The sequence below is a fragment of the Lithobates pipiens genome, unplaced genomic scaffold (genome assembly GCF_037356315.1).
Source record: "Lithobates pipiens isolate NorthernLeopardFrog02 unplaced genomic scaffold, aLitPip1_a1.2 Scaffold_19, whole genome shotgun sequence".
In the NCBI taxonomy this organism is placed as follows: domain Eukaryota; kingdom Metazoa; phylum Chordata; class Amphibia; order Anura; family Ranidae; genus Lithobates; species Lithobates pipiens.
The window spans coordinates 324124993-324197081 of NW_027507764.1; positions in this window are offsets into that span (position 1 = coordinate 324124993).

The following is a 72089-nucleotide window of genomic DNA, read 5'->3' on the forward strand; positions in this document are numbered from 1 at the left end:
AAATTGAATTTCGGACACGAATTACGGATGAACGGCTAATACAGAATGGAACAAAACAAAAGGAATTTATTGACGGCGCACATGTCTAGTACACAGTACACCCATAGTTGTTATTAAGCTTCTGTTGGTGTACACAGCTCCGTGCACCCCCAGTGCAGTCGCTACTACTTTTCTGGTGGTGTACACAATACAGTACACCCATAGTTGTTACTACACTTCTGTTGGTGCACTGTACACAGTACCGCAATTGCAATTACTTTTTTGGTGGTGTACACAGTACACAATACATACAGTGCACCCATAGTTGCTATTAGACTTCTGGTGGTGTACACAATAAGTTTCACCCATAGTTGTTATTACACTTCTCTTGGTGTACACAGTACCGTGCACCCGTAGTGGAGTTGCTAATGCTACTACTTTTCTGGTGGTGTACACAATACATACAGTGCACCCATAGTTGTTATTAAGCTTCTGTTGGTGTACACAGTACCCTGTACCCTTAGTGCAGTTGCTACTACTTTCCTGGTGGTGTATACAGTACACAATACATACAGTGCACCCATAATTGTTATTAAACTTCTGTTGGTGTACACAGTACCGTGCACCCCTAGTGCAGTTGCTACTACTTTCTTGGTGGTGTACATAATACATACAGTGCACCCATAGTTGTCATTTCCTTTCTGTTGGTGTACACAGTACCATGCACCCCTAGTGCAGTTGCTACTACTTTTCTGATGGTATACACAGTACACAATACATACAGTGCACCCAAAGTTGTTATTATACTTCTGTTGGTGTACACAGTAACGTGCACCCCTAATGCAGTTGCTACTACTTTTCTGGTGGTGTACACAGTACACAATACATACAGTACACCCATATTTGCTATTAAACTTCTGTTGGTGTACACTGTACTGTGCACCCCAAGTGCAGTTGCTACTACTTTTCTGGTGGTGTACACTGTACACAATACATATAGTGCACCCATAGTTGTTATTACACTTCTGTTGGTGTACACAGTACCGTGCACCCCTAGTGCAGTGCTACTACTTTTCTGGTAGTGTACACAATACAGTACACCCATGGTTGTTACTATACTTCTGTTGGTGCACTGTACACAGTACTGTGCACCCCTAGTGCAATTGCTTTTACTTTTCTGGTGGTGTACATGGTACACAATACATACAGTGCACTCATAGTTGCTATTAGACTTCTGGTGGTGTACACAATAACGTTCACCGATAGTTGTTATTACACTTCTGTTGGTGTACACAGTACCGTGCACCCGTAGTGCAGTTGCTAGTGCTACTACTTTTCTGGTGGTGTACACAGTACGCATTACATACAGTGCACCCATAGTTGTTATTAAGCTTCTGTTGATGTACACAGTGCCGTGCACACCTAGTGCAGTTACTACTACTTTCCTGGTGGTGTACACAATACATACAGTGCACCCATAGTTGTTATTTAATTTCTGTGGGTGTACACAGTACCGTGCATCCCTAGTGCAGTTGCTACTACTTTTCTGGTGGTGTACACAGTACACAATACATACAGTGCACCCATAATGTTATTAAACTTCTGTTGGTGTACACAGTACAGTGCACCCCTTGTGTACAAAGTACACAATACATACAGTACACCCATAGTTGTTATTACACTTCTGTTGGTGTACACAGTACCGTGCATCCCTTGTGTACAAAGTACACAATACATACATTACACCCATATTTGTTATTACACTTCTGTTGGTGTACACAGTACCGTGCACCCCTAGTGCACTTGCTACTACTTTGCTGGTGGTGTACACAGTACACAATACAGTGTAGTGTGGTTTTGCTAAACAAAATGGTCCGGAAGGCCACCAAGGAGAGGCAGACACTCACAGGCCACTAAAAGAGGGCAAGCAGGCTCTCTATCTACAGTCGACAGTGCTGGTCATGAACACGATGCATCCTCAGCATGTGGCCATGGGGCACTCTTGTCCTTTTTTCTGCTGCTGGCCATGTTATTGAGCCACAACATGCAGAATAGGTAGCTGAATAGATAACAAAGCCTTCCTCATCCTCCTCATCCTCTCTCACCCAGGCTCAGAGTAGTTTTCCTGCCAATGCAGCTGCCAAAGTGGCCTATTCCATCGGCTCTATGTCAACAGTCACTACTTCCCTAGCCCCACCATCATGCACGGACGAGCCTGAACTATTCAACCACAGTGTCGGGTGCATGCTGCAGGAGGATGCGCAGTGATTTGAAGGCTCCAATGATCTAATGATGGTACCCAGGTTGAGGAAGGGAGTAACATAAGCCCAGAGAGAGGGTGTGCCCGAGAACGTCAAGAAACTGGCAGTCATGTTTCCCAAGCTGCAGCATATTGCCAAGTTTGCTCCAGTGACGTGGAGGGAGGGGATTATAAGGTCACTGACTCTACTTGGATGCCTGATAGAAGAGAGGAGGATGCACATCTCCAAAGAGGCATGATTCCCTCCAGGGGGCAGCTTAAGGGCAGCCACCCTATTGCATCACACCGCAGAGCTCACCAGGTGCAGGGAGCTGCTGACTCCTCACATATTTTGAAAAGTTCTTTGGTGTGGGCCTTTTTTGACACATATGCAGCAGATCGCACCGTTGCTGTTTTCAACATATCAAAAATAGAACAAAGTTGTGCTACCAATAGAAAGCAAATAATAGCAGTCAGCATCATCAATGATAAAATTTGTGAAACAGTGAACAAAATATATTAATGCAGTGCTAAGAGAATAATTTTACCGTAAAAATTCTTCCATTCGCTGTTGTGCCATCCTATGAATCCTGTTGTAAGGGCTGAAAACGAGGTTTGGAGCTAATATGCCAGCGTTGGCAATGTGTAATGACACCATTCGATGGCAACAGAGTGATGCGAAGATGCTTTATTTCCTTGATTGGTTACAGGCGCCCTGGTGTCAGTAACATATGGTGAGTGGAAGACGATGTCAATCGCTTTTAGCTTCCAATTAGATGAACAGTTTGGCGCTAGATACAAATGCCAGCTGGTGTGCTTTCTATTAACTATGGGGGTTAGTATTTATGGCATGTTATCTAGTGGCAGGTTCATGTCCCAGTTGAAGTATGTTTAGTACGAAACATGGCGGGTACATGGCCTGCCAGGCTCGATATACCACGCTTTTTTTTTTTTTTTTGAATAAAATTTTATTGAAAAAGAGTGCATCAAAGAGTGACATAATCAGCAAGTACAAAGGGTTTTTCGTATAACATACAAGTCATATAAAATATCAAAGTAGGTCACGCAGTGGTGTATAAGCACAGATATCTTAAATCTAAATGGAGAGTACCCCTCTCCCTAACAAAACAGAAGAACACGAGGAAGACATGGCTGGATGGATCTGATAATCATAAGGCACTAAACTAACCTCAGAAGGAGAACAAGGTGTTCTGCAATTGAAAAGAAAAGCTGTAAAGGGGGGGGGAGCCCAACTTTGTTGTTCTATTATAGATAGTTATCCAGTAGCAAAGAGGGTCATAGTTGGTAAGGTCCATTGTAGACAAAGGTAAGTTTATCGAGGTGTGCACGTTCTTGAGGCGTAAGCTGCGCCATAATGAAAAGGTCCCATCTGTTGTGGAAGCATTGTAAGGCTTTCTGGTGGGCCAGATTGGTGTTAAGTTTGTCACGAAAAAGAAGCGGTAGGAGATCCCTTTTGACCTGGGAGATGGAGGGTTTGGATGCAGACGTCCAATTGGCTAGTATGGCCCTTCTTGCTAGCAGGAGGCAGATTAAGGCCCAGTCCTTGCCTGGTGGGCTGGGAACGGTGGATCAAAGAAGCAATGTAGGGTCCCAGTGCCCGAAGATAAGGAGTAGCGGGTCTTTGGGAAGCTTTAGCAATGTGATCTGGAATACATATGCCAGGATTTGGTCCCAAAAAGCAGAGATAAAGGAGCAAGTCCAGAAGCGGTGTTTGAGAGAAGGCTTAGGTTGTTGGCACAGTGGGCACAATAAGGTGGAGGTTGAACGGAGGTGGGAGGCCGGGAGAAAGGGAATATGTGCACGGTGAGCGATTTTCAGCTGGGTTTCCCTCCAAGATTCATTGGGAACCAGGTTGTATACGGAGTTAAGGCCTTGCAAGATCTTGTTCACTATGTCTTCATCTGGAAAGTCTTTTGCCCAATTTGACATTGAGGATGAAGCCAGAGATGGAGTTGTTTTTAAAAGTAGAGGTTTATAGATGTCGGAGATTTTGTAGGTGCCCTTTTGTATGAGTGTCTCAAGGAATGATGAAGTAAATCTCGTGAAGTCGTTCCTGCAGGTTTTGCGAAGAAAACTGCTACATTGACTATATTGGAAAGCAGAAGCATCTGGGAGAGAAAATTTGGCAGCTAGGGAACTAAATGATGCTACCCGGCCGGATTCAGGATCACACAGGGAGAAGAAGGTATCGAGACCCTTTTGACACCACATATCATAGGGCTGGCGTTCCAGACCCGGGGGGAAATTCGGGTTTCCTTGAATCGGGAGGAATTTGGAAATGAAAGGAGAGAGTCTGAAACTTTTCCTCACCTCCCTCCAGGCAATAGCGGTGTCTCTCAACAAAAGATTATGCTGATGCGGAGTTGGTAGAGATTTCCATTTTCAGTGAAGAAGGGCTGTAAGGGAGTAGGGGTGGACCATTGCAGTTTCCAGCTGATAGTTGGAGCATTGGTATTTTTGGGTTATCCAATCCAGGCTTACCCACAGAAGACAAGCTAGGTTATACAATCTAAGGTTTGGAAGACTAATACCACCTTCGGTCCTGGGAAGATGAAGTTTTGAAAAGGCTATACGTGGTCGTTTGTTTCGCCATAGAAATTTTGATATTGCAGAGTTCAAAGTTTTGGAATCTTTGTGTCTGATAAGTAAAGGTATCGTTTGGAGGGGGTACAGCAGGCGTGCGAAACTGACCAGTTTTACCAAGTGGCATCTTCCCAGGAGCGAGAGGGGCAGATCCATCCAGTTCTCCAGTTCCAGGGTAATTTTGGCAAAGAGGGGAGGGTAATTCAGATGGTAGAGAGAGGAAGGGAGTTTCCCTATCTTGATTCCTAGGTAGGTAATATGCGACTTTGCTATCGTGAAGATGAATTTTTGAGCCCATTCCGGAGGAGGGAGAGGGCCAAGGGGCAATATCTCGCTTTTGGAGTAATTTATGCGTAATCCAGAACAGTTTCTGAATTGATCGAAAATGTATTTTATCGTGGGCATGTCAGCGGAAGAATTGGCGGAGAAAATGAGGACATCATCTGCAAAAAGAGAGGTCTTCAATTCCTGCTCCCCTATTTTTATGCCATGGATCCGGGCTACTGTTAGCAGATATCTGGAAAGTGGTTCTAGAGCTAAATTGAATAGGAGAGGGGATAGGGGGCAGCCCGGTCTCATGCCTTTATGTAAACGGGACTCGTTGGACAGGAGGCCGGCCGCAACTTGTCTAGCTGCCGGTGAGGTGTACATGGAATTTATGAGATGGAGAAAGGGGCCAGCGAATCCCATTTTACTCAGAACCATGGAAAGCCATTCGAAACTCACGTTGTCAAAAGCCTTTTCGGCATCAAGAGTAATAATAGCAAAGTCCCCATTAGGGTTGCATCTGGCGTGTTCCAGTGCCATCATCACTTTTCTGATATTGATCGTTGCCGTTCTGCCCTTCACAAAGCCTGATTGGGCAGGATGGATCAGAGAAGGGATGATGTCAGCCAGTCTCGTGGCTACTATTTTGGAAAGGATTTTGACATCGAGATTTAGGAGTGAGATAGGCCTATATGAGCCAGGTTCTTTCGGGTCCTTCCCCTTCTTTTCTAGTAATTTAACTATTGCCTGGTTACCCGTGGGTAAATAGGGGCCACCTGACCATATGTGTTGATAAACATTTTCAAGCATGGGTGCCAGGAGCGAGTTTACAGATTTGTAAAATTCGCCTGTTAGACCATCTGGTCCGGGTGCTTTAGAGGAGGCTAGATTACGGATCGTGTTGGTTATTTCCATAAGAGTGATGGGGGCATTAAGAGAATCTAGTTGAGATGAGGATATTTGGGTCAGTGTCACTTTGTCTAGGAAGTTGTGTGCCGTGGGCTTGTCGATGGGGTCAGCAGCATATAGTGCAGAATAATAGCGCAGCATGGCTGAATTTATGCCGTTCTGCGTGGTTGTGATGGAGCCATCCAGCTCCCGGATAGCGGGGATGATAGTCAGGCGGTAGGGTCCCTTGCAAAGTCGGGCTAGCAGTTTGCCAGATTTGTTCCCAAATTTGTGGAGAGTGGCATCAAAGTGTGCTCTCTTAATTGATTCCAGGGTGTCGGCCCAGGTGTCAAACGACTGTTTGGCTATATGCCAAGCAGTACGGTTTTCATGTGTGTCGTGGTTATAGAGTGCTCGTTGAGCCTGATGGAGTCTGGAACTGGAGGTGTTGTAGTTGAGGTGTGTGTTCTTTTTAAAGGAAGATGCATAAGAAATGATGCGTCCCCGAAGGAAAGCTTTCCCCGCGTCCCATAACAGATTTGGGTTGTCAGCGTGGTCCGCATTCATTTGTGTGTAAAGCCGCCATTCTTTTGCAATGTATGTTTGGAAATCCGCGTTATGTTGGAGGAAGGAGGGGAAACGCCAGATTTTGGGATGTGGGTGGATGTCAGGGGGTCTCTAGAGACACGGATATGGGAGCATGATCGGAGATAGCAATATCATGAATCTCCGCTTCCGGGATTAAGGGGAGTAGATCGTGGGAGCAGAATATGTAGTCGATCCTGGTGAAAACATTGTGTGGGTGTGAGTAGAAGGAGAATTCCCTGTCAGTCGGGTGGTGCAACCACCATACGTCATGGAGGTGTAGGGATTCCATTGTCGCTGCTAGCATTGTGGCGTTAGAGGGAGTCGGGGGTGGGATAGGACGCAGTTTCGGGGATTTATCCTCTAGCGGGTGAATCACGGAATTAAAATCCCCCCCAACGACTTGGGGAAGTTGAGGATGGCGCAGTGGTTAGCGTATTGAAAAACTGCTTCGTGGGGCTATTTGGGGCATAAATGTTGGATATCACCATTTCCCTTGTCCCTATTATGACATGAATAGAGAGCAGTCTGTCCTGGGTATCCGTGTCTGTAGATAGGATTTTACATGGGAGATGTTTGTGAATGAGGATGAGGACACCTGCTTTACAGCCTAGGGCCTCTGAGCCCGCCACCATTCCAACCCAGAGTTTCTTCATCCGAACGAAGTCGGGTGAAGAAAGGTGGGTCTCCTGAAGCAATACTATATCTGCCTTGAGCCGCTTGAGATGACGAAGGACCTTCATTCTTTTAAAAGGGGAACAAAGGCCTTTCACATTCCATGAGACTATCCGCAGCATGGTGAGATTATAACGGGGGTATGGTTTACAAGTAGTAAAGCTATTGGGGCGTGGCGCTTGGGGATAGTAGGTGGCCGTGACCTTCACTGAAACATATCTGTAGGACCTTAAAAGGGGGGGTGGCAGGTAAATTTACACTGGTAGTAGGCTCAGTGGAGAGAAGGAGAGGTAAAGATGGAGGGGGGAAGGATTGGGATTGTAACCAAATGTATAACAAGCAGAGGAACACATATATATTATCCAACTTCGATTTTTTCCGCATGTGGATCACTGTGAAGACCAGCTCCCATAACCTGCCCCATATCTAACGTGAGGGCTTCCGCTCCTCTGAGAGGGGTTAGGGAAGAACGGCAGTGCAGGCGGGAGATCATAACGTGTGAACAGGTCTGCACAGAGATAACCAGGGGAGGAAGACAAGTGCATGTACATGTAAAAAACATAACCTTCAAAAGTCATGAAACATATATAACCGTATTAGTTAACGTAGCCATAGAGCTACCGAACATGAGAGATGCATAAAAAAAAAAAAACAGTAAGATATCAAAAAAAGAGAAAAAAAGAGAAAAAAAAAAGATCAGGATGCAGGCAAGTGCATCCCCTTAGCCGTTTGACTGGTAACAGATAATACCTGAGAGGTGTGGACGGTCCAGGAGGGAAAGTCCAAATTCAGTGCACCTTACCCAGGGAGGAAGGGTGGCCATACATGGCCGCAAAGAAGAAGAGATTGTGCGTTAGGACAACGGTGGCATCGTCACCCCTCAACGTGCGGTCAAGCCATGCTTTGTTGGACCTGAGGCCCTGAAGCGCTTGGGATAGTCTTTCCGCAGGCTCCTTTGATCCAGGGCTCGGTTGATTGGGGGGGCTTTGGGTGTGGGGCTGAGGTGAGAGCCCGAGCGTGATGATTTCAGGAAGGATGATGCCTCGTCTGGGTCTTGAAAGGAAAGTTGCTCTCCGGAGGGAGTTTTGATCCGCAGAGTGGCCGGGAATGCCAGGGTGAACTTGAATTGTCGCTGGTGGAGTTCTGCGCAGATATGCTGGAAAGCTTTGCGTTTCTTGGAGACGTCCACCGAGTAGTTGGCAAAAATCAGAATTTTGACTCCATCTATCTGCAGGGATCTGGACTGTTGGTAATGCTGCAGTATGGCGGCTTTGTCTGAGTAATTGAGGTACTTGGCTATAATCGGACGCGGGGATTTGCGCTCAGAGTTAAAGGCTCCCACACGATGTGCACGTTCCACGGTGCATGGGCCTCCCAGACCCAGTGCTTCAGGGATGCGACGAGCACAGAGTTCCGATAAAGCAGACTGGTGAAGCGATTCGGGTATTCCTACAAATCACAGGTTGCTCCTCCTGGACCTATTTTCGAGGTCATCGAGCTTTTCCAGTATATACTTGTTCGTTCTGTCTTGGGCATGCTCCAGAGATTGTGTCTGGTAGAGTTCTTCCTCAATAGTTGAGATACGGTGTTCTGCTTCATTCAATCTAGATGCATGTTCCCCTAGCTGGGCTTGAATCTTCTGCATGCCTGAGCTGACAGCCTTCTCCACTGATGCAGCAATCATAGGGGAGAGGAGAGCAGCTACAGCCTGAGCCAGGAGTTCAGTGTGGTGATCCTGTGCTGGTGGAGGTAAGTGAGGCTGCTGCATAAAATGGGCTGTTTCAGGGCCTGGTGTAGGTGGGGGGGCCTGGGGCTGCTGAGGTAGTGTGTCTCTCAGAGTAGGTTGTACTGCAGGCTGTTCTCCTACCTACATCACTGGCGCTGTCTCCGCGAGCTGGGCCGCACAGGCCGAATCCATGTAGGCCGAAGCCGGGGCCTCAATTTGCGGCGGGCCGGCCGCGCGGTGGCCGCCGCGTACGATCGCAGCCCGGTCTTTTCAACGAACCAGTCCATCTCATGGCCGGGGTCGTGGAGAAGACAGCTGGAAATAGCAGGGGCGAAAAACGCTGATTTTATATGCCGGTTTGGAGGGCGGTTTGCGGGAGCTGTGAGGAGAGACAGCTACTCCATGCAGCACCGGAACCGGAAGTACCACACTTTTTTTATTCTTTTATCTTTGTTTGTGATCACGGTTTGTACACCTCATGAGCGATGTTGTTGTACATTTTTTTAATTTCAAACATTTTTATTGTATTTTCAAAGAGAAACAAAAATTTTAAGACAAGAACAGTATCAGTTAATAAAAATAAAAAAAATAATGAATACTGACGAAGCATCATTATACAAAGGAAAATTGCAAACATGAGGTATTTATATATATGGGCTGTAAGCCCTACTTTGGTTTGCTTCAGAAGCCTATGACGTCCCTCACCTCCTGGAGGGCCCCTTGAGAGAGACCAGAGGACAGCCTGGGCACCCCTTTACGGTAACTAGCTGTGCACCGAGACCGACTCCCCAATCCCTCCTTAAGGTGTATTCAGCCAAAAAACCCTGGAAACAAGGCCGCTACAAAAGGAACTAAAAGAAACTCGTACTTCGGACTTGTAGCCCAAACTATCATCATGAGAGGGGGTACCAGTAGAGCCCCGATTTATCAGTATGTAATCAACGGGTCCCCCCCTAGTCGGGGGGGTTGTCCAATGCGACTTGAGGTTGGAAAGAGCTTGCAAAAGGCCTGCGAGATGGGGGATGGAAAAGAACAAAGAGGAAGATGAGGAGGAGAGAGTAGTAAGGAAATGCCACTGGGAGGGGGAGGAAGCCAGCACAAAGCACGAGCAAGCGAAATTAGAGTACTGCCGAGGGACGAGATGCCTCTCAGCAGAGTGGACTTAACACTACCAGTTTGTTAAGCCTGAATCCCAGGTATAAGGGAGATGCCCACATATTTGGCCCAAGGCTCCCAGACCGCCTCAAATGCCTGGGTTCTGTCCATTAGAACGCTTGTCAGTTTCTCCTGAGACATAATCCAAGAGATTTTTCATTTGGTGGCCAGAAGGGAGACCCTCTGGTGTTTCCAGGACTTAGCTATCGTCAGCTTTGTCCCCAGGAGAATAAAAAAATGTATAAGAGGCTTTAGACATCCTGGGAAGAGAGGAATTCAGAAGAGCGACTTTCTGGGTTTTTGGAATTTGTTGATTTGTGACCTTTTGGAGCATGGCAAACACCTTAGACCAAAGCGATCGTATTCTAGGGCATTCCCACCACGTGTGAGCCATAGAGCCCGTGAGTTGGCAACCCCTGAAGCACAGAGGGCTGGCTGTGGGATATATGAGGGCCAATTTGGCCGGTGTGAGGTACCATCTGAACATTACTTTCACATTGGATTCTATCAGGGATATATTTTGTATCCCTTTAAATGCCCTAGAAAAGGAGGTCTCCCATTGCTCCAAAGGCCAGTTTATTAGAAGATTGTTCTCCCAGGATGTCATATACAGGGTTTTGGCATTTGATCGGGCTAATGACTGGTAGACGATAGAAATTCCCCCTTTCTGTTCCAAGGTCCGACCACACCAATATTCATAGGGTGTAAAACTGGAGGGGACCGGTTTAGATCTCCAGATTTTGTGCAGGAAGTGTTGTATTTGGTGGAATCTAAAGAGTTCCGTAGGGGGAATCTCTAACTGTTTTCTACAAAATTGAGTGATTGGCCCTGTAGCAGTGAAAAAGTGTCTGATCCGGTAGAGCTCCTTATCCAGCCACCACTGAAAATGCCTTGATGTCTAGACCCGGGGTAAAGTTTGGGTTGTTGAAGATGGGTGAGAGGGGTTGACATTCCAAAATTAAGGCGGGGTTGTTCCTCATTCTGTCCCAGAGAGCAAGAGATTGGGAGAGAATGGGGGAGAGGATTGGGGGTCTCGTCCTGGGGGAGGACCCCAGGAGGAAATTGAGCGTATAAAATATCCAATCTGGCTTTTCAGTTTTAGCGTGTACTATGGAAAGTTGGGAGATTCTGGCAGCTTGGTAGTACCAAAGTAATCTGGGAAGGCCCAGGCCTCCCCTGGACCTAAGTCTATATAGGGTATTTTGCGGCAATCTGTGGCCTGACCCACCCCAGACAAACCTGTTGACCTTTTGTTGCAAGGCCTTCAGGTGGTCATGTCTGATTATAAATCGGTAAGGCTCTAAAGAGGTACAACAACCTAGGAAGGAGGTTCATCTTTATGGCGTGTATTCTCCCCAGCCAGGAGAGATCCCCCCTGGCCCAGAGTAGCAAGTCGGTTTCAAGCTTTTTATATGCTGGGATAAGATTCCATGAATATAATAGTTACAATTTTGACGAGAGGGCTATTCCCAAATACTCTATGGAAGAGCTGCTCCATTTAAAATCAAAGGCACTTTGTAAGGAGGAAACCATCTCTGGCTTTAGGGAAATGTTAAGGGCATGGGATTTGGTGTAATTCACCCTGAGGCCTGACATCGCCGAGAATTCATATAGTAGTTTGCAAAGGTTGGGAAGGGAGGTGGTCCGGGAGGTGATAAATAGTAACATGTCATCTGCGAAGAGGCCACATTTATGTGTTTGTGAACCACAAGAGACTCCTTGGATATTAGGGTTAGAGCGTATCGCGATTGCTAGAGTTTCGATGGCGATTGCGAAAATTAGTGGGGAGAGGGGACAGCCCAGCCTGGTGCCTTTCTCGATCCTGAGAGGATGCGAGTATTGTCCTTGTAATCGTATCAAAGCCCTCGGGGACGAATAAAGGGATCGAAGCAGTCCCATAAAGCGTTGCTCAAATCCCCAGCGTTCCATGATAGAAAATATGTACCTCTATTCCACGGAGTCGAAAGCTTTGTGCAAGTCTAAGGACAACAGCATCACCTCCTGTTTAGGACCTCCGTTCCAGTTGTATTGAAGAATAGATATGATGTCTATGGCCCTTCTAGTTTGGTCTGGACCCTGTCTACCAGGGATAAACCCTACCTGGTCCTTGTGGATGTATCCGCTTATAAAGGAGGAGAGATGATTGGCTAATATCTTAGTTAAAATCATTATAAATAAAGTCATTATTTATGAGGGATATGGGTCTGTAGTTTTCAACTTCCTCTGGATTTTTGTTCGATTTGGAGATCACTGTGATGTAAGCGGTGTTAAGTTGGGAGTCTAAGGGGGAGCCTGCTGTCTTTGTGTTAAAGAATTTGGCCATGTGTGTGGTTAGGGTATCCGCAAAGGCTTTATAATAAGGTACAGACAAGCCGTCCGGGCCTGGTGCGGAGCAATTTTTGAGGTTTCTAATCACGTCTTCAATTTCTTAGGCTGAGAAGGTCTCTTCCATCATGTTTCTGTGTTCTGTAGAAAGAGTCGGTATAGGTAAGTCTCGCAGGAAGTCTGTGATCAGTGACCCCGCTTCTGTGTGGGACGAGGTGTAAAGTTTAGAATAGAAGTCGCGAAATGTTGCAAATATTTTCTCAGGATTTAAAGTGGGGGGATGGCCAGACCTCTTGATTCTGGGTAGGGTGTTTGGGAGCAAGCCTAGCAGCCAGCATAGAGCCCATCCTGTCCCTATGTGAGTAAAATTTAGCTCCACTCCATCTAATATGTTTTTCCACCTTGGCGGTCAGGGCCAGATTGAGCTCCAGTCTGGCCACGTCAACTTTATCTAGAAGGGCCTTCGAGGGGTTTTTCTTGTGAGTTGCTTTCAAGGATGAGTATGTTTTTTCCAAATTCAGTATGTCTATCTGCCTCTCTTTTTTAATTTGGGACGACTTTTTGATCAAGGTACCTCTAATGGTGGCTTTGTGGGCTGCCCAGAGTGTTTCAGGGGAAATGTCTCCTTGGTCATTCAGTAAAAAGTATTCCTTGAGAGCGTCCTCTATGTCTTTGGTTATAGTGGGGATGCTAAGGAGTGATTCGTTAAGGCACCAGTGCGTTAGGGGTGATCTAGTGTTGGAGTTCTGTAAGGTTAGTAGAACCAGAGAGTGGTCCGACAATGCATTGTCAATTATGGTGGCTTTTCGAGCCAAGGGTATGGTGGATGGAGCTACCAGAATGTGGTCTATCCTGGCATAAAGTTGGTGGGGAAAGGAGTAGTGGGTGTAATCCCTTTTGGAGGGATTGAGTTCCCTCCAGATATCCGTAAGGCCTTGAGAGTTTATCAGTCTCTCTACGTTCAGGCTGGGCCTAGTGGGACGAGTGAGTTGAGATGCTGTGGGTCTGGATTTATCCAGCCCTTGGTCAAAGGCTAGATTAGAATTGCCCCCAAAATGACTGAGCCCTCCAGTAAGGGGTTTACGGTTCGAAACAGTTGTTGGAAAAATGTATATTGTCCCTTGTTAGGTGTGTAATAAGAGAGCCACCGTGCCCTTAACCAGAATAAATCTGCCCTTCGGGTCTTTATACTCGGATTTCAGAGTAAATTGACTGTGCTTGGAGATTAAAATAGCTACCCCTTTGTTCTTGCCCTCCACGTTGGCCAAGAAAAAGGTTGGGAAGTGTGCGTGAAGGAATTTAGGGCTGTACCCGGCTGGAAAGTGTGTTTCCTGCAGCAAAATGATATCTAGTTTGAGGGATCGGCAAGTCGAGCGCTTTCCTCCGTTTATTGGGGGAGTTCAGTCCCTGCACATTGTGAGATGCAATTCTAAGATCAGAACCTACTTGGCGTGGATTAGCCATAGGAACAGAGAAGAGGAATGCCATCTAGGCCGTCGTCCCTTACCTTGTGCCGGCTTCCCCTGTTGTTAATGGTGATCAAAGATATCCGAAGTCCCAGGATAAAATGGAAGTCCTGGATCCTTCCGATCCGCTGAGTGGCATGAGAAAAGAAGAGAGTTAGAAAGAACAGAGGGGAAGGGGGGGGGGAAGTAATACCAAGAGCTCGGGCCTAGCGTCTGAGCAGGTTAAGAACAGTTAGCTCCCGCACAAAAAAAAAAAAAGGAGGATGGTGCCAGGGATGTCCCCAGTCGCGGGAATGCGGTTGTTTAGGAGTCCCCAAAACATATTCTCCATCTCGTCGGATTCCTCCGGAGTGGTGTAATATCGAAGATCAACTGTAAAAGGTCAGTAAACAAAATGACAACAGTGGTTAGGAGCAAAAAGTTCCTTCAACTGGGTGGATCGCCGTTTCTATTATTTGGCGAGGATGTCTCCCAGAAAGGGGTAAAGGATGACATGGTGAAGGCCCTTATTTTAGGGTGGTCTTCCATCCTTGGATTTTTTGAACCTTCCATTGTCCCAGAGGGGAGAGACCGGGCTTGTCGGGGGTTGGGCGTTTGTAAAAAATCGGCTGAACGTTGGCGCAGTCCATCGGGGCTTCTTGGGATATCAATTTGAGACGCAAGAGAAGCTTTTCACCCTCCAGTAAGCTGGATCTGTACTTGATGTCTTGTTGCGTTAGGGCTGAGAGAAGCGGTTTTAGGGATCTCCTTTTCTGGATGGTAGTGGGTGAAAGGTCCGTGAAAATTTGTATCTGGTGACCCAGGCACATTACTTTAGATTTGGAGCGTGCTTGTTGCATGACCTCCTCTTTTACATTGTAGAAATGTGGTTTGACGATAACGTCTCTTGGGGATCCGTCCTTCCTGGGGGGCCCAAGGGCTCTTTGGGCCCTATCCAGCTCCAGGCGATGGAGGTTATGTTGGGTATCAGCTCCTTGAGCAGCCCCTGTACTGCCTGATGGGTGTCAGTAACTGATTCAGGGAGGCCACATCTAGCTGGTCCTGGAGCACTTGGATGTGTGCTGCATTTTGATTGGTCGAGGAGACCGTTAAGTCCAGTTTATGTTCAATGGCCTCCATTCTAGAGCCTAAGTTGGTAAAATCAGACTTGAGTTCACTGGTGATTTTGTCAGCAGTAGTGGCTAGCCCCTTTTCCAGTAACTCAGAAAGTTTGAGGAATAACTCTTGGGCCTGAAAGCCTGGGGATGGAGTAGCGTGCTTTCGGGAGAGGTGAGGCCCCATGGGGGAGAGGGAGTAATCCTCCATCGTGTGGCCTAAGAGAGACTCCGTGGAGGCCGGAGAAGGAGCCAGAGGGGGATGTGGAGTGCCCTGGGTCACTTGTGAATAGGTTAGGGTGGCTGGGAGGATCACTTGCCTCTGCTCAGGACTCCTTTCCTCGCCGGCCGCGTGTGTCTGTATGACGGCGGCTATCTTGGTACACCCTGTCTGCCGGGCCTGGGCGAATTGCGGGCCGAGGTCGCGTCTGGCGCTCGTTCCGGGCATACAGGGGGGTGCCCGAGTGTCTCCCCTATGCCTGCTGCTGCTTGTGGAGCGGCCAGCTGGGCTGTGCTGGGTGCTGTGTGTTCCGGCGGGCCAGGGCGATGCGGAGCTCCAGATTCAAGCGACCATCACGGAGCTCCCGCGCATGCGCACTGTTTTTGTACATTTTTTAAACATTTTACTCCAATAAACCTTTTATACAAGTTATCTGCTCTATGTGGAGGCCTTCTTCATTTTTTTCTTCCTATGATATACTCGGTCGGGTGGATTTGGATGATCACTATTCCATATGGAACTCCCTGGATGTGGATACTGTCACACCTTGCCTGGTCTATAGGAATCCTGGTTGGAAGATCCATCATGGAGTATCATTCCATGCTTGATTGACTCACCAATGCTGGTGTGTGGGTCCACACCCTGGGGTAAGAGTACCCATTAACTTTCTTTATTATTGGATGCACATTTACTATTATTGTCAAGTTTTGTTTACCATCTTAGCCTTGAAGGAGGATTACAACATGATGTTTCCTGTACAGATACTGCACTGACTTTATTGTCATTTCTTATATGAATTTTGTAAGAGTTCCATGATAGGTTGACCTACTGAGGTGACTTGTCTCGATTAGACCAATATTTTAGGTGTGGTCACTAGATGTACATTAACATATTTTTGCAACTATAATATCCCTTCTCTTTTTTTGTTTATATACACATTTTTGATATATTCACAAATATTTCATTCATTTATTTATTTAGTGAATATTCTTCCCTAGAATTATTCTCTTAGCACTGCATATATATATATTTTGTTCACTGTTTTCAACACATGTCTGAAGCGTATCAAGCGTGGTCAAAACAGCAGCCGCTTGGGCACCACATGCTTGACCAGACATATGATGGCCTCCCATGCAGTCCGTTGGCAACAGCACTTAAAAGACCCACATCAAAGAACAAAGCAGACCTCTCCTTGATCCTCATCATCTGGGATCTCCAACCCCACTATACCTCCAGTCCTCTCAGGCCGCGTACACACGGGCGGATTGTCTGCCCAACTTAGTCCGCTGAACCGTGTTTCAGCGGACAATCCGCTCGTGTGTGGGCTTCAGCGGACTTTTTCAGCGGACAGTCTGACGGACTTTGTCTTTCGGAATTTCCGTAATTTTGTCCGCTGAAACTTGGTTTTGTCCATCCAAACTTGGTTTCAGCGGACAGTCCGCTCGTGTGTAGGCAAGTTGGACGGACTAAGTATGGCGCATGCTCAGAAAGGATTTACACGGCCGAAGGTTGCATTGCAGTGTATTGGACGTCGTTTTTCTAGTCCCGTCGTACGTGCTGTACACGTCATTGCGCACATTTTCAGCGGACTGTCTGTTCATCGTGTGTGGTCAAGTCCGTTCATTCAAATTTTGAACGGACTGTCTGTCGGATTGTCTGATGAACTTAGTTGGGCAGACAATCCGCCCGTGTGTACGCGGCCTAAGAAAGAGGATTGAAGGTATAGAAATAGGTGTCCCAAAAACTTGCGGCCAATCGGCTAGCGGCACAAAAATATCGGATTTTAGCAGGCAAATTTCCCTATCCCAGTTGCTAAATAGTCAAAAGAAATTTGGTCCCAGCCATCCACATGCTCAGTGTTAGGGATGGGATGGGCTTTATCTTCGGGTTGAGTTTGACTCGAACATTAGCTGTTCGCCTGTTCGCCGAATAGTGAACAATTTGGGGTGTTCACGGAAAATTTGAAAACCACGGAACACCCTTTAAAAGTATATGGGAGAAATCAAAAGTGCTAATTTTAAAGCTTAATATGCAAGTTACTTCCGGTTCCGGCGCCGCATGGAGTAGCTGTCTCTCCTCACAGCTCCCACAGACCGCCCTACAAAACGGCTTATAAAGTCGGCGTTTTTCGCTCAAAAGTTCCCTGCGACCCTCTCCACGAATCCGATCGCGGGATGGACCGGTTCGTGGAAAAAACCGGGGCGCGGTCGTATGCAGCCGCAACCGCGCGGTCGGCCCTGCCGCAAATCGAGGCCTACACGGAACCGGCCTGCGCGGCCTATCCAGCGGAGACGGCCCCAGCCATGGAGGTAGGCGATCAGACAGCTACACACTCTACTCAGAGGGACTCCATGTCTCCACAACCCCATGCACCTCCACAAATCTCTGGCCCTGCAATACCTCAGCATGTGCAGCAGCCTCACATACCTCAGCCATTGCAGGACCACCACACTGAGGTTCTGGCTCAAGCTGTGGCTGCTCTTCTCTCCCCTATGATTGCAGCATCAGTAGAAAAGGCTGTCAGCGCAGGCATGCAAAAGATCCAAGCCCAGCTAGGGGAACATGCTTCCAGATTAAATGAAGCAGAACACCGTATATCAAATCTTGAAGATGAACTCTACCAGACGCAATCCTTTGAACATGCCCAAGACAGAACGAACAAGTTCATTTTGGAAAAACTCGACGACCTCGAAAATAGGTCCAGGAGGAGCAACCTGCGGTTTGTAGGACTTCCCGAATCGCTTCCCTCATCTGCTTTGTCTGACTTCTGTGCCCGCCGCATTCCTGAGGCATTGGGTCTGGGAGGCCCTTACACAGTGGAACGCGCACACCGAGTGGGAGCCTTTAATTCTGAACGCAAATCACCGCGTCCGATAATCGCCAAATACCTCAATTACTCCGACAAGGCCGCCATACTGCAAAAATACCGCCAATCCAGATCTGTACAGATTGATGGCATCAAAATTCTAATCTTTGCTGACTACTCGGCGGACGTTTCTAAGAAACGTAAGGCTTTTCAGCACATCTGCGCAGAACTTCATCAACGCCAACTCCAGTTCACCCTGGCATTCCCGGCCGTTCTGCGGATCAAAACGCCCGTCGGGGAACAACTCTCTTTTCATGATCCTGAGGAGGCGGCGTCCTTCTTGAAATCTTCCCGCTCGGGCTCGCATCTTTGTCCCGCACCCAAAGCCCCGCCAATCAACCAAGCCTTGGATCAACGGAGCCCTCGGAAAGACTCTCCCAAGCGGTTTAGGGCTTCCGGCCCAACACAACATGGCCTTACTGCCCGCTGAGGGGCGAAGCACTTGACGGTGCCCCCCCCCCTGGCACACTCTCGTTTCTCTCCCGGAAGGCCTTTCCTGGCCCCCACCCGACCTGCTCCAGGTGAACTGTTTTTGGACTCTCCTTCCTGGACTGTCCACACCTCTCAGGTACTGTTCGACAAAAATTCTATGGTTATGGGGTTATCCCCAGCGACATCCAGGTTCGTTATGGCCTGATACCTCTGCTGTTCTCAGATGCTATTTCTTTTGCTACAGTTTATGATACGGTTTAGTTTGTCTTTATTGATACCTTAGATGTTGTTTCTACTATATGTGTGCTCATGTCTTCCTCCCCTGGGCGCCATTGTGCGGACCTACACCCACGCTCCAATTCTCTGCGGCCGCTGTCACTATCCTATACTTATCATTTGAAGGGCGGAAACCCTCACTTCAGACACAGGGCTGGTTATGGGAGCTGGTCCTCACGGTGACCCCCATGCGGAAAAAAGCGAAGTTGGTTAATGCATATGTTCATTTTTGTTCACTTTACTGTTGGTACACATACCCGTCCCCCCCCCCCCCCTTTTGTCTCTCCTTCTCCCCTTAAGGCCCGCTGATGTTTTGAGCCCATTCACTGTTCCCCTTCATAGGCCTTGGGAAGCTAGGTCCTCAGCAGTTTTTAGTTATCTTCCTCACCCAGGCCCCGATGTCTTAGTACCTACAATACCTTTACAACATCTCCCTAGTATATCCTCACAATGCTACGGATAATCTCGTGGAACGTGAAGGGCCTTCGTTCTCCTTCTAAAAGGATGAAGGTCCTTCGCCATCTCAAAAGATTGAACACAGACATAGCGCTACTTCAGGAAACCCATCTTTCCTCACCCGACTTTGCTCGGATGAGGAAACTCTGGGTGGGCACAGTTGTGGGCTCTGAGGCTCTAGGCCGCAAAGCAGGAGTCCTTGTTCTCATTCACAAACGTCTCCCCTTTAAACTCTTATCCACAGACGCGGACGACCAGGGCAGACTTCTCACTATCCGCGTCCTCATTGGGACAAGGGAACTGACAATATCCAACGTGTATGCCCCTAATAGTCCTACAAAGGACTTTTTCAATAGGCTGACCACTTGGCTTCTACGCCACCCACACCTCCCTCAGATTATTGGGGGTGACTTTAACTCTGTTGTCCACCAGATTGATGACAAATCCACGCGACTACGCCCCACCTCGATCCCTACTTCTTTAAACCCCACGGTACTTGCAGCAACAATGGAAACCCTCCATCTTCGGGACATATGGCGATTTCACCACCCGACTGAAAGAGAATTTTCCTTTTACTCACACCCACATCATGTCTTTACCAGGATAGATAATTTTTTCTGCTCTGATGATCTACTTCCTCTAATCCCAGAAGCAGAGATACATGATATAGCCATTTCTGATCACGCCCCCATATCCATATCCCTAGAGACCCCAGACATACATCCTAACCCTAGAATTTGGCGTTTCCCCTCCTTCCTCCAACACAACGCGGATTTCCAAACTTACATCACTAAAGAATGGCAGTTTTACACGCAAACTAATGCACCACACGCTGACGACCCTAATTTATTCTAGGATGCGGGGAAAGCTTTTCTCAGAGACCGCATCATTTCGTATGCGTCGTCCTTTAAGAAAAATGCACACCTCAACTATGACTCTTCCAGCTCCAGACTTCACATGGCTCAACGCACATTGTATGCCCATGACTCCCCCGAAAACCGGGCTGCTTGGCAACTAGCCAAACAATCTTTTGACACCTGGTCGGACACCGTGGAATCGACCAAGAAAGCATACCTAGACGCCACTCTCCACAAATTCGGAAATAAGGCAGGTAAGCTCCTAGCCCGCCTTAGCAAGGGAACCTATCGCCCGACTGTCATCCCCTCCATCCGTGAGCCGGATGGTTCTGTCACGTACACGCAAAAAGGCATAAACTCTGCCATGCTGCGCTATTACTCGACGCTATATGCCGCCGATCCCATTGACAAACCCACGGCGTGCGACTTCCTAGATAAAGTGACTCTGACACCAATATCTCCCTCCCAATTAGAAACCCTCAATGCCCCTATCTCTCTTTTAGAAATCACTGCCACGATACGACAGTTAGCCTCCTCTAAAGCGCCAGGCCCAGACGGTCTGACAGGCGAATTCTACAAATCACTGCATCCTCTCCTGGCACCCACTCTTCATAGTGTCTATCAACGTATGTGGTCTGGTGGCTCTTACCTTTCCACGGGCAATCAGGCCGTAATTAAACTATTAGAAAAGAAAGGGAAAGACCCCCAGGAACCAGGATCGTACAGACCTATTTCACTACTAAATCTTGATGTTAAGATTCTCTCTAAAATTGTAGCCACAAGACTGGCTGACATCGTCCCTTTTCTGATCCATCCTGCCCAATCTGGCTTTGCAAAGGCAGAACAGCAACGATGAATATTAGAAAGGTGATGATGGCGCTAGAGCACGCCAGATGCCATCCAAGGGGTGATTATGCCATTATCACTCTTGATGCCGAAAAGGCTTTTGACTAGGGATGAGCTTCACGTTCGAGTCGAACGTACGTTCGACTCGAACATTGGCTGTTCGTCCGTTCGGCGAAATCCGAACACTTGGTCCGTTCGCGTCAAAATTCACATGGCGCTCACGGCCCACAATGCACTGCGATGGCGCAGTGCATTGCTGGCTCATGATTGGCCAAGCATGCACTGTGACCCCGCATGCTTGGCCAATCGCAAAGCCAGCAGCGAGGAGAGCCATGATTGGCCACAGGTAGGATGCCTGTGGCCAATCATAGCTGAGGCTGTGTAGTGCACGCCCCACACTATATAAGGCCGCCATTGAGGCGGCCTCGTGTAGTGTGTTAGCATCTGAAGCAGTGGGTGTTCTGTGTACCTTCAAAACAGTACACACCGATCGTTTTTGGCTGATTTCCTATCTTGCTGTTGTGTAGTGGTTATTGTCTGTGCCCTGACCGCAGTATACTCCACTATATTCACTATTCACTTCACTATATTTATATATCTTTAATAATAGAGCTTGCAGTCAGTAGTGTTAGGAGATAGTGCGTGCTGTCTGCATGCTCTGTACCCAGTACATACCGCTATAATCCACCTACATAGCTGTTCTCTATTTGAGCCCAATTGCCATCTGCAGGAGTTATTGGAAGTTGTGTGTGCCTCCAGCACAATATAAACTACCCAACTGCTGTTTTACCCAACTCCCTTCAGGCCATTACCATGTCTGGAAGGCCAGCAAGGAGAGGCAGACAGGCGCGAGCCGATAAAAGAGGGCAAGCAGGCTCTGTGTCTAGAGACAACAGTGCTGGTCGTGGACGCGGTGCATTGTCATCAGCACGTGCCCATGGGACATGCTTGTCCTTCTTTTCGGCAGCTGGACATGTTGAACCGCAACATGCCAATGACTTGGTAGAGTGGATGACCAAGCCCTCTTCATCCTCCTCATCCTCTCTCACCCAGTCTCAGGGTAGTCGCAAAGCAGCTGCCAACGCATCGTCTTCCCTCCTCTCAATGTCATCATCAGTGACTCCTTCCCTAGACCCACCACGTCCTCCTGAGGAGTCTCCTGAACTCTTTGAGCACAGTGTTGGGTACATGCTCCAGGAGGATGCCCAGTGTTTGGTGGGCTCTGATGATGACACTCAGCTAGAGGAAGGCAGTAGCGTGAGCGCAGAGAGAGGGGATGCTCAAGAAGGACAGCAATCTGGCAGTCATGTTCCACAAGCTGCAGCATACTGCCAGGTTTGCTACAGCGATGAAGAGGGAGGGGATGATGAGGGCACTGACTCCACGTGGGTGCCTGGAAGGAGGGAGGAGGAGGAGGAGGAGGAGGAGGAGGCACATGTCCAACGAGGCAGGATGCCCTCCGGGGGCCAGCTTAGGGGCAGCACACCGACTGAATCACACTGCAGAGCTCCGCCTGTGCAGAGCGCTGCCTCTGCGCATTATTCTAAAAGTTCTTTGGTGTGGGCCTTTTTTGAGACGAGTGCATCAGATCGCACCGCTGCTATTTGCAACATATGTCTCAAGCGTATCTCACGTGGCCAAAACATCAGCCGCTTGGGCACCACATGCTTGACCAGACATATGTTGACCTGCCATGCAGCTCGTTGGCAAGCGTACCTCAAAGACCCACACCAAAGAACAAAGCGGACCTCTCCTTGCTCCTCATCAGCTGGCATCTCCAACCCCACTAGACCTTCAGTCCTCTCTGAAACCTGCTCTGAGAGGAATGAAGGTGTAGAATTAGGTGTGTCACAGCCAAGTGCTTCCGGGAACTCTGCTAGCGGTACACCCACGTCCGATTATAGCAGGCAAATGTCCCTGCCCCAGCTGCTGGACCGGCGGAAGAAGTTTACTCCCAGCCATCCACATGCCCAGCGGTTGAATGCTAGCTTGGCTAAATTGCTAGCACTTCAACTGCTGTCTTTTCAGTTGGTAGACTCGGCCCCCTTCCGTGAGTTTGTACAATGTGCGGTTCCTCAGTGGCAGGTCCCCAAACGCCACTTTTTCTCACGGAAGGCGATTTCGGCTCTCTACCGGCATGTGGAAGGCAATGTCCTTGCCTCGCTGGACAGGGCGGTCAGCGGTAAGGTGCATATTACCGCTGACTCATGGTCCAGCAGGCATGGACAGGGAGGTTACCTGTCTTTCACGGCCCATTGGGTCACTCTTCTGGCTGCTGGGAAGGATGCAGGACAAGGTGCAGTAGTGTTGGAGGTTGTTCCTCCACCACGCCTCCAAAATGCTACTATTGGTTGTGACACACCTCTCTCCTCCACCCCCTCCTCTTCTTCTTCCTCCATGGCCTCTTCCAGTGCTCTGTCCTCAGAACCAGCGGTGCTCCGTAGGCGTTGCAGGGGCTACGCAAGTACGCAGGCAAAACGATGCCATGCCGTGCTTGCGCTGGTTTGTTTGGGGGACAGGAGCCACACTGGGGCGGATGTTTTGTCAGCTCTGCAGGGGCAGGCCGAGAGGTGGTTGATGCCACGCCAGCTTAAGCCAGGAATGGTGGTTTGCGAAAATGGCACCAACCTCCTCTCCGCCCTCCGACAGGGACAACTGACCCATGTGCCCTGTGTAGCTCACGTCCTTAACCTGGTGGTGCAGCGGTTCTTGGGCAGGTACCCCGGCTTACAGGATGTCCTGAAGCAGGCCAGGAAAGTCTGTGTGTATTTCCGCCGATCATTTAATGCCTGTGCTCGGCTGGCTGAGCTCCAAAAGGAGTTGAACCTGCCCAAGAACCGCCTTATATGTGACATGCCCACCAGATGGAACTCAACATTGGCCATGCTGCAGCGGCTGCACACGCAGCAGAGGGCCATCAATGAGTACCTGTGCGACTACGGCACCAGGACAGGGTCAGGGGAGCTTGGTTTTTTCTCACTACGCCAGTGGGGCATGATCAGGGATGCATGCACTGTCCTGTCACCGTTTGAGGAGGCCACAAGGATGGTGAGCAGTGACAGTGCATGCATCAGTGACACTGTACCTCTTGTCCACCTCTTGGAGCATACGCTGCGTGGAATAATGGACAGGGCACTTGAGGCAGAACAGAGGCAGGAAGAGGAGGACGTCCTTGCCTCTCAAGGCCCCCTTTATCCAGACAGTGTTCCTGCTGTGCCACCCATCACACGGGAAGAGGATGAGGAGGAGGAAGAGGAGGAGGAGGATGATTGTGTCAGCATGGAGGTGGAGGCTGGCACTCAGCATCAGCAGCAGCAGCAGCAGTCTTATAGGGATGATTTACAGTCCCAAGAAACACGTGGACTTGTACGTGGCTGGGAGGAGGTAGCTGCGGATCATGTTGTCCTTAGTGACCCAGAGGACTCCGGACCGAATGCCTCAGCTAACCTACGCTGCATGGCCTCCCTGATCCTGCAAAGCCTGCGGAAGGATCCTCGTATTCTTCGGATCAAGGAGAGGGACCATTACTGGCTGGCCACTCTCCTTGATCCACGGTACAAGGGTAAGGTTGCCGACCTTATCTTGCCATCGCAGAGGGAGCAGAGGATGAGACATCTCCGGGAGGCCTTGCAGAAAGCTCTGTGCAACGTGTTCCCAGAGACTGGGAGGTTACAAACTCCTGGTCCTGGACAACGTGTTGCTGAGGCATCGGTCAGAAGGAGCGGTGGAGAAGGTGGCCGTCTGACTGATGCCTTCAGACAATTTTTTAGTCCGCAGCCCCAAGGTATGATTGGTTCCAGCACCCATCACCAGCGTCTGATTTACATGGTGCAGGAATACCTAGGGGCAAGGTCAGACTTGGACACCTTTCCCACCAAAAATCCTCTGGCTTACTGGGTCTTGAGGATGGATCACTGGCCAGAGCTTGCACAGTATGCAATTGAGCTACTGGCCTGTCCTGCATCCAGCGTTCTTTCGGAACGCACCTTCAGTGCTGCTGGTGGCTTTGTTACCGATCACAGGGTGCGCCTGTCCACCGAATCAGTTGATCGACTGACCTTCATCAAGATGAATCAGTCTTGGATCACCCACAGCTACCAAGCACCTGAAGCTGATGTAACCGAATAATTTTTTTTGAAATACCACATCCCTTCAAGACTGCCTATGCTGATGCTGAGTGACTGTCCTGTTATGTTGATTGTCTATCCTCTTCCTCCTCCGCTGATATGTTGGAAGAACATTTTTGGTTCTGGGTGATGCCAGCAGCCCAATTTTTCTGCCCCTGTTCAACAGGGGCGTTTAATTACAATTTTTGATGCAATGCTTTGCAGCAGGGCTAATTCCTGCAATAAAACTAGAGTATATGGCAGAGGTTGCAGTGTGGTGGCACCAGCACCAGTGCCTAAGGCCGCGTACACACGGGCGGATTGTCTGGCCAACTAAGTTCGTCAGACAATCCGACAGACAGTCTGTTCAAAATTTGCATGAACGGACTTGACCACACACGATGAGCAGACAGTCTGCTGAAAGCGTGCGCGATGACGTCTACAGCACGTACGACGGGACTAGAAAAACGACGTCCTATACACTGCAATGCAACCTTCGGCTGTGTAAATCCTTTCTGAGCATGCGCCATACTTAGTCCGTCCAACTTGCCTACACACGAGCGGACTGTCCGCTGAAACCAAGTTTGGACGGACAAAACCAAGTTTGAACGGACTGTCTTACGGAAATTCCGTAAGACTTTGTTCGTCAGACTGTCTGCTGAAAAAGTCAGCTGAAGCCCACACACGAGCGGATTGTCCGCTGAAACACGGTTCAGCGGACTAAGTTGGACAGACAATCCGCCCGTGTGTACGCGGCCTAAGGCCCAATTTTTCTGCCCCTGTTTAACAGGGGCGTTTAATTACAATTTTTGATGCAATGCTTTGCAGCAGGGCTAATTCCTGCAATAAAACTAGAGTATATGGCAGAGGTTGCAGTGTGGTGGCACCAGCACCAGTGCCTAAGGCCCAATTTTTCTGCCCCTGTTTAACAGGGGCGTTTAAGTACAATTTTTGATGCAATGCTTTGCAGCAGGGCTAATTCCTGCAATAAAACTAGAGTATATGGCAGAGGTTGCAGTGTGGTGGCACCAGCAGCAGTGCCTAAGGCCAAATTTTTCTGCCCCTGTTTAACAGGGACATGTAATTACAATTCTTGATATAATATTTCACAGGAGGGCCCGTTCCTGTGCCCACCCAGAGTAACGGTGAGGACTTATAGTGTTGTGGCACCAGCACCACAACCACCAAAGGTCAATTTTTCTACCACTGTTCAACAATGGCATGTAATTACAATTCTTGATATAATCGTTCACAGCAGGGCGCTCCAGCGCCCACCAAGAGTCACTTTGAGGGCTTACAATGTTGTGGCAAAACCAACACCTTGTTCCGCCATTTCTGCAGAGCATATAGGGCAGGCCCCTACTTTCAAACATCCAACTTACAAACATCTCCTACTTGCAAACGCAAGGAGACAGCAGCAAGTGAGATGAAAAAAGATGGACGACAAAACAAATTATACAGGGGTGATAACCCTTCCCTATGTTTTCCAAAAAGCTTAAAAATAGTTTTTTTGACTGGAGCTACACTTTAAAAATGTACCAGTTGAAAATTACAAACAGATTCAACTTAACACAACAAACCTACACAGTCCCTGTCTTGTTTGCACCGCCTGTATACTGCTGTTCTGAGTATATAGGGCCTGGGGGCCACACGCATTTCCTTTTTTTAATATGGGTACAGGGTTCCCCTTAATATGCGTACAAGACCCAAATAGGCTGGTAATGGGCAGGGAGGGCTACCCATGCCATTTTTCTGAATGATTTTCAACCATATTGCAGGAACCAGATATAACATTAAAACCGCAAGCAGTTTTAAATGGTGTTATTTCCGTTAAATGTCATTTTGTGCAGGGACTGTTCTAAACACGGGAAACACGTGGCACTTCACAGGCATACTACAGACACCCCACAGGCACCATATTTAAAGGAATATTTCACTTTTTGTTTTTCACTTTAATCGTCATTAAAATCAGTGCTCCCGCAAAAACGGCCGTTTTTAAAACTTTTTTTTGCATTGACCCATGTCCCCTGGGGCAGGAGCCAGGTCTCTAAACCCTTTTTAGGACAGTATCTTGCATATTAGCCGTTAAAAATTAGCACTTTCCATTTCGAACGTTCGAGTCTCATAGACTTCAATGGGGTTCTAACGTTCGTAACGAACGTGGGGTCCGTTCGAAAGTTCTGATGCGAACCGAACCGGGGGGTGTTCGGCTCATCCCTACTTTTGACAATGTAAACTTTGATTGGCTCGCCATGGTCTTACGTAAAATGGGATTCTCTGGCCCTTTCCTTCATCTAATAAATTCCATGTACACCTCACCGGCGGCCAGGCTGGTAGCCGCTGGCCTCCTCCCCAATGAATTTTGCCTTCACAAAGGCACGAGACAAGGTTGCCCCCTATCCCCACTCCTCTTTAACTTAGCTCTGGAACCACTCTCTAGATATCTCTTAACAGTTGCCCCGCTACATGGCATTCGAATAGGGAACCAAGAGTTGAGGACGTCCCTCTTTGCGGATGATGTCCTCATCTTCTCTGCTGACCCTTCCGCAGACATGCCCACAATAAAATACACTTTTGATTTATTCAGAAAATGCTCAGGGTTGCGCATAAACTACTCCAAAAGCGAGATTATGCCCTTAGGATCCCTCCCCCCACCTGCCTGGGTTCAAAAATCCATCTTTACCACGGCCAAGTCCCATATCACTTACTTGGGAATCAAAATAGGGAAACTCCCGTCCTCTCTCTACCACCTGAATTACCCCCCACTTTTTGCCAAAATCACTCAGGAATTAGACAACTGGATGGATCTACCCCTCTCGCTCCTGGGAAGATGTCATTTGGTGAAAATGGTCAGTTTCGCTCGCCTGTTATATCCTCTCCAGACAATACCTTTACTGTTAAGACACAAAGACTCCAAATTGCTGAATTCTGCGATCTCAAAATTTATATGGCGAAACAAACGACCACGCATAGCTCTCTCAAAACTTCATCTTCCCAGGACCGAAGGCGGTATTAGCCTCCCGAGCCTTAGAATGTATAACCTTGCTTGTCTTTTAAGGGTAGGTCTGGACTGGATAACCCAAAAATCCAACTACCAATTGGAGGCCGCGATGGTCCATCCCTACTCCCTAACAGCCCTTCTCCGCTGTAAGTGGAAATCTCTACCAACACCATATCAACATAACCTTCTGTTGAGAGACACTGCTATAGCATGGAGGGAGGTAAGGAAAAGCCTCCGACTCTCTCCTTTCATCTCAAAATTTCTCCCGATACAAGGCAACCCGAGCTTCTCTCCAGGTCTGGAACATAAACCCTATGACTCCTGGCGGCAAAAGGGTCTTTCCACCTTCTTCTCCCTTTGTGATCCTGCTACTGGCCAAGCACTACCTTTCCATACTCTGGCTACTCGATTCTCCCTCACCGCAACCTCCTCTTTTCATCATGGCCAATGTCTCAGCTTTCTCCGCAACACCTGCAGAGTCGCATCCACGAGATTCACATCGTCATTCCTCGAGACCCTTATACAGAGGGACTCATACAAAATCTCGGATATCTATAAGCCTCTACTCATCCAAACGACGCCTCCCTTGGATTCCTCATCAGTGTCAAATTGGGCAAAAGACTTCCCGAACGACGACATGGTGGACAAGATCCTTCAAGGTCTTCGCACAGTCTACAACTTGGTTCCAAATGAATCCTGGAGGGAAACACAACTCAAAATCGCCCACCAGGCACACATCCCCTTTCTTCCTGCCAAACAACCCCACTCCACCCCGTCTTCACTATGCCCTCTATGCCAACAACCTAAGCCCTCTCTCGCGCATCGTTACTGGACTTGCTCCTTTATCTCGGCGTTCTGGGACCAAATCCTGGCTTTTATCTTTAAGATCACACTGCTGAAGCTACCCAAAGACCCTTTACTTCTTATTTTTGGATATTGGGATCCCACACTACTTCACTGGTCCAAAGTTTCTGGCCCACGAGACAAAGAATGGGCCTTGATATGCCTCCTGATGGCAAGACGGGCCATACTAGCCAATTGGACATCTACTGCTCCACCCTCAGTCGCGCAGGTAAACAGAGATCTCCTGCATCTCCTATTTCGTGACAAAATTAATGCTAATCTAGCCCACAAAAAGGCCGTTCAGTGCTTCCACAGCAGATGGGACTCTTTTGTGAAATCGTAACTTACTCCTCAGGAACAAGCTCACCTTGCCGGACACTCTTTTATCTACGATGGCCAATGGCTCACCGCAACCCCCTCCACTACTGGGTAGCTACCCACGGCAAGACTGCAATTATGGGACCCCCCCTCCTCCTACCCCCCCCAATCAGAGCCTTCTTGATGATCTGATATATACATTGTTTCTTCTCCCCGAGGTTGAGTTAGTGCCTAATTATTCCCTGATCCATCCAGTTATTGCTACCTCGCTTCTATTTGACTCAGGGAGAGTGATACTCTCCATTTTTTGTGGTTTATGGGACAGTGCTCTGGCACCAATTGTTGCTCAATATGTTGTTATTATATAGCCTGTACATTTTCAAAAATGAGAAAAATTTTGTACGTACTGATTACCCATCTGTAATGTACCCCTTTTCTTTTCTCAATAAAATTTTATGAAAAAAATAAAAAAATATGCAAACTTATTGTCATAAAAAGTGTTTGGGGACCTGGGTCCTGTCCCAGGGGACATGTATCAATGCAAAAAAAAGTTTTAAAAACGTCTGTTTTTTTGAGAGCAGTGATTTTAATAATGCTTAAAGTGAAACAATAAAAGTGTAATATTCCTTTACATCTCGTACCTGGGAGTGTCTATAGTATGCCTGTAAATTGGCGCATGTTTCCCGTGTTTAGAACAGTCTGAGAGCAAAATGACATTCTAAAGATTTAAATCTACTCTTGGTCCCGGAAATACACATAAAAGTCATTGAAAAAAAAGGTATGGGATTCCCCCACAGGGAAACCCCGAACCAAAATTTAATAAAAAATGCTTGCGGTCCCCCAAATTCCATACCAGGCCCTTCAGGTCTGGTATGGATATTAAGGGAAACCCAGCACCAAAATTAAAAAGAAGATGGCGTGGAGTCCCCTGAAAAATCTATACCAGACCCGCAGGAAAAGAGGGGGGATGAGAGAGCGCCCCCTCCTGAACCGTACCAGGCCACATGTGTTTACATAAACGGGTGACCCTGCTCCCCTCTGACACCAGGGGTAAGCCACAGGGAAGTCCCTGTGCTTCAGAGTGGGGCAGGGTCACCATGTGGCCCCGCTTTCCGATATATAAGAGCTGTCACTTGAACAGAAGCGTCACACAGCGGGAGACTCCCATTGAGGCGGATCGTCTGGAGGATGAAGCGGGGAAGAAGAAGCCGGTGGAAGATGACAGTTGAAAAGACCGGAGGAAGAAGCAGAGGAAGATAGAGGAAGAAGCAGGTAGAAGAACAAGATGGAGGAAGAAGAAGAAGAAAACTGAAGGAAGAACAGAAGAAGATGGAAGAAGAAGCGAGGAAAGAAGAAGACTTTAATAAAGGAATTGTCAAAAACTGGCTATTGGTTTTTTAAAATTTTTGACACTAATTTGTGAAAAGGTATGGGTACATTTGTACCCCATTACCAATTCACACAGGGGGGGGGCAGTATCTGGCGGGTCCCCTTGTTAAACCCCCCACCCGCAGACCCCCACAACCACCTAGCAAGGGTTGTGGGGATGAGACCATTCTCCCCATCAACATGGGGACAAGGGTACCCCATGGCTACCCCAAAGCACCCTCCCCATGTTGCGGGCATGTGGCCTGGTATGGTTCAGGGGGGGTACTCTCTCATCCCCCTCTCTTCTCTTCTCTCCTGCCAGGTTGCATGCTCGGATTAGTGTCTGGTATGGATTTTTGGGGGGACCACACACCATTTTTTTAACATTTTGGAGCAGGGTTCCCCTTAATATCCATACCAGACCTGATTGTTCTGGTATGGATTTTGAGGGGGGCCCCTACGCCATTTTTTTTTCATTTTGGCACAGGGTTCCCCTTAATATCCATACCAGACCTGAAGGGCCTGGTATGAAGTTTGGGGGTCCCCACACATTTTTTAAAAAAAGTTGGTTCGGAGTTCCTCTGTGGGGGAATCCCATGACATTTTTTTCAATTACTTTTATGTGTATTACCAGGACTGGCAATTCATTATAGCCGTGACTAGTTTTAAACAACTTTTTTTCCTTTAGAAATGTAATTTTGCTCTTAGACTGTTCTAAACATGGGAAATATGCACCATTTTATAGGCATACTATAGACACCCCCCAGGTATGAAATTTAAAGGAATATTACACTTTTATTGTTTCACATTAAGCATTATTAAAATCACTGCTCCTGAAAAAACTTTTAAAACTTTTTTGCATTGATACATGTCCCCTGGGGCAGGACCCGGTCTCCAAATACTTTTTATGACAATAACTTGCATATAAGCTTTAAAATTAGCACTTTTGGTTTTTCATGTTCATGTCCCATATACTTTAACAGTGTTTACATGTTCGAACAAATTTGTTGCCTGTTCGCATGTTCTAGATGCGAACCAAACCGGGGGGTGGTTGGCTCATTACTACTCAGAGCCTGAACTGAATGCTAGCTTGGCCAAATTGCTAGCACTGAAACTGCTGCCTTTTCAGCTGATAGACTCTGCCCCCTTTTGTGAATTTGTTGAATGTGCGGTACCTCAGTGGCAGGTTCCCAAATGCCATTTCTTTTCACGGAAGGCCATTCTGGCTCTCTACCAGCATGTGGAAGGCAATGTCTTGGCCTCGTTGGAAAGGGTGGTCAGCAGTAAGGTGCATATTACTGCTGACTCATGGTCCAGCAGGCATGGACAGAGATGTTACCTTTCTTTCACGGCGCACTGGGTAACTCTGCTAGCAGCTGGGAAGGATGCAGTACAGGGTTCGGTATTGTTGGAGCTTGTTCCACCACCATACCTCCAAAATGCAAGTGGTGATTATGCCACAGCTCTCTCCTCCATCCCCTCCTTTTCTTCTTCTGCTATGGCCTCTTCCTCTTTGGATTTCTCCTCTAAACCAGTAGTGATCTGTAGGCATTCAAGGGGCTATGCAAGAACTTAGACAAAAAGATGTCACACAGTGCTTGATTTGGTCTGCTTAGGGGACAGGAGCCACACTGGGGCTGAGATTCTGTCAGCTCTGCAGGGGCAGGCCCAGAGGTGGTTGACGCCATGCCAGCTTCAGCCAGGAATGGGGTTGTATGCGACAATGGCACCAACCTCCTCTCCGCCCTCCAACAGAGACACTTTACCAATGTTCCCTGTTTGGCTCACATCCTTAATTTGGTGGCGCAGCCGTTCTTGAGCAGATACTCTGGCTTACAGAATCTCCTGAGGCAGGCCAGGAAAGTCTGTGGTCATTTCCACAGGTCATATAATGCCAGTGCTCAGCTGGCTGACATTCAAAGAGAATGCAACCTGCCCAAGAACTGCCTCATTTGTGACATACCCACCAGGTGGAATTCAACGTTGGCAATGCTGTAGTGGCTGCACATGCAGCAGAGGGCCATCAATGAGTACCTGTGTGAGTATGGCACAGGACAGGGTCAGTGGAGCTTGGCTTTTTTTTGCCACTGTGGCTACTGATCAAGGATGCATGCACTGTCCTGTCACCATTTGAGGACATACTAGAATTCCTACATGCCCGCCGATCACACAGGACGAAGAAGAGGAGGAGGAGGAGGAGGAGGATTGTGTCAGCATGGAGGTGGAGGATAACACTCAGCATCAGCAGCAGTCTTCAAGGGATCACTTGCAGTCCCCAGAAACCCATGGAGTTGTACGTGGCTGGGAGGAGGTGGTTGAGGATCATGTGATCATTAGTGACCCAGAGGACTCAGGATCAAATGCCTCTGCAAACTTACTCTGCATGGCCTCCCTGATCCTGCAAAGCCTGTGAAAGGACCCTAGGATACATGGTATCAAGGAGAGGGATCATTACTGGCTGGCAACCCTTCTTAATCCACGTTACAAGGGTAAGGTTGCAGAACTTATCCAGCCTTTGCAGAGGAAGCAGAGGATGAAACATCTTCGGCAGGCCTTGCAGAAAGGTTTGTGCAATACGTTTCCAGAGCCTGGGAGGTTACAATTTTCTGCTGCTGGACAATATGTTGCTGGGGCTTCGTTCAGTCACAGAAAGAGCGGTGGAGAAGGTGGCTGGCTGACCGATGCCTTCAGACAATTCTTCAGTCTTCAGCGCCCAGGTCTGATTGGTTCCAGCAACCATCGCCAGCATCTGAATTACATGGTGCAGGAATATCTAGGGGCAAGATCAGATTTGAAGACCTTTCCACCAGAACATCCACTGGGTTACTTGGTCTTGAGGATGGACCACTGGGCAGAGCTTGCTCAATATGCAATTGAGCTACTGGCCTGTCTTGCATTTCTGAATGCACATTCAGTGCTGCTGGAGGCTTTGTAAGCAATCACAGAGTGCGCCTGTCCACAGACTCTGTTGATAGGCCCACATTCATAAAAATGAATCAGTCTTGGATCCCCAGCTACCAAGCACCTGATGCTGATGTAACTGATTGATTTTTCTATGGATGTGGGATCACTTGAAGACTTCATATGCTGAGTGACTATCCTATTATGCTGAGTGACTATCTTGTTCCTCCTCAATCTTCATGATGATCGCTTCTAGGAATATTTTTGGTTCAGGGCACCATCATCACTGCCCAAGGCCCAATTTTCTGCCCCTGTTTTTGATCTAATATTTCACAGCAGGGCCTGTTCCTGCTCTCAACAAAAGTATCTGTGAGGCTTTACAGTGTTGTGCCACCACCACCACCCCCACCAATGCCTAAGGCCCAATTTTTATGCCCCTTTTTAACGGGGACGCGTAATTACAATTTTTGATCTAATATTTCACAGCAAGGCCTGTTCCTGCACTCAACAAAAGTATCTGTGAATCTTTACATTGTTGTGCCACCACCACCACTGCCTAAGGCCCAATTTTTGTGCCCTTGTTTAACAGGTGCACGTAATTACAATTCTTGATATAATATTTCACAGCAGGGCCTGTTTCAGCACCCACCAAGAGTAACTGTGAGGGCTTACAGTTTTCTGATACCACCAACATTACATTACAGCCGCAATCAGTTTTAAATTACTTTAGAAATGTCATTTTGTAGAGGGGCTGTTCTAAACACTGGAAACATATGCTACATTACAGGTATACTATAGTCACCCCCCCCCCCCCCCCCCCCCCCCAGGCATGATATAAAGGAATATTTCACTTTTATTGTTTCACTTTAAGTATTATTAAAATCACTTTTCCCGAAAAAACATCAGTTTTTAAAACTTTTTTGTGCATTGATACATGTCCCCTGAGGCAGGACACTGGTCCCCCAAACACTTTTTTATGACAATAACTTGCATATTAGCCTTTAAAATTAGCACTTTAGATTTTTCACATTTGAGTCCCTTGACTTTAATGGTGTTCACACAAATCTTTTGCCTGTTTGCATGTTCTGCCGCAAACCGAACTGGGGGGGGGGGGGGGGGGAGGAGGGTTGTTCAGCTCATCCCTATGACACACTATCAGGGTGTTGTTTATTATGATTGATGGTGGATCTACATCCCTGAATGGCATGACTGACAATGGATTTACACTGTGAGACATGTTTTTTTTTTTTAACAAAATACTTTGTGCTGCCAGTATCTATTTATTTATTTGCAGTGTATATTCTTTTTGTGAATGATCAACAAGGGGTACTATGTACTCTTTACTCATTCTCTTTACATGAGGAAAAGCAAGATATTTGGATTTTCACTTATCTTAGAATATTGAATATCACTGTCAGCTAATTTCTGAGCACTGGCACTTTGTATAGAAGAACTGTGTTACCACTATGGACATTTAATTATATTTATGGTTCTGATTCCTTATGAACTTTTTTTTAGGAGGAAGCACGTCTAAAACTTCTAAAAATCTACCATGAAATCTACCAATGAAAATATAGAAACATTATCATCAGTCTCTGTGTTAGCTCAATAGGAGTAAAGTAAAAGTAGTTATTCCAGTTGCATTCATTTTCTCCAGAGCTTGAGGAATGTCATGACGTTTGGCTGATTTCCATCATCCAATCAAGTGCAGCTTAACAACATTTACTTTCTGGGGAAAATAAGTGCAATGGCACCTGTAAAGTGCACAGCTTATTTGCCTTTAGTAATTCAAACCCAATGGCTCCTCTGAGTTAGCTACTAGGGTAATGGTAAATTACATCTTATAAACCTAAGGTTTTAATTTTAGTGACCCCACAGAGATAGAGATGACATACACATAATTATTGGGGCAAATAAACACTAAAATGTACAGTCAACAGATAATACCTTTATTAAGAAAGCAATTTACATTTATCATATATGGCCAAGTAAGTTAAACAGGAAAACCAGGGGAAACCTAGGAAGTAAGGGATTGTGCATCTCAATGCTTTACCAAGAGCAAGTATTGACTTTATTTTCTATTGTGTACTGTCTGAACATCTGTAATTTTTTTTCAATTTAATTCTGAGAAGAAAACATGATCAATATGCACATACATATAATATATTTATATGTAAACTCATTGACAGAAACGATTGTTATAGTACATTAGTTCTATTCATTTCAGTAGTGTTAGGATCAATCAAAGATAATGTATTTAAAAACATTCTGTATTAAATAGTAAAGATTGGTAAATGTCATGGCAAGTTTTAAAAAGAACAAATACAATTATACATATTTTTTTGACTTCATCCAGTAGTTCAAATGCCTTTGAAGGAGTTGCTTTACACATAGATAGATAGATAGATAGATAGATAGATAGATAGATAGATAGATAGATAGATAGATAGATAGATAGATAGATATTGTAACGTTTGGAGGACTAAGTCCATGGGACCAAGTGCATAATCCGTTTAAACTTTAAACAAAGAGGCTTTTATTTGTAAGCAAATCACAGCACAAAAAATATAAAACAACGTCCGCTTATCTTCAGCATAAAATAAAGTCCACTTATCTTCAGCACAAAGAAAATTAAAGAAAAGGCACGCAAAGTTTGTGGCCAAGTATTCATCCCAGAGTTTTAAGAGTCCTTGTAGAATCTTTAGCAGCTTCTAACAGATGCACAGCTCATCAAAACATGTGTAGTCACCTACTCCTCCTCACCACCACCTCTCACTACTTCCTGTGTTTTTAGAGCTGTTTCCTGGAGGCCTTTAACCCCCTGTATGCTGAATCCCTGTGCTCAGGGGTGGAGGCTCTTTCCTACCCAAATATCACTTCAGAGCCTCCCAAATTCCGGGTCCCAAATAACTCTCTATTAAGACAGAGAGGACTGCGAGTCAGTCCTCTATTGATTGACTCTACTCCTGGGAATTCCTCACCCATTCTAGGTGAACCCCTGAACACTACCGCACTTCCCTTAAAGGGATCATGCCCCAAATATCAGTGCTATATAGCACCCATCCAGGACCCAACATAGGCATCCTGTACATATTCCACCCTCTGCCTCAACACTGAGGTGTTGGAGGCACCATTCGCCACCATACAATGGACTCAGGAGAGGGCATCGGCATTCTGATGTTGTCTCCGGGGTCTGTGCTCTACCTTAAAGTTAAACTCCTGGAGAGACAGGAACCACCTTGTCACCCTGGCATTGGTGTGCTTTTTTTGCCTCATTCAGGTCAATGGGGCATGGTCAGACACCAGGCAAAACCTTCTACCTAGGAGAAAATATCATATGGAGTCCAGAGCCCACTTGATGGCAAAACACTCCCTCTCTACTATAGCGTAGTTTTTCTCTGCTGTCCTCAGCTTCCCCATTGACCTCTTGTGACAACATTGCCCAAATTCTCCACCAGTTGTAAAGTATGGGGGATAATAGCTCCACGGGACCAAGTCCATAAACCGTTTAAACGTTAAACAAAAAGGCTTATATTTGTAAGCAAATCAAAAATAAAGCTTCATTCAGCACACAGCACAAAAAAATCTAAAACAAAGTCCGCATATATTCAGCATAAAATAAAGTCTGCTTATCTTCAGCACAAAGAAAATTAAAGAAAAGTTGGTGGCCGGGTCATCACCCCAGAGTGTTAAGAGTCTTTGTTGAATCTTTAGCAGCTTCCAACAGATACACAGCTCATCACGACAGGTGGTGGCACTTTCACCTACTCCTCCTCACCCCCACCTCTCACTACTTCCTGTGTTTTATAAGCTGTTTCCTGGAGACCTTTGGGACCTTTAACCCTCTGTGCTTAATCCCTGTGGTCAGGGATGGATGCTCTTTACCACCCGAATATTACTTCAGAGTCTCCTAAATTCCAGGTCCCAAATTACTCTCTATTAAGACAGAGAGGACTGCAAGTCAGTCCTCTCCTGATTGACTCTACTCCCAGGAATTCCTCGCCCATTCTGGGTGACACCCTGAACACTACTGCAATTCCCTTAAAGGGACCATACCCCAAATATCGGTGCTATATAGGACCCATCCAGTACCCAACCCTGCTGACATCCTGTACAATATATATATATATATATATATATATATATATATATATATATATATATATATATATATATATATATATATATATTATAGATAGATAGATAGATAGATAGATAGATAGATAGATAGATGCATAGATAGATAGATAGATTGATAGATAGATAGATAGATACATACATACATACATACATAGACCCTGATTGGATATTCTTTGCGAAGTGAAGCTTTACCACATTAACTAAGCTCTGGGAAGAATTCCCTTGAAGAAAGTGAAGAGAGTATTTGCTTTTAGTAAATCAATCCCTTTGTGTCTAGAATGTGTAGAGGATTCTTTTAAAATAGCCCCATTGTCTGTGAAGCAAGATTATACAAATACTGTTGCTATAATTCCAATAAATATTTAAGTTTATTTATGTGATCTCAGGGTATCCATTCTACATTATTATTTTTTACAAACTGCAATTAAAGTATAACGTTTTACGATTAATTGTCACAAAACAATCCATCACCCGCTGAATACCAGACAATGCAGTATTTCTGTAGAACAACCTTATACTTTACATCAAGGCATTTTCTCTATTAGCAGCAAACTCATAGTGACAACTTATACTGAGTTGAAAAATGAAAACAAATGTTTTTCTGTGTTTCACTCCGTATTTCTGTTCATTCAGGAGGAAACGTCGTTAGTTCCAATAAATTACGATTTAGTCACAAATGACTGTGCTAACTTCTCAATAATAAAAAATTAGAGGAAGTCAGTGATTTATTATGCTAGGTCAGTACACAATTCCTCTTCCAGATATCACCAGATATCACCCTTATTTTCTTTCACTTTTCTATGCTTCTTAAAGAAATCTTTAATTATTTGCTAATCTACTAAGCATGTACACTGAATATAAACATATATTACAACGTTGGCCTGATTGAGTAAGCTTTAAAGTTAACTGTCAACTAGGCATGCTTTCTGTGTTTCAATATGATACTGCTAGCAGAAGAAAAAAACAGCCTTTGGTCTATCATACCTTCCATAGCTTGCCATAGTCAGAATGAGTCCTATATTTGCCTAACATTTTACTAATAAAACTTCTTTAGAGCAAGAATCAGTGATGGCTCTTCTTGCTTCTATTAAATGTGTATTGAAGATTGAGAAATTGATGATTGAGCACAAATCTGAACCAACTTGTAGTCCATTCTTTTTTTTTTTCCCTCTGTTCCTAATGCATCTCCCATAACATAATAGTTTCATCTATTGATGCCAATCACTCAGGTTTGATAGCAAAACAACTATTAGACAGCATCTTTATAGTCTTTCTCTTATTTTTTCCATCAACTGTCTCATAATCAGTAAATTTCATAGTGAAACAAAAGCATTATTTGATATACAGCACATTTTCCTTTTTTTTTTTTTACATACCGTGTGCATTGTGACTTATGTTATGTCTTTATGTATGTGAGATACAGTAAATGCATGGTATTTAGCCTTGAAGCATGGTCAGCCAAAATTACTATTTTCAGTGCAAATATCAAATATGTAGCTAGTGTGATGAGCAATGTGCCTTAGGTAAACCAAAAAAAAAAAAAAAAACATATTTCTCATTTTACATTAAGTTCAGGTTAATATAACCCAGCACAGAGTCCCCCCTTACATCATAGTCTGCAGGGTTCCCCTTTATGGTACATAGGGGAACTCTGCAGACCCTGATAGAAATGGGAACACTGAACTCTGATGTGAAATGGAAATCTGTGGACAAGAATCCACAGAGTTCCAAACTTACATCAGATTCCAGAGTTCCCCTTTACATCACAATCCACAAAGTTCTCCCTTGCATCAGAGACCACAGAGTACAGTGTAAGGGGGACTCTAAAGACTCTGATATAAAAGGGGACACTGTGGACCCTTTTTAAAGGGGACACTGTGGACCCTTTTTTAAAGGGGATAACTAAAGACCATTCATGATGTAAAGAGAAACTCTGATGTAAGGGGGTCTCTGGTTACCAGTGCCCCCCCCCCCCACTTCCTTACATAAGAGCCCACAGTATTCCCCCTTACAATGCTAGAGGAACCTCTACTCTGCCGACCCTGATGTGAAAGGGAATTCTGATGTAACGAGGAACATTGCAGATCATGATATAAGGAAAAATACTGCAGACTCTGGTATAAAGGGTTACTTTAAAGTAAGGTGGTCTCTGGTCGCCAGAACCCCCCTTTACATCAGAGTCTGCTGCTTTCCCCTTTACATGAGAGTTCCCCCTTACATCATGGTCTGCAGTGTTCCCCTTTACATTAGAGTTCCCATTTACATCGGGGTCCTCAGAGATCCAACTTACACTGTACGGAGGATCTCATGTAGACTCTAATGTAAAGTGAAACTCTGAGGACACTCATTCAGTGACCTCTCCCCACACAGACTGTGTGATCTGACAGGAGGCTGGAATAATGTCACACTGACCTCCTCCATAAGAATTATTGCTTGCTCGGGTGCAGGGCAGGCTCAATCAGATGGTCCTCCAGGCAGCTTGCTCCTCCTCTTCTTTGAGGATTCACCCCCTCTTAGTCTGTCCTCTTCTCCACCACCGGTCCTCTCCAGTCCCAGTGTCTGGCAGCACTCTTGCTCCTGAGTCCCGGCTCCTAGGCCCTGCTGCAATGCATAAAAGGTGCAGAGTGAAACCATGATGTCACCACGTACCTGGCTCCCGGCTGACCCTGCCCGGATGGCTTCAGAACTGCACATGAACATTTCCAAAGCTGGCCTGCATCATATAGTTTTGGTCAGCTACTATTTGTAACGGACATTTACAGACATTTTGTAAATCGACCAATATTTACAAAATGTTCATAAATTTACATATGGTTGGCCACCCTGGTTTCACACCCTCTTGTGTCACAATATTCCTGCTACATAAACAGAAATTCAATATAAAATATATATTTCTTGAATTTTATTGCACAGTTTTAGACCAAACAACATTACAGTCTACTTGGTGAAAGAAGATTTATTTCTGCTAAAGTTATAATGATGTGCCTTACTACACGTGTATCTGTAGTTGCTCTCACATCACATTCCTTGTTTGTTTAATCTTGTACTAAGTATTCTCACAGTATGTGCATGGGTTGGAATAGGCACAAGTGCATGCATACGACTTGACCCTTCACCTACGGTCATGGCTGGATGTGCCCTTGTGTGTGCTCATGGGCTTATGTGGGTGGACCTATTTTCAGCATTTAAAAAAATGTAGGCAGCATAGAAGAACTACAATTTGTTTTCTCATTTAAAGGAAGGTTACACTCTAAAATAGGAGTGCTCAACCTTTTGAAGAGTTAGGGCCACTTAAGTGATTTGGTGACCGGTTCGCGGGCTACAATAAAATTAAATGGTTCTGAATTTTTTACACATATTTTTTTTTAATAGCATAATGAAGATTTTAAACAACAATTAGGATCATCATGATCCCCTTGTTAAAGGGGGCTTCCCTTGTCCCCACCAACATGGGGACATGGTGCTTTGAGGGGTCACAGACCCTCAAAGCATCCTCCCAATGTTGAGGGCATGTGGCCTGGTACGGTTCAGGAGGGGGGGGTGCTCTCTCGTCCCCCCTCTTTTCCTGCGGTCTGCCAGGTTGCGTGCTCGGATAAAGGGTCTGGAATGGATTTTTAGGGGGACCCCACGTCAATTTTTTTTAAAAATTTGACGTGGGGTTCCCCTTAATATCCATACCAGACCTGAAGGGCCTGGTCATTGAATTTAGGGGAACCCCACGCTTTTTTTTCTTTTTCTTTTTTTTTTGACAATGAATGAATTGTCGGCTCATTAAGTGTTCTCTGTATTACGGGAGCCGACAATTCAAAGTGATTTTAAAATACTTTTTATCCTTGCGAAATGACACTTTGTGCAGGGACAGTTCTAAGCACGGGAAACATGCGCCCCTTCACAGGCATATAGACACCCCCCAGGTATGAAATTTAAAGGAATATTACACTTTTATTGTTTCACTTTAATCATTATTAAAATCACTGCTCCTGAAAAAATGTTTTTAAAACTTTTTATTTGCATTGACCCAGGTCCGCAAACACTTTTTAGGACAGTAACTTGCATATTAGCCTTTAAAAATTAGCACTTTAGATTTCTCCCATAGACTTGTACATGGTGTTCCGGCTTTTTGAATTTGCCACGAACAGCTCAAATTGTTCACTGTTCGCTGAACAGGAGAACAGGCAATGTTCGAGTCGAACATGAGTTTGACTTGAACTCAAAGCTCATCCCTAGCCAAGACCATCTCCTACAGTTAATTCAGCTGCAGAGTTGGGACACCACCAATGCAAAGCTTGGTCAGGAATGGCAGCAGGCAGGTGTGAGTGCATTTGCATGTACAGTGAAGTGAAGACTTTTGGAGGATGGCCAGAGTCAAGAAGGGTAACATTAGGGGCAGACTAATATTCTGCAAAAGGTACAAGAATTGGATTGCTGAGGACTGGGGTAAAGTTATTTTCTCTGATGAATCCCCTTTGCAATTGTTTGGGGCATCTGGAAAAAAACCTTGTCTGGAGAAGAAAAGGTGAGCGCTACCATCAGTCCTATGTCATGCCAGCGGTAAAGCACATTGAGATCATTCATGTGTGGGGTTGCTTCTCAGCCAAGGGAGTGGGCTCACTCCCAATTTTGCCTAAAAACACAGTCACGAATAAAGAATGGTACAAAAACATCTTCTGAGAGCAACTTCTCCCAACCATCCAAGAACAGTTTGGTGAGGAACAATGCCTTTTCCAGCATGATGGAGCACCCTAGCCATGAAACAAAAGTGAGCTTGGGGAACAAAACATTATTTGGGTCCATGGCCAGGAAATTCCCCAGACCATAATCCCATTGAGAACTAGTGGTGAATCCTCAAGAGGCGGATGAAAAAAAAAAAACACAAATTCTGACAAACTCCAATCATTGATAATGCAAAAATGGGCTGCCATCAGTCAGGCTATGGCCCAGAAGTTGATTGACAGCATGCCAAGGTGAATTGCTGAGGTCTTGAAAAAGAAGGGTCAACACTGCAAATTTGACTCTTTGCATAAACTTCATATAATTGTCAATAAAAGCCCTTGACACTTATGTAATGCTTGTAATTATACATCAGTAAAAAAATTGTAAAATCGGACAAAGACTTTGTTAAAATTAGTATTTATGCCATTCTTAACTCAACTCAGCTCAACTTTTGGCCTTAGCTGTATGAGTTGTTTACCCGCTTTCCGCCCAGACTATAGTAAAATGACAGCCGGGGGGAGCTCTCCGATCCTGGGTGGGTGTCACATCAATTCCTCCCAGAATCTCACCTTGTGTGCACCATGTGGGACGCATTGCAGTGTGATCTGTAACCATGTAAGCTTAGTACATGTTGGAATGAGAAGGCTGGCTCATGCTCATACTTATGTGCATGCTCAAAATTCTGAGCAAAAGCTCAATGCAAAGCAGGCATTGTCACACTGGTGCAAACATACAGTATACAGTAGGGATGAGCTTCGTGTTCGAGTCGAACATATGTTCGAATCGAACATCGGCTGTTCGCCCGTTCGGCGAATCCCAAACGTTATGGGCCATTCTCGCCAAATTCGTGTGGCGCTCACGGCCCACAATGCACTGCGCCATCGCAGTGCATTGCTGGCTCATGATTGGCCAAGCATGCACTGTGACCCCGCATGCTTGGCCAATCACAGTGCCGTCAGTGAGGAGAGCCATGATTGGCCACAGGCAGGATGCCTGTGGCCAATCATAGCTCAGGCTGTGTATTACACGCCCCACACTATATAAGGCCGCCAGCGCGGCGGCCTTGTGTAGTGTGTTGGCGTCTGTAGGAGTTAGTGGGTGTTCTGTGTACCTTCAACACAGTATACACCGTTCGTGATCGGCCAATTTTGCGTTCTTGCTCTTCTGTAGTGGTTGTTGTCTGTGTGCCCTGACCGCAGTATACACCGCTATATCCACCTATATAGCTAGCTATCTTGCTCTTTTTAAATAGAGCTTGCAGTCAGAGGTAGGAGATTGTGCGTGCTGTCTGCGTGCCGTGACCGCAGTATACACTGCTATATCCACCTATATAGCTAGCTATATTGCTCTTTTTAAAAAGAGCTTGCAGTCAGTTGTAGGAGATTGTGCGTGCTGTCTGCGTGCCCTGACCGCAGTATACACCGCTATATTCACCTATATAGCTAGCTACTGTATCTTGCTCTTTTTAAATAGAGCTTGCAGTCAGTTGTAGGAGATTGTGTGTGCTGTCTGCTTGCCCTGACCGCAGTATACACCGCTATATCCACCTATATAGCTAGCTATTTTGCTCTTTTTAAATAGAGCTTTCAGTCAGTTGTAGGAGATTGTGTGTGCTGTCTGCGTGCCCTGACCGCAGTATACACCATTATATCCATCTATATAGCTAGCTATATTGCTCTTTTTAAATAGAACTTGCAATCAGTTGTAGGATATTGTTGTGTGCTGTCTGCGTGCCCTCACCACAGTATACACCGTTATATCCACCTACATAGCTAGCTATCTTGCTCTTTTTAAATAGAGCTTGCAGTCAGTTGTAGGAGATTGTGCATGCTGTCTGCGTGCCCTCACCACAGTATACACCGTTATATCCACCTACATAGCTCTTCTCTAATTGGGCCATCTGCCATCTGCAGGAGTTAGTGAGTGTTGTGTGTGCCTCCAGCACAATATACACTACCCAATTGCTGGTTTTCCCATCTCCCTTCAGGCCATTACCATGTCTGGAAGGCCAGCAAGGAGAGGCAGACAGGCGCGAGTCGATAAAAGAGGGCAAGCAGGCTCTGTGTCTAGAGACAACAGTGCTGGTCGTGGACGCAGTGCATCGTCATCATCATCATCCATAGGCGTTCCAGGGGCTACGCAAGTACGCATGCAAAACGATGCCATGCCGTGCTTGCGCTGGTTTGTTTGGGGGGACAGGAGCCACACTGGGGCAGATGTTTTGTCAGCTCTGCAGGGGCAGGCCGAGAGGTGGTTGACGCCACACCAGCTTAAGCCAGGAATGGTGGTTTGCGACAGTGGCACCAACCTCCTCTCTGCCCTCCGACAGGGACAACTGACCCATGTGCCCTGTGTGGCTCACGTCCTTAACCTGGTGGTGCAGCGGTTCTTGGGCAGGTACCCCGGCTTACAGGATGTCCTGAAGCAGACCAGGAAAGTCTGTGTACATTTCCGCTGATCATTTAATGCCTGTGCTCGGCTGGCTGAGCTCCAAAAGGAGTTGAACCTGCCCAAGAACCGCCTTATAAGTGACATGCCCACCAGGTGGAACTCAACGTTGGCCATGCTGCAGCGGCTGCACACGCAGCAGAGGACCATCAATGAGTACCTGTGTGACTACGGAACCAGGACAGGGTCAGGGGAGCTCGTTTTTTTCTCACCATGCCAGTGGGGCATGATCAGGGATGCATGCACTGTCCTGTCACCGTTTGAGGAGGCCACAAGGATGGCGAGCAGTGACAGTGCATGCATCAGTGACACTGTACCTCTTGTCCACCTCTTGGAGCATACGCTGCATGGAATAATGGACAAGGCACTTGAGACAGAACAGAGGCAGGGAGAGGAGGACTTCCTTGCCTCTCAAGGCCCCCTTTATCCAGACAGTGTTCCTACTGTGCCACTCATCACGCAGGAAGAGGATGAGGAGCAGGAGGAGGAGGATGATTGCGTCAGCATGGAGGTGGAGGCTGGCACTCAGCAGCAGCAGCAGTAGCAGTCTTGTAGGGATGATTTACATTCCCAAGAAACCCGTGGACTTGTACAAGACTGGGAGGAGGTAGCTGCAGATCATGTTGTCCTTAGTGACCCAGAGGACTCCGGACCGAATGCCTCAACTAACCTACGCTGCATGGCCTCCCTGATCCTGCAAAGCCTGCGGAAGGATCCTCGCATTCTTCAGATCAATGAGAGGGACCATTACTGGCTGGCCACTCTCCTTGATCTACGGTACAATGGGTAAGGCTGCCGACCTTATCTTGCCGTCGCAGAGGGAGCAGAGGATGAGACATCTTTGGGAGGCCTTGCAGAAAGGTCTGTGCAACGCGTTCCCAGAAACTGGGAGGTTACAAACTCCTGGTCCTGGACAACGTGTTGCTGAGGCATCGGTCAGAAGGAGCGGTGGAGAAGGTGGCCATCTGACCAATGCGTTCAGACAATTTTTTAGTCCACAGTCCCAAGGTATGATCGGTTCCAGCAACCATCACCAGCGTCTGATTTATATGGTGCAGGAATACCTAGGGGCAAGGTCAGACTTGGACACCTTTCCCACCGAAAATCCTCTGGCTTACTGGGTCTTGAAGATGGATCACTGGCCAGAGCTTGCACAGTATGCAATTGAGCTACTGGCCTGTCCTGCATCCAGCGTTCTTTCGGAACGCACCTTCAGTGCTGCTGGTGGCTTTGTTACCGATCACAGGGTGCGCCTGTCCACCGACTCAGTTGATTGACTGACCTTCATCAAGATGAATCAGTCTTGGATCACCCACAGCTACCAAGCACCTGAAGCTGATGTAAACAAATATTTTTTTTTTAAATATCACATCCCTTCAAGACTGCCTATGCTGATGCTCAGAGACTGTCCTGTTATGTGGATTGTCTATCCTCTTCCTCCTCCGCTGATATGTTGGAAGAACATTTTTGGTTCTGGGTGATGCCACCAGCCCAATTTTTCTGCCCCTGTTTAACAGGGGCGTTTAATAAAAAAATTTGATGCAATGCTTTGCAGCAGGGCTCATTCCTGCACTACAACTAGAGTATATGGAGAGGTTGCAGTGTCGTGGCACCAGCACCAGTGCCTAAGGCCCAATTTTTCTGCCCCTGTTTAACAGGGGCGTTTAATTACAATTTTTGATGCAATGTTTTGCAGCAGGGCTCATTCCTGCACTACAACTAGAGTATATGGGAGAGGTTGCAGTGTCGTAGCACCAGCACCAGTGCCAGCAGCCCAATTTTTCAGACCCTGTTTGACAGGGGCATGTAATTACAATTCTTGATATAATATTTCCCAGGAGGGCCCGTTCCTGTGCCCACCCAGAGTAACTGTGAGGACTTATAGTGTTGTGGCACCAGCACCACAACCACCAAAGGTCAATTTTTCTACCACTGTTCAACAATGGCATGTAATTACAATTCTTGATATAATCGTTCACAGCAGGGCGCTCCAGCGCCCACCAAGAGTCACTTTGAGGGCTTACAATGTTGTGGCAAAACCAACACCTTGTTCCTGCCATTTCTGCAGAGCATATAGGGCAGGCCCCTACTTTCAAAGATCCAACTTACAAACGTCTCCTACTTGCAAATGGAAGGAGACGACAGCAAGTGAGATGAAAAAAGACGGACGGCAAAACTAATTAAATGATAACCCTTCCCTATGTTTTCCAAAAAATTGATTTTTTGACTGGAGCTACACTTTAAAAATGTACCAGTTGGAAATTACAAACAGATTCTACTTAACACAACAAACCTACAATGTCCCTGTCTTGTTTGCGCCGCCTGTATACTGCTGTTCTGAGTATATAGGGCCTGGGGGCCACACGTATTTCCTTTTTTTAATATTGGTACGGGGTTCCCCTTAATATCCGTACAAGACCCAAAGGGACTGGTAATGGGCAGGGGGGCTACCCATGCCATTTTTCTCAATGATTTTCATCCATATTCCCGAAACCAGATATAACATTAAAACCTCAAGCAGTTTTAAATGACGTTATTTCCGTTAAATGTCATTTTGTGCAGGGACTGTTCTAAACACAGGAAACACGTGGCACTTCACAGGCATACTATAGACACCCCCCAGGCACGATATTTAAAGGAATATTTCACCTTTTTTTTTCACTTTAATCGTCATTAAAATCAGTGCTTCCGAAAAAACGGACGTTTTTAAAACTTTTTTTTGCATTGACCCATGTCCCCTGGGGCAGGAGCCAGGTCCCCAAACCCTTTTTAGGACAGTATCTTGCATATTAGCCATTAAAATTAGCACTTTTAATTTCGAACGTTCGAGTCCCATAGACTTCAATGGGGTTCTAAAGTTCGTACGATTTTGCGGTCCGTTCAAAAGTTCTGGTGCGAACCGAAACGGGGGGGGGTTCGGCTCATCCCTAGTATACAGCATACAGTATAGCATCCACTAGTATGGATGATCTCGTTGCTTCTAGCGATAGTGTTGCAGAACTATGGTATGGAATTGAATTGAATCGCTGACTGTTTTGTAATGCTAAACATTTCTCAGAGATGACAGCTATATATCGTAACAAATTTTTGTTATTGTTAAATGTATTCCTTTGAAATAATTATATTATTTGTTTTTTTTTTCTTTTGTTCTATGTATATATTTGTAATGTGCTTTGTTTGTATATGTGTAAGAAAGCCTTGAAACAAGACCTAAAGCTAATACTATGTGCATTATGGGCGTGTTTATATCCTGCTCACTCTGTCTTAGCCCTTGTACACACGGTCCGAGAATCCATCGGAATGTGTCCTATCGGACCGTGTCGTCGGATAATCCGACTGTGTGTGGTATGCATCGGACTGATTCCGTCGGAATATCCGTCGGACCCAATTTTCCAACATGTTGAAAATATTCCCCAGACCAACTGGGCCGATCAGACATACTCCGATCATGTGTAGAGAATTTTGATCGGACCAAGTGTCACGCATGCACAGATCAAATTCCTACATCAAAGCTATTGGCTACTAGCCTGAATGTAGTCCCATCGTAACGAAATTACATCATCACGTTCTGAAAGATCGGATTTTTCGCCAACTTTGTCCAACCGTGTGTATGCAACAGTTTCGGACAAGATCCGACAGACAAAATCCGACGGGCAAAATCTGACGAATTTGGTTGTGGAAATCTCCGACCGTGTGTACAGGGGCTTAGCCCTTGTACACATGGTCGGAGAATTGGTCGGAATGTGTCCTATCGGACCGTGTCGTCGGATAATCCGACTGTGTGTGGTGTGCATCGGACTGATTCCATCGGAATATCCGTCAGACCCAATTTTCCAACATGTTGGAAATATTTCCCGACCAACTGGGCCGATCGGACATACTCCGATCATGTGTAGAGAATTTTGATTGGACCAAGTGCCACGCATGCTCAGATCAAATTCCTACATCAAAGCTATTGGCTACTAGCCTGAATGTAGTCCCATCGTAACGAAATTACGTCATCACGTTCTGAAAGATCAGATTTTTCGCCAACTTTGTCTAACCGTGTGTATGCAACAGTTTTGGACAAGATCCGACAGACAAAATCCGACGGATTTGGTTGTGGAAATCTCCGACCGTGTGTACAGGGGCTTAGACTTTGTTAATTCAACCCTGAATGTCTAGCGTTCTATCCCACAAATGGCCAAAGGAATTTCACATTAAACCTTGACCTATATTCCACTTACCTCTCTGGAACACCACAAGGATTTTCTATATTTACCTCCCCAATACCTTCAACATCTCTAATAAAGATTTCTATAGCTATCTCCGTGTCCAACATACTCTTTCCACAACAACCTGGACCTCCACACAACTTACTCAGGACTTCCTGAATTCCATGCCTACTCAAGCCTCAGAATGCAGTTAAGTCCTCACTTGCAATTAACTACTCATGGGGAGTACTCCTTGGTTTGGCCCACAGTGCCATAGATGCAACCATTGCATACAAAGTAGGACTCCCTTTTCACTAATTAACCCTTACTTTGTTTACCTTACCCAACTGTAACTTGTCCACACTCTCTCCATGCTCCTCTTGTATCTAACTTCTAAAAATATTAAGGCATTCATTGGAAGGGTTCACACTGTCCCCTCTGTGGAGACATTTACATTCCTCCACAATAATCCCATGCTTAATTATGGCTCTTTCCAGTCCATATATAAAACCACCAACCAACCTGTTTGCTTTCTTTCCTAGTACATGCTGTGTGCATGATGCTGCTCCCATCTGTGACCCTTATGCTGACAATTTTAGACCAGAATATCTTGTTGCCCAACCACCGCACCAAGGCTCTGAAAATGTATATTTGTATTTCAAATAACAGTTCCCGATACTTTCTTCTAGCCAGGTTTTTACTGCCAGTGTGAAAGTGATTACAGAAGGGGGTGGGGAGCCCCACCTAATCGCAGATCAAATAAGCCCCCTCATCTGCTCCCATCTCAAATCCTTTCTGCCAAGCCAGTGGACTTGAATGCTTTTCTGCTCTAAACCCAAGTGTATGTCATGGCTTCTAATCCTGGCCCTCTGGTATGTCCAGTAAACAAAGGAGCAACCCAGACACCATACACTTCCCTTCAAGCCCAAACAAAAGGTTACCACTCCAGTCCAAAGACAGAGGTTCCAACTTTCCCAGAAGACCAACCCCACCAAAATTCAACTGAACAGCATTCAATCATGAACATTTCCTTATAGATAAGCCCTGTATGCACCTACAAACTTGTTGCAGTGCACATAGTAACAGCACATTTTTCTCCCCTGTAATGCATACACCACTGCAGAAAAGAAGTCTCAAATAGGAAGAAAGAAATTGTGCATCCAATGGGCAAACTTAAAATAACATAAACCTGACCATCTTGCCTATCTGCCACTTTTTATAGTAGTAAAGTTCCATATTAAAAGGAAAGGTTGGTATATCATCCCCTATATTATTCTTATTTATTCATCACACCAAGGCTGTAGGAGCTGTTTTATGTTATCAATTGCATGCATATTTAGTTCACGTGGGAAAAATGGTCAGTGTTTTTCAGAATAATTTTGAGTAAATAGCCTTGCTCATTAGTGGATAGTAAATTTAAGAAAAGTTTTCATGTATTGCTAAAATTGATAATGGAGGTCAAGGACAGATTTCTAAAGTAAATTAATTCTTTTTTTTTGTAAACTCAATTAAAGCAGATTAAATATCCAATCTTCAAGGCAGAACATCTTTAAACCAGTTAACTAAAACATGTATTTTACTTATAACAAAAATATACCCGATAGATGTGTAAAGTAAAAATGTAAGCTATATTGTTTATTAAAAAAAAAAAAAAAAAAAAGAATCTTGCTACATCTCTCACGTGGCAATGCACATCACACATGGTCTTGTTAAAAGCTGTGTAGTTGTTTACATTTTTATTTTTGCCAGTGCTGGATGTATGGTTGTAGCTCCCTCCTGGGCTGATTTATGGGTCTTCTTATGGAGCAGCTACAGCAACCACTGAAGCCACTGCCCTTTTCAATTTGCAGCCCTGCTACCCCAACCCCGGCACCCCAATCCTTCCACCATCTTTATAAAGAAGATAATTTATTGTAAAAGAACCAAAATAAAAGCCACCAAATGCTAGCTATTTAGAAGAGACGCACCACAGTAGTAGCTTGAGGCTTGTGCTGTTATGAATGATGTGGGTGAAGAAGCTCTGTCTTTCAAAAAACACTAGTCCAACGCAAGACAAGCTAGCTACTTCACTAGTGTTTCTAATGTAAATACAGTCACTGAAATGCGTTGTTGTGGACTTGTATTTTTGTGAATGATGGTGTGCCATCATTTATAACAGCACAGGCTAACAGCTAAACCACTCTCTCCCTTGAAGGGCAGCGTCTAGCTGGTGGACAGGTCTGGCAAAAAGATCAGAGAAGGCACAGGGCTACAATACATGGTAGAGCTGCAGATGTTCTATCTGGCAGGTTTCAGGAGGCCAGAGTTATGCAGGTTCTGTATGCACTGTCTGTCAGTCCCCTTTCCTCTCTGTGCTGTCACCCAATGCTAAGTATGGATTAGCCTACTTGGTATTGTCAGATAATGATGGGGGGAGAGATATTTGGCCATGCTGCTCAGCAACCACTGCACATGTTTTGAATATAGGACCAAGTGCAATATGCAGTGTGCCCCCTAGTTGATTTAACAAGCTTTTAAAAAATCTGGTGATTTTTCTTCTTTATAGAGTTGATCCAGAAGAGTCGTTTTTTTTTTCTTGTTTTTTTTTTTACCTTGGATGATTAGTGTAGTTTGCATTTATTTTGTTTGTATTAGGAGTTTGAATGTACTTTGCATAACTGCAGCGAAAGAGGATCTAATTGCCTTGCTTTGACAATTTATAATGACACTTCAGGTTTTTGTTTACAACAGTGATGACCATTTCAGCACTTCTAACGATGTTAGGGAAAAATAGTTCAGTGTGCTCACAAATAAATAGTTCAGGGTAGATGTCAGCATTAAAGCATTATTAAATATAAAAACAAAAATGTTTTATAATGCAGCTTACCAACTCGATGTGGTGGCTGCATTTTTTTTTTTTATGAGTTTTCCTTTATTTTCACATGGTGGTCCAGCCAGTAAGTTTGTTATTTTTCAACTTACTTTAAAAGACGAAGCAGTCTAGAGTAATGCCACGTACACACGATCAGACTATCTGGCGGACCAGAGTCCGCCAGACATTCAGCCCGTGTGTGGGCTCCGGCTGACTTTTTTTTCCCAAAAGTCTGGCGGACTTAGAAAGTAGTTTTGACTCAAAAATTGTCCGCCGTACTTTTGAAATGAACGAACTTCCCTGCACACGGAGGAAAGTCCGTTCATTTTGAACGTGGCTCCAGGTAACCGGGACCCTCGAAGGAAGTCAATGTTGCCACCTACGACGGCAAGATTGACACATCGCTGGCCCCGTCACCTGGTATGGACTTAAAGGGGAAGCCCTACGCCAAAAAAACTGTGTGGGGGTCCCACCAAAGTCCATATAAGACCCTTATCCGAGCATGCAGCCCAGCCAGTCAAGAAAGGGGGTGGGGACGAGCGAGCGCCCCCCTTCCTTAGCCGTACCGGGCCGTGTGCCCTCAACATGGAGGGGGTGCTTTGCGGGCCCCTACCCCAAAGCACCTTGTCCCCATGTTGATGAGGACAAGGGCCTGTTCCTGACAACCCTGGCCGTTGGTTGTCGGGGTCTGTGGGCGGGGGGCTTATTGGAATCCGGGAGCCCCTTTAATAAGGGGGCCCCAGATACTGGCCCCCACCCTATGTGAATGAGTATGGGGTACAATGTACCCCTACCCATTCACCTGGTAAAAAAATGTAAAAAAAAACACCACTCAAGGGTTTAAAATAATTTATTGCACAGCTCCAGGGGTCTTCTTCCGTCTTGGGGGGTCTTCTCGCCGGACTCCTCCGCTATCTTCTGCTAGCTCTTTTATTATCGGAGGAGCCTGGCTTGCTTCTTCGTCGCTGCCGGGGGGGTCTTCTTCCGACTTGGGGGGTCTTGTCCCCCTCTTCGGGGATCTTGTCCCCTTCTTTGGTTCTTCTTGCTGGGCCTCAGCGCCTTCTTCCAGCTCCTTTATCGCTGCCGCCACCTTTTCTTCTTCTTGTTCTTCTTGTTCTTCTTCTTATTAAAGGGGGCTCCCGGATTCCGATAATCCCCCCTCCCGCAGACTCCGACAACCAATGGCCAGGGTTGTTGGGAAGAGGCCCTTGTCCTCATCAACATGGGGACAAGGTACTTTGGGGTGGGGGCAGCGTGGCCCCCTTCCCCAAAGCACCCCCCATGTTGAGGGCAAGCGGCCTGGTACGGCTCAGGAGGGGGGGCGCTCGTCCCCACCCCCTTTCCTGACCGGCCGGGCTACGTGCTCGGAAAAGGGTCTTATATGGACTTTAGGGGGACCGCCACGTCGTTTTTTCGGCATAGGGCTTTCCCTTTAAGTCCATACCAGGTAACGGGGCCAACGACGTGTCAATCTCGCCGCTGTAGGCGGCGACATTGACCTCCTTCACTAGTCCTGGTTACCTGGAGCAGCCTTCAAAATGAACAGACTTTACTCCGTGTGTGGGCAAGTCCATTAATTTCAAAAGTACAGCGGACTCCCACCATAGTCCGGTTGTGTGTGGGCAGGTCCGCTCATTCTGAAAGTCCGGCGGATTTTCCGGTGGTTTGTCCGCCAGGCTATGTCCGCCAGCAAGTCTGATCATGTGTACACTGCAAAAGTAGCAGTTAGATGGCTGGATCAAACCTGACAAGGGCTTTTGCAAGGATCAGGTTTTATTAATTATTAATAATGTTAAACATTTATCCCATGTAAAACTGTTTTCTTTAACTTGTTACAAAGTGTTAGATGGGATTCAGCATTAATTTGCTAGTAAAGTCCATCTAAATCTCCTAGTCTAAAGCCTTGTACACACGATTGGATTGTTGGGCAAAAGAGTGTCAGACTTTTGTCTGAAGGGCATGTGCCGGGAACTTGTCTTGCATAAAAACGGTACACAATTGTTGGCCAACAAACATAAATGTAGTGATGTACTAGACATACTATGAGCCGATAAAGAGGAAGTTCAATTGTTAGGCGTCACCCTTTTGGCTCCTTCTGCTAATTTCATGTTAGTAGAAGTTTGGTTAGTGTTGATTTGTGCTTTTCGGTTTGTGCTTTCCAGTTTGTTTCTAAACAGCCGTTCGTCAACCAGCCATGTTGCAAAATGGGAGGTGAGAACATGCTATTATTGGCCTTGGAGTTATTGCTTTGACCCAAGTTCAGTCTAGGAAAAGGAGGAGGAGGATTTCTTAGACCAAAAATTGGTTGCTTAATCGTGACCAATTATGTCACATGCCTTTGCTGCGGGAGCTCCAGAAGAGTAATCCGGATGATTTTTAGAATTATCTCCAGATGACGGACCCCTGCTTTCACCAACTCTTGGCATTGTTGACTCCCTATATTAAGAAGCAGGACACATGCACGAGGCTTGCCATTACTCCTGAGAAAAGGTTTACAGCCACCTTGCAGTACTTGGCGACAGGGAGAAGTCTTTAAGATCTCAAGTTAACCACTGGGATCACCCCCCCAGGCTCTGGGACTCATTATTCCAGAGATCTGCTCAGTCAATTTTCAAGTCCTGCAGAAGGACTTTTTTGGGTAAGTTATTTCCTTTAACATCACATTCTATGCATTTAATGTTTGCTTAAGTATGTATTTAATGTTTGCTAATGTATTGGATTAATTTCTTGATTCCATAATTAACATTATTGTAATATGCTGTGAATATCCTCTTTGTCCTCATGTATGCTGTAAGCTTTACCTGCTCCTTTTTTGGCTTACATGACTATTTTCCTTCACTAACTTCCCCAGCATGCTATCCTGGGCTCATACACACCTAGGCTAGTAACTTAACAGTGTTTTTGTCAGCTACATTTTTGTGCTTACTCTAAACACCAAAATGTGTCAAAATTTTATTGTTGTCCTCCAATTCAGGCAATTTTTTGGGGTCCAAACTCATTTGTAACCCTAAAAAATTCTAAGTCAACAAATACAAATACTCTATCTGCTGACTTTGCAAATCCAATACACACTATCCCTCTTTTGTGGTCATATTTATGGATGAATTCACCAAAGCATGTAGTGCAAGGGCCTGCCTTATTACCTTCAAATTGTAATGTAGAAAAAAAAATAGGAAAAAGAAAAGGAGGCTTGCCTACATTATGTAGCTCCATATAATCGATAAGAATAGAAAAAAAGAAAAGATAAGTGGGGGGAAAGGAGAGAAGAGAAGAGAACGTTGGAAAGGAGTAAGTAAACAAGGGACTGGATGGACAAGGAGGAGACAGACGAAAATCATTAGCTTTAGATTCATCAATAAGCTGGTGTTATTATGTTTACAATCGTAATCAACAACATTGAAAGACATCTATTCCATCATTGATTTATTTTAGACCAATCAACCCAAACCTTCCATTGGTTGTCAAAGCTCACCCGGGTCCCATTCTTGCCAGCTAATAGGGATTCTAAAGTGTAGTTTTGTCTGGTAATGTCAAGTACCTCTGAGATATTGGGGGTTCTGTTGGATTTCCAGTTTCTGGTGATCAATAATCTAGCCGCCAATAGAAGATGCGTGACTACTGTGCAGCAGCAAGGAGGGAAGTCCTCAATACCTAGGTTCAAGACCACTAGCTCGGGGTTTAATGGTGTCAGAATCCCTGAGATGCGTGAGATACACCGAAACACACTGCCCCAGAAACTGGAGAGGTGTTTGCAAAACCAGAACATGTGTGAGATGTTGGCTATCTCACCACAACCTCTCCAGCACAAGGGAGAGTTGGATGGTGAGATTTTTGCCATGAGGTACAGTGTCAAGTACCATCTTAAGGCTATTTTTTGTGAAAGCTCCCAGTGATTTACGCATCTGGAGGCTCTATATATGGTTTGAAATGCTTTTTGCCACTCAGATGGCGCAAAATTCTTATTGAAGTCTGACGACCGTTTAATGTAAGGACGGGAGTTAGTGAAAGTAAGTTTGTTCTGAAAAGCAGAGTAGAAAAGGGAAATCCCTTTAGGAGGGGGAGGGGATTTTGTGTAAAATCGCCATAGTTTGTCAAGGATATGAATATGAACGCAAGAGGACCCCAGTGATTTGAGGAGATGCGTTGCTTGTAAGTATCTGTAATGATCCATAGGGAGCAGGGCAAATTCTTGACTCGAATATCTTAGGTTTGCCGTCCTGGTATAGATTAGCAATATAAGAGATACCTCTAGCCTTCCACCTTGAGTAGTCTGTGTTTGGAATTATATGGTGCAAAATTTCTATAGGTACAGGAACCTCTATAGTTTCAGAGGATGTATCCGATAGACTATGTAAGTCCCTCCAAGCTAGCAATGAGGCCTGTAGTGTGGGTGGAAAGTGGCATAAGGAGAAGGGTCTCCATGTGTCCAACAGTAAGAGCATACGCAAATCTTTTGTTGGGCTAAGGGCCTGCTCTATGCTACACCAAAGTATATCTGGTGAAGGAGAGAGCCAATATTTGAGCGAGGTAAGTATGGCTGCCCTAAAATAGTCTTTCAAGTCGATCAAGCCCATTCCTCCCACTGATCTATGCTTGATCAGGAGGGGCCTGGAGCATCTGGGTCGCTTATTTCCCCAAATGTATTGTCTAAGAATGGCGTTCAGTGCTTTTAAGTGGTTATGCTTAAGAGGGATGGGTAATGTACGAAATACGTACAGTATTTGAGGGAGTAGAAGCATTTTGAAGGACGCTAACCTCCCGGACCAGGTGAGTTCTGTTTTAGCAAGTCTATTCGCTTCCTTCTCTATTTTGGCAATTAAAGGTATGTAATTGTCATCTGCTAGTTTAAGTGGGTCAGCTGTAATTTGCAGTCCTAAGTAGGGTATACTTGACTCTGTCCATGTGTAGGGAAAGCTATTTTGTAAACTGAGCTGGAGTTGAGAGGGAAGGTTAAGGCCCAAGATGAGGGATTTTGTAAAGTTTACCTTATATTAAGATATGCAACTAAAATCATTGAGAATATAGTGGGCATGTGGCAGGGAGGATTGTGGGGAAGATAGGAAAAGGATGATGTCGTCCGCAAAGAGGCTTATATTATGGGATTTATCTAGGAACATAAAACCTGGTATGCCAGGATGGGTTCTAATTTTTTCAGCAAGGGGCTCTATGAGGAGGTTAAAAATGGAGGGGGACAGGGGGCAACCCTGTCTAGTCCCATTGGAAATAGGGAAAGGGGAGGAAAGCATATTGGATGTGTAAACCTGGGCACAGGGGGAGGAGTATAAGGCCAAGACTGCAGACAAAATGGGACCCGAAAACCCAAATCTACCAAGTGTCTGGGACATGTATCCCCAGTGTATCCTGTTGAATGCCTTCTCCGCGTCCAAAGACAGCAGCAGAGAAGGCATCCGACAGGATCTAGCATAGTGCAAAATATTGACAACCCTCCTTGTGGCGTCTGACGCCTGCCTTCCTTTTGTGAAACCTGTTTGCTCCGGCTTGACCAGGGAAGGAAGGATAGGAAGGAGCCTATGAGACAGAATTTTGGCAAATAATTTCACATCAGTATTTAGTAGAGAAATGGGCCTAAAGTTGGCTGGAGTGGTGGGGTCCTTCCCAGGTTTTGGAATGGTAACTATAAATGCTTTGAGCATTTCGGAAGGGAACGAGGCAGAGGACCCAGCCGCAGAGTAAACCTCTCTCAGAGCTGGGGAGAGGATGTGAGAGAAAGTCTTGTAGTAACAATTCGGGAGTCCATCAGGACCTGGGGTCTTGGTAACTCGTCGGATCTCAGGTTCCGTGATAGGCGATTTGAGGGTTTCCAGTTGTTCTTGTGTCAGGGTGGGAAGTGTGAGGTTAGCAAAGAATTTTTGAATGTCATCCTCAGTGGGTTGTGGGGTAGATGGGTCATTTTTAAGATTATACAAAGAGGAGTAGTAATCTGCAAAAGAGTTCGCAATGTCCATGGGGTTATATAATTTACTATTATCTGTTTTGCGAATTAAAAAAGGAATGTTAGTTTTAGTTTTGCGATCTTTTAATCTCTGGGCTAATAATTTACCGGCCCTATTGCCGGATGAGTAGTGGGACAATTTCAGGTATTGGACATGTTTGTCGTATTGCTCTAGCAGTAGGAGCCTGAGATCCGAACGTAGTTTGTTCAATTTATTCATCGTATTATAGTCCTTGCCAGTTTTGTTTTGGGCCTCTAGTTGCCTGATATCAGACAAAAGGGAATCTAACTTTTGTGTCCTCTGCCTTTTTGCCTGTGAGCTCAGTTAAATCAGAATGCCTCTTATAAAAGCCTTATGGGCACACCACATAGTAAAAGGACTAGACACAGAATCAGCATTAAGAGCAAAATATTCCTGCAGTTGTTTAGTAAGGTAGGCGACATGTTGTGGCTGTTGAAGAAGGCGAGAATTGGCACGCCAGATACTTGCAGGTGTCAGAGGACGCTCCCCATCCACTGTAATGAACACGGGAGCGTGGTCCGACCAGGTAATATCGTGAATGAACGAAGATGAGACTCTTTGCAGTAGCAGTTTGTCAGTCGAGATTAAGTCTATACGGGAGTACGAGTTGTGTCTGGAAGAGTGGAAAGAATAATCTCTTTCGGTAGAATGTTGGCAGCGCCAAACATCGTACAGTTCCTCAGCGGGGAGCAGAGGCTGCAGAGTAGGTAAAGAGCGTTGCGAATTGGAAGTTGTATCTATTTTGTACTTGGGCGTGACATTGAAATCCCCGCAGACTACCAAGTCGCCTCGTTTTAGTAGATCAACTTTGCGAAGAAGTTTTTTCAAAAAACGTAGTTGATGAGTATTAGGTGCGTACACGTTGACTATTGTGTAAGGTCTATTATTAAGACTGCCCACTATGGCCAGGTATCTTCCTTCAGGGTCAATGTAAGTCTCCTGCAACGAGAAAGTGACTGAGTCATTTATGGCAATTAGGACTCCTTTCTTTTTTGTAGAAGCAGAGGCCCTGAAGACATGTGGGAATCTGGGATGTTTAAAAGTGGGTTCACTGGAGGATGACCAGTGTGTTTCCTGAACACACAGGACATCGGATCTTAGCCTTAAAGCTTCCCTCCATAGCGAGGCACGCTTGGCGGGGTGGTTCAGGCCCCGAACATTAAAGGAAGTTACTGTAATTGACATAGTTCAATAGAAAGGGGTGCCATACAGAGTACCTCAGGGAATCCAGGGCTGCTCCATGAAGGCCAAGATCGGCTGGTTGATGATGTAGATACAGAATAGATCATCTCCTTAGGTAAACCGTCCTTATCCATCTCCGAGGGGTGGTGAGAGAAAGCATAATGGGTAAGTGGGAGAGAGGTAAAAGTCAAAAGAGAACAAAGAGTCAATTGGTAAAGAAATAAAAAGGTAGATTCCATAAGGAATCTGGTGGCAGGTGAACTGCACATATGTAACAACAGGGAGACTTAAGGGCTGAGAGCTCCAAAGCGAAAGGGATCTTGTCGATCAACTTGCTGGACTGGTTCAATTGGTTTAACCGAGGCGATTATTTGTCGGTTTTCTTGGAATGTCTTTTGCGAGATACCACTTGCCATTCGTCGCTATTATTCAACGCCGAGGCAGCCGGGGTATTGTCAGAGACTTGGGCTGGAAGGATATCCCACATACAGAGCAATTCCAAGCCTTCGGCTAAGGTGGAGATTACGGATACTTTGCCCTCTCTTGTAACAATAAGTTTGGTTGGGTACCCCCATCTGTACAAGATGTTATGGTTCCTAAGTGCCTTAGTAATCGACAAGAGAGACTTGCGTTTTTGCATAGTATATTGCGAAAGATCCGCAAACAGCTGGATAGTGGAGTAATGCACTGGGGGATTGGAATTCTTACGATAAGCCGACATGAGATGCTCTTTTACATGATAGAAATGAACCCTCATCAGAACATCTCTGGGGGTATTGTCTGGAAGGTGAGACGGTTTGGGCAGACGGTGGATCCGGTCGATAACCAGTTTGGCAGCCGGTGTTGAGGGTAGAAATGCTAATATAAGATCTCTGGCATATTGATGAAGGTGGGCAGGGAGAACAGTTTCAGGCACGCCTCGCAGCTTAACATTATTCCTGCGAGACCTGTCCTCTAGGTCGGTGAGCTTAGTTTTAAGCCAGGCCACTTCATCTGCCTGTTCATTATGGGAGTCTACCAAAGTATTATAAGAGGACGTGTATTCTCCCATCTTTTTCTCCACATGGTCAATTCTGCCCCCCAGTTCATTTACTTTTGATTTGAAGTTTCTCATACATTCCATCAAATCTGAGTGCAATGATCCACGTAGGGAGATTAACATATCTTTTAGAACAATATAGTTTATTGAACAATTGACAGCTTGATACATTGCAGGAAAAGAACAAGTATATCCATCAACATTCAGCCCACATGGCATTGAAAAAAGAAAAAACATGTTGTTCTATTACATAAGTTCGCTATAGAGCACCGCACAATTCAGTGTTATAAGTTGGTACATAAGAAAAACAAGCCATCGGAAGGTCTCCATAGAAACGTGAATCTTAACATAAAACATCAGTGTCAAAGTCAAAAACCCCCTGAAACTCGTGCAGAATAATATTTTCATTTGTGGGGGTAGGAATTTTTGAAGTGTCTAAAAAAGGGGTTAGAAGAGGGAAGTAAAGGATCAAGACAGGAGGATAGGTGAAAGAGGGGAGGGGGGGGTAGTTTGAGGGGTACCAATTCCATTGGCCCCGAACCCGAGGGGTGGACAGAGATACCATTTTGCATATTCGAACATCATAATAACCAGCTTCGGTAGAATCACATTTACAATTAGTCAGAGAGATAGTTAGACGAGCTGATTGTCACAAATCAACCAGTACAGAGTTTTGCATAACCATCTGTAAGTTTAAAAATAAACCAGGGTCTCCATAGTGTGTGAAATTTATCGGTTTTTTCCGAGGCCATCGCCACGGTTTCTTCTAGCTTATATAGGAAGTCTACTTCTAAGAGCCATTCCCGCAGTGAAGGGGGGTGAGGCGATTTCCAGTGCCGAGGAATGATTGTCTTAGCCGCATTCAGCATATGGCGTACCACTGATCTTTTGTACCTGCCCAAAGAGTAGTTGGAGATGTGGAGCAGGCAGCACTCAGGTGTGAGAGTAATTTTGGTTTCGGTGATGGCCCTGATCTGTGCACAGATCTCAATCCAGAAATTCCGCAACTGTGGACAATCCCACCAAATATGTATCATATCACCCCCTGCCCCTCCACATCTCCAGCAGAGTTCTGACGTGCCTGGATACCATTTGCTAAGTCTGACTGGTGTAAAATACCAGTTTGACAAAACCTTGTATGCTGTTTCTTGGGAGCTAGTGCTTATGGAGCACTTATGCGCCAATATGCAGGCATGTTTCCACTGCTCGTCAGTAAAGGTTGTGGAGAGGAACCTCTCCCAGTCTCGTTTATGTTTGGTCGAGTGGTCTGTCCTGGTCGCCTGTAACCAACTGTAGATCAGAGAAGTCGCCTTCCGAACCGGTTCTCCCGTGATGCACAGCTGCTCAAACCATGTCTGTTCCCTCAAAACATGCGGTCTGTTAGTCGGACAGTGTACAAAGTCGTGCAATTGTCGGTATTGCCAGTGTGTAAAATGTTTTGCTCTTAAATCTCTAGAGAGGTCCTGAAAAGACTTAAGCTTGCCTGCCTCTAAGCAGTGTGCTATTGTCACAGGCGTCCCATCATTTCTGTGCGGGAACGAAACTGTAGTGTGTCCTGATGCAAAGCTAAGGTTGTGGGCTAAGGGTGTCAAAGGGCCCGGATCGGAGGCCAGTCCACATTGGCGTGAAGCCTCTCCAAAGACCTCCAGGGTGGGCCCTATCAGGGGGTGTGAGGACAGTGAGGCCGAACGGGCCTCCCTGGTGACCCAAGGTAGAAACCGTAAGGGAGTCTCTGTCAGTCGTCCCTCCAGTCCCACCCAGTCTTTGGATGCTGCATGGCAATTCCAGTCTAGAATACGAACCAGATGTGCCGCATAGTAGTAAAATTTGAAGTTCGGTAGATTAATCCCCCCCTTAACTTTTGGCAAAGTCAAGGTCGATAAACTAATTCGGGGTTTCTTCCCGGCCCAAATGAAGTCCCTTATTAACGCTGTCAGATGTGCGAAAAACCGCCTAGGTAGTTTGATGGGCAGAGTGTGGAAAAGATACAGCACCCGTGGCAAAACCGTCATCTTGACTGCCGCCGCCCTTCCGAACCATGACAGTGGGTGACGGTGCCAGTCCTGAAGATCTGTGCGGAGTTCGTTTAGGAGGGGTTGGAAATTTTGTACATAAAGGTTGTCCAGGTCGGGTGTTAGCCAGATTCCCAGGTATTTAAGTCTGTGGTCCACCCACTTGAAGGGGCAGTTAGATTTGGCAGACAGCAGGCGGGTAGGGTTAAGGGAGATATTCAGAGCCTCAGATTTTTCGTAATTAATTTTAAAGTTGGAGATGTATCCAAATAGCTCAAATTCCTTCAAGAGGTTAGGGATTGAAATGTGGGGTTGGGTTATGACAAATAGGAGATCATCCGCGTAAGCGGCTATTTTGAATTGCGTTTGTCCCAACGTAAGGCCCTTGATCGACAGATTGGCATTGATTGTGCGGATGTAGGGTTCCAATGCTAGGATAAATAATATAGGGGATAGAGGGCACCCTTGACGCGTGCCGTTTCGTATAAGTACTGGTTCCGAAAGGGTTCCATTGATTTTGAGCCGGGCCGTCGGGCTTCGATAGAGTGCGGAGATCCAGGCCATCAATTTTGGTTGGAAACCCACCCACCTGCATACTGCAAACATGAAGTCCCATGCCACTCTGTCGAAGGCCTTCTCCGCGTCCGTAGACAGGAGAAGGCCCTCGACAACATCCCCCTTCATACAATGGAGAAGGTTTATCGCCTTAACCACATTATCCCGCGCCTCCCTCCCTGGCATAAAACCCGCCTGTGTCGGCCCGATTAGGTCGGGTAGCAGAGTGTTCAACCTGGTAGCAATAATTTTCGATAAGAGCTTTATGTCTAAATTGAGCAACGAAATCGGTCGGTAACTGGAGCAGGAGTTGGGGTCTTTCCCAGGTTTAGGGAGCACTGTGATGTGCGCTAAATTAAAGGAAGGTGAGGGTTCCTGGTGTGCTGAGAGGGAATTTAAAGCACGGAGCAATGGTTTCGTCAATAAGGGTATAAAGGTCTTATAGTAAATAGCGGAAAAGCCATCTGGGCCCGGACTCTTGCCCGTTTTCAAAGATTTAATAGCCCGGATTAGTTCCGATTCCTCAATGGGTTTATCTAATTCTGTAGCGTCGTCCACTGATAGGCCTGGCATGCCGCTGTTACGTAAATATTGGTCTATAATCGCACATCTCGGACCATCCACCGTCGCCGGTTTGTGCGAGGGTGGAATGTTGTAAAGCTTAGAGTAAAACCTATGGAATTCCGCCGCAATGCCTTCCGTATCGTGTATTAGCCTGTTTTCCTTGTTTCTAATCTGGATAATGGTGTTAGAGGACCGTACGCCCCTCAAAGCTCGTGCCAAAAACTTGCCATTTTTGTTCCCGTGTTCATAAAAGAATCCTCGCCGAAAAAATAATATCCGTTTAGCCTGTAAGTCCAGTTTATCCTGGAGCGCCTTGCGCGCAAGAAGCAGGTCATCAGCCCGAGCAACCGCCATCGATCGTTTGTGTTGAGCTTCTAAATCCCTCACTTTTATAAAGGCCTCTTTCAAGTCCTGTTCCGTCGCTCTTTTCTTTTGTGCCGCCAAGCCTATCAGCCTGCCCCTGAGCACGCACTTGTGTGCCTCCCATACAGTTAAATGGGAGACATCCTCGGTGGTGTTCTCACTAAAGTAATGTTGTATAGTTTCTCTAATCTGGTCTAGGATTGTAGGATCCGTCAGTAATGTTGGGTTAAGTCTCCAGCCGCTCGACTGTGGGCGTGAAGGTTGTAATGCGAGGTTCAAAGATATCGGTGCGTGATCCGAGATCGATCTCGTCCCGATATGCGCCTCTTTAAGGTTGTTCAAGTCCCTTTGTGTCACAAATAGAAAGTCGATACGGGTATACTTGTCGTGTACAGTGGAAAAGTAGGTGTAATCTCTGTCCAGTGGGTGCAAAACTCGCCATGAGTCCGCCAATGTTAGAGAGTTCAAGATAGTTCTAATCTTTTTGAGCTTACGATAAGTGATAGCGGACTTGCCGTCCGAGGTATCCTGGAGGGGATCCAACGGAACATTGAAATCCCCACCCAGGATTATGCACCCGGCGGCAAACCCAGCAAGTTCATCAATCATGGTTTGGCAAAAACTCACATGTGCTGTATTTGGAAAATAAACGCATGCTAACGTAACAGGGAGCTTCCCGACTGTGCCCTTGAGGAATAGGTACCGTCCCCCCGGATCCGCCAGCTGCTGTGTGAGCTCGAATCCAGAGTCTCTCCCTAACAATATCGAGACCCCTTTAGTCTTCGAGTCAGGGTTAGCCGCATGAAAGGCTTTAGGGAAAAATTTGTCAGTCATTTTAGGAATGGAATCAGCCCTAAAATGAGTTTCTTGCAGAAACACGAAGGACGGCCTCCCCTTCCTCAAGTGGCGGAGCAGTTGCGTTCTTTTATGCGGTATATTGAGACCGCGCACATTGTGTGAAACCACAGTCGGGTTCTGGCCTAGCGCAGAATAGATCATTATGTAATAGATAGAGGAGGGAGGGGAAAGAAGAGGGAATAGAACAGAATAGGAACAAGAAAGGGAGTGGGTTTAGGGGAGGCCAAGAGAGGCACGAGGGATTGGGGGGAGAGAGAGGGGGGGGAGGGGGGAGGGAGAGGGAAGGGAAGAGGGAAGGAAGTGGGGGAGAAGGGGGGTAGAGAAGCCCACTAACTGACACCAAGAGAGTGGGTCAAGAAAATTCAGTTAACAACCTCCAGAGGGGTTTCCCCCAGAGGCAATATCCGAAAGTGGGGCCGTAGATTGGCCCCCCCAGCGACAATCCCCAGGGCAAAAGAGAGCCCCAGTGAAGCCGCCCAGGGTACCAAGCCACGAAACCCCTTGCGGGGGAAGTGGGAGAGCACTCAAAGCAATGCCAACAGACAGAAACCCAGTCAACCTGGGGTGGTTAATCCGTCTGCAATTGCCAATCATTCTCCGCATCCCCCCAGCCCCTTAATATGAAGCCTAATTATATTTGTGCATAATAAAGTTAACAACCGTAACCAACCCATTCATTGGGTGTAAAAAGAGAAACCTTATACCACAGTGTTAGTACTTATCTAAAATAAAGCAGTTCAGTCACAGCTACATGCCAGCCATTGTCCTCCTGCGATGAGTAAAAAGGTAAAGGGGAACATAACAACCGGTCGGTCGGTCCGCCCGGTCTGTAGCAGGAGCGCGTCCGTGTGAGTTCCGAAGAAGCCTGTAGACACCTTAACAAAGAAGGAGGCGTAGAAATCGATCGGCTGATCCGTCCAATCCATCGCAGGGGCGCGTCCGTGTAAGGTTCGAAAAGACATGTAGGTACCGCAACAACTTAAAGGTATAAACTGGGTACGAAGCGAACCAACGAGCGATGTACAAACGAAAAGAAAGGAGGGCCGTTCGGACCATGACTCCATTCCAAGCATAACCGCCTGTAAGATCCTAAGGGTGATATAAGAGGTCATCTTACCGACCGTTCATCCTTCCTGAGGTGGATTCATCTGTAAGGCCCTCGGAGCGGAGGAGCGCCTGGGTGTGGTGCTCCGGCCCGGTGTCGGTAACCTCTGGAATTTCCCCTTCTTGTGTGGGGGCTTAGATGGCGTGGAAGTGGGGGAATCCGGTGAGGGCTGAGTTGCTGGGACATAGTGAAAGTCCTTGTACCAATCCGGGAGATCGATCGGTGGAATTTGAACTGCCTGGCAGAAATCCGGTAAGTCATCCGGTGTGCGTAAGAACAGCTGCCTGCCCATGAAAGTGACATGTAGGGCAAAGGGAAACTGCCATTTGTATGGAATATTTTGCCTGCGTAGGGCTTCCAGCAGGGGACGCAGCGCACGCCTGTTACTCAGAGTTATGGGCGAGAGGTCTTGAAAAATGGAAAGTTCAGTTTCATTAAACGAAATATGTGCAGCATTCCTTGCTTTGGCCATAATGTCCTCCTTCAGCTTGAAGTCAGAGAGACAGCATATTACGTCCCTCGGTGGTGCTGTATCTGCAGGTCGTGCCCTCAGGGCACGGTGTGCCCGAACAAAGTCTATTGGCGTGTCGGTTTGTCTCTCCAGTAGGTCGTTGAATACATATTGAAGGGCGGAGGGGATGTTATCGGGCTCCACCGATTCTGGTATGCCTCTCACCCTAACGTTGTTCCTCCTCCCCCTGTTATCCAAGTCCTCCAATTGCCTGTTCATCGCAATAAGATGGGCTGTGTGGGAATCTGATATTCTTTCCAGGCGCGTGATAGCTTTGTCCCGTTTGGAGCCTGCCCTCTCCACCCCCTCCAGCTTCTCTGATATGGAGAGAATGTCTGCCTTCAGCTCGGTAATGGCGGATGAAAATGTGCCCTTTATGTCTGCCGCTATTTTCATCATGTCAGTCAGTGTAAGGGGGTGCTCGGCTTGCGCTTCCCTTACCTCCTCCTCATAAGCGGATTGCGAATCATCACTGAGCTCGTCCTCTCCACGAGGCAGCGCCATCTTGGGCAAGGCCTTAGTGCGGCGAGGCTGTGATTTAAAAATGTCCGGGATGTTCCTGGCTCCGGAGGTCGGTGTGTGACGGTTCGGGCAGCTGCCTGAGTTGTGGCGGGTGAGCCTGCTCATGTTTGCCGGTGGTTACGGTGGTAAACGTGCTGTCGGGGCTGAGGGTTTAGCGGAGCTCACCTAGTCTGCTGCCATCCGCCCCGAGCTCCAGGCCACGCCCCTTAACATATCTTTTAAGGTAGTTTCTGATATAGGCTGGTTCGTGGTAGGGAAGGAGTTAATGGTGTCAGCCAGTTCCCTTGTGTCATCTAGAGAGCTCTGATGTACACTGACCTTATCATCCGGTGGATCGTACGTCAAGCGGGGCCTCGATTTAGCTGGGCTGCAAGAAAGAGGGGTTGAGGCAGCAGGAGAGTGCCGCTGTGAGTCTCTATCCGAACCCGGGCTTGGTGTCTCAGAAGGGGACCCGCCAGCAGGAGACGGAGATCCGCCGCCGGCGCCATCTTGGACGTCGCGGGCCTATGGTGGTGAAGAAATCCCAGAGTTTCTTCGTCTGTGTAGCATTACTCCGCGTGCGGGTCATCCTCGGGGGTTGAGCGGTAGTTCAGCTCCGTGCCTGTGAAGGTTAGGCTGGTATTCGTCGCCTCGAAGTGTACTTTATCCCTTTGCTGGAGCGGAGCTCTCGAGTCAAGTGTCCATTCCGCTGCGAGCTGGCCACGCCCCCCCCGTCTCCTATTATCTTGATAGGTTATAATCTGAATGACAAAATGGGCTGCAATTTGGACAGTGTGTATCCATATTTTTTAATTAGGACACTTCTTAACTGTCCATGGGGCTGCCAATATTGTAAGTAAGGAGGGGCTGGCCAAAGTATCACACATTATTTCTGCAAGCTCTCATGGAAGTGGAGAGGGTTACCTGTCCAAAACATCTATCCATTACCTCCCCTCAGATAAGTTGACCTTACACTTTTGTCTTTAAATACTCATTTAAGTTTTATACTTATGTTGGCCAACATTTTTTGTGTCAAATTTGCTTGCAATGTTATGTGCAGAAGTAGTCATTTCTTTTTCCTTTTTTTTTTTAATCCACAGTTTCCTTCCAACCCACAGCAATGGCAGAACGTTGCAGCCCAGTTCCATCATCAGTGGGATTTTCCCAACTGTGGTGGTGCTATTGATAGAAAACATGTCCGGATTGTCCCACCACCCAACTCTGGGTTATATTATTTCAATTATAAGGGCTTTTACAGCATAGTCCTGCTAGCTGTAGTGTCTGCCACTAGGGATGAGCCGAACACACCCCGGTTCGGTTCACACCAGAACTTTCGAACGGACAGAAAATTTGTGAACTTTAGAACCCCATTGAGGTCTAAGGGACTCGAAACGTTCAAAATAAAAAGTGCTTATTTTAATGGCTAATGCCACGTACACACGAGTGGACTGTATGGCGTACTTAGTCCGTTGAAACACATTTCAGCGGACAATCCGCTCGTGTGTGGGCTTCAGCGGACTTTTTCAGCGTGCAGTCCGGCGTACTAAGAATTTTGTTTTTTTCGAAATTCTGTCCGTCGTACTCGCATTTCGGCGGACAATCCGGCCGTGTGTATGCCAGTCCGCCGTACTTTTGAAATGAGCGGACTTTTCCCGCCCGGAGAAAAGTCCGCTCATTTTGAGCGGGTCTCCAAGTAGGCGGGGCCCGCGAAGGAGACGTCGCTGGCCCCGCCGCCTGGTATGGACTTAAAGGGGAACCCCAATGCCGCTACCCAGCCGGCCAGAAGAAGAAGAACGGAAGGCGGTGGCGGTGGTGGCGGCGGTGGCGGCGGCGCCAGAAGACCCGGCCACCGCCTGTAAAAGAGCTATAAGAAGGCGCGGTGGCCCGGCAGAAGAACCGAAGAGGGGGACAAGACCCCCGAAGTCGGGAGAAGAGGCCTGCGGCGAGGAAGAAAGCCGGACTCCTCCGCTAGCAAAAGAGCTACAAGAAGATAGCAGAGGAGTCCGGCGAGAAGACCCCCGAAGACGGAAGACCCCCGGAGCTGTGCAATAAAGTATTTTATCTTGTGTGTTGTGTTTTTTTTGTACTTTTTTTTTTACAGGTGAATGGGTAGGGGTACATTGTACCCCATACTCATTCACATAGGGTGGAGGGCCGGTATCCGGGGGCCCCCTTATTAAAGGGGGCTCCCGGATTCCGATAAGCCCCCCGCCCGCAGACCCCGACAACCAACGGCCAGGGTTGTCGGGAAGAGGCCCTTGTCCTCATCAACATGGGGACAAGGTGCTTTGGGGTGGGGGGGCCGCTCGCTCGCCCCCCTTACCTGGCCGGCCGGGTAGCGTGCTCGGACAAGGGTCTGCTGTGGACTTGGGGGGGACCCCCACGCCGATTTTTTTTGGCGTTGGGGTTCCCCTTTAAGACCATACCAGTCGGCGGGGCCAGCGACGTCTCCTTCGCGGGCCCCGCCTACCTGGAGACGCGCTCGAAATGAGCGGACTTTCCTCCGCGTGTGTGGGCGAGTCCGTTCATTTCTAAAGTAGGGCGGATAGTATGGCGGACTTAGTACGCCGTATTAGTCCGCTCAAAAAGTGTCGTGTGTGGACAAGTAGCCCGTTCGGAAAGTCCGACGGACAGTCTGGCGGAAAGTACGCCAGACTAAGTACGCCATACAGTCTGCTCGTGTGTACACGGCATAATATACAAGATACTGTCCTAAAAAGGTTTGGGGACCTGGCTCCTGCCCCAGGAGACATGGGTCAATGCCTAAAATGTTTTTAAAAATGGCCGTTTTTGCGGGAGCATTGATTTTAATGACGATTAAAGTGAAAAAAGTGAAATATTCCTTTAAATATCATGCCTGGGGGGGTGTCTATAGTATGCCTTGAAGTGCCACGTGTTTCCCGCGTTTAGAACAGTCCCTGCACAAAATGACATTTAACGGAAAAAAAGACATTTAAAACTGCTTGCGGTTTTAATGTAATATCTGGTTCTGACAATATGGATGAAAATCTTTGAGAAAAATGGCATGGGCTGCCCCCCTGCCCATTACCAGCCCCTTTGGGTCTTGTACGGATATTAAGGGGAACCCCGTACCCATATTAAAAAAAGGAAAGACGTGGGGCCCCCAGGCCCTATATACTCAGAACAGCAGTATACAGGCGGTGCAAACAAGACAGGGACTGTGTAGGTTTGTTGTGTTAAGTAGAATCTGTTTGTAATTTTGAACTGGTACATTTTTAAAGTGTAGCTCCAGTCAAAAAATCTATTTTTAAGCTTTATGGAAAACATAGGTAAGGGTTATCGCCCCTGTATAATTTGTTTTGCTGTCCGTCTTTTTTCATCTCACTTCCTGTTGTCTCCTTCCATTTGCAAGTAGCAGACGTTTGTAAGTTGGATGTTTGAAAGTAGGGGCCTGCCCTATATGCTCTGCAGAAATGGCGGGACAAGGTGTTGGTGTTGCCACAACATTGTAAGCCCTCAAAGTGACTCTTGGTGGGCTCTGGAGCGCCCTGCTGTGAACGATTATATCAAGAATTGTAATTACATGCCATTGTTGAACAGTGGTAGAAAAATTGGGCCTGTGGTTGTGGTGGTGGTGCTGGTGCCACAACACTATAAGTCCTCACAGTTACTCACAGTGGGCACAGGAACGGGCCCTGCTGTGAAATATTATATCAAGAATTGTAATTACATGCCCCTGTTAAACAGGGGCTGAAAAATTGGGCCTTAAGCACTGGTGCTGGTGCCACGACACTGCAACCTCTGCCATATACTCTAGTTGTAGTGCAGGAATGAGCCCTGCTGCAAAGCATTGCATCAAAAATTGTAATTAAACACCTCTGTTAAACAGGGGCTGAAAAATTGGGCCTTAGGCACTTTTGCTGGTGCCACGACACTGCAACATCTCCCATATACTCTAGTTGTGGTGCAGGAATGAGCCCTGCTGCAAAGCATTGCATCAAAAATTGTAATTAAACGCCCCCTGTTAAACAGGGGCTTAAAAATTGGGCTGGTGGCATCACCCAGAACCAAAAATGTTCTTCCAACATATCAGCGGAGGGGGAAGAGGATAGACAATCAACATAACAGGACAGTCACTCAGCATCAGCATAGGCAGTCTTGAAGGGATGTGATATTTCAAAAAAAAAAAAATTTGGTTACATCAGCTTCAGGTGCTTGGTAGCTGTGGGTGATCCAAGACTGATTCATTTTGATGAAGGTCAGTCGCTCAACCAAGTCGGTGGACAGGCGCACCCTGTGATTGGTAACAAAGCCACCAGCAGCACTGAAGGTGCGTTCCGAAAGAACCCTGGATGCAGGATAGGCCAGTAGCTCAATTGCATACTGTGCAAGCTCTGGCCAGTGATCCATCCTCAAGACCCAGTAAGCCAGAGGATTTTGCCCCTAGGTATTCCTGCACCATGTAACGCTGGCGATGGTTGCTGGAACCGATCATACCTTGGGGCTGCGGACTAAAAAATTGTCTGAACGCATTAGTCAGACGGCCACCTTCTCCACCGCTCCTTCTGACGATGCCTCAGCAACACGTTGTCCAGGACCAGGAGTTTGTAACCTCCCAGTCTCTGGGAACGCGTTGCTCAGACCTTTCTGCAAGGCCTCCCAGAGATGTCTCATCCTCTGCTCCCTCTGCGACGGCAAGATAAGGTCGGCAACCTTACCCTTGTACCGTGGATCAAGTCGAGTGGCCAGCCAGTAATGGTCCCTCTCCTTTATCCGAAGAATACGAGGATCCTTCCGCAGGCTTTGCAGGATCAGGGAGGCCATGCAGCGTAGGTTAGCTGTGGCATTCGGTCCGGAGTCCTCTGGGTCGCGAAGGACAACATGATCCACAGCTACCTCCTCCCAGCCACGTACAAGTCCACGGGTTTCTTGGGACTGTAAATCATCCCTACAAGGCTGCTGCTGCTGATGCTGATGCTGAGTGCCAGCCTCCACCTCCATGCTGACACAATCATCTTCCTCCTTGTCATCCTCTTTCTGTGTGATGTGTGGGACAGCAGGAACACTGTCTGGATAAAGGGGGCCTTGAAAGGCAAGGAAGTCCTCCTCTTCCTGCCTCTGTTCTGCCTCAAGTGCCCTGTCCATTATTCCATTCAGCGTATGCTCCAACAGATGGAGAAGAGGTAGAGTGTCACTGATGCATGCACTGTCACTGCTCACCATCCTTGTGGCCTCCTCAAATGGTGGCAAGACAGTGCATGCATCCCTGATCATGCCCCACTGGCATGGTGAGAAAAAACCGAGCTCCCCTGACGCTGTCCTGGGGCCATAGTCGCACAGGTACTCATTGATGGCCCTCTGCTGCATGTGCAGCCGCTGCAGCATGGCCAACGTTGAGTTCCACCTGGTGGGCATGTCACTTATAAGGCGGTTCTTGGGCAGGTTCAACTCCTTTTGGAGCTCAGCCAGCCGAGCACAGGCATTAAATGATTGGTGGAAATGCACACAGACTTTCCTGGCCTGCTTCAGGACATCCTGTAAGCCCGGGTACCTGCCCAAGAACCGCTGCACCACCAGGTTAAGGACGTGAGCCACACAGGGCACATGGGTCAGTTGTCCCTGTCA